Below are 70,002 nucleotides of genomic sequence, written 5' to 3'. Positions count from 1 at the left end.
AATTGGCTTCGTTCAGACTTAAATTACACCTTTCTTAGCCGAAACGTCTCTAAGATGTCCCTAAAACTTTTTTATATAGAGACTATCCACAACGGCTCAAACAAAGAGATAATTATCTGGGTTACTTACGTTGCCTAGTTTATTTGCAGCTTCCATACGGCCCGGGTTGTAAAATGCCTTCTCTCCCCACCCTAAGAGCATTCTCGCGAAAGAGCAGTGGTAATCGAGCACGGCCAATAGCAAGCCTGTTTTGAAACTCTTCAATTAAAAAATGGAACTGAAAACGCGTTATGAACGCATTACTAGTAATCCGGCTTTGCTTTACATATTTGGCGAGTTGAAAAGTAAAAGTAGTTTGCTCTATAGTATAACTGGCTCACATTTAGAATTTATCACTTGACTTAACCGTGCTTATCATAAACTGTGCAAATTAACACTCTTCGATGGTGGAAAAAATTAAACATTTGTGGAAATGTAGTTTTGTAAGTTTCTACAACATGTGTCATTATTGTAGGTCATGGCTGCAGTTTGTTTCGTTATTTCCTTGCTTCGTTGTGTTGATAACTAACTAGAGGTTTAAAAAATTATAGTACGTCAGCAAAAAAAATTGTCGGGACTTTGATAACCGACCAATTGATAAAAGGTGACCGCTTTATACGGTGCCGCTCAATTTAGGTTCGACTGCACTTGTCGGTGAACTAAATTGCTAAAGTCTTAGTCACTACCGCGAAGAAAACAAATAGGGATCGTCTTGCCATTTTTAAGCCAAGGAAGACGTGTTTTCGAAACAAAAGATTTGACCTCTGGAGTGATCCAACGTCACAAAACTGTACTGAAATCAAAAGCAAGATCGGATTTAAGATAAAGGTCGTTACGCTCAGGTATGAAAAATATGTAATATCAGATTTGTACGCCTGTGTAGATAATACCAAGGAATTTCGTTAAAGATTTCAGTCGAAAGTGGAAAAAAACCTCAGCTCACATCAGACCACATCATGCAAGCGCTCGTCGTCATGATGGATAAAACGTCTAAGACGTTGGTGGAGTAACACGTACAGGCAAGGGAGAAAACACTCCTCGATTCCATAGTTTTTGAAACCTGACAAATGCCAAAAAATCCTTAATCCTTCGTTTAGCTGACTTACCTTTAGTGCCTTTGATTCTGGACCTTAAAACACCCTCGAAAGGTTACTCAATAAGCGTCACTCAGCGTGTTGGGCGTGGTTTGTATTGTTATTATATCGATCATGACTGTCAAGAACTAAACGTGTGATGTTTTGAAGGGGCAAGAAGAACAGAGATTGCTGTCAGTAACGATGGGCCGATACGGCATTTTCCAATCGATACGATACCGAGTACGACATTTCCTTTTGTATTCGATATCGATACCGATACTGTGACGTCATTGAAATTAACGGTAAGTCACGTGATCTGATTGACTACCTTAATGAAGGCGCTCTCCCATGGTTTTCTGTTCAGTCTCTATAGCAGCATCAACAAGACAATCAAGCAAGTCAAAAATTTCAATTTATTGAGACTCATATCTAATTTCCCCGAGGAAATGAAGAAGACCGCAATGATGCAGTCTTTCTACTTACTACATTAAGCAATCTGCAACTTTCACTTGCATTCATGATCATAAGGTGTACAATGAAAGGTTATCAGTTACTACACGGGTCACTAATAATAACCAAACACGGCTGCCCGACTTATTATGGATCCTGCGCTTCGATACTCGATACATCAGCGACTCCCTGGCATACAGGACCATACAGAGATGCCATACTTTGGAACTATTTAACCTTTCTCAGTTCTTTTCTCGCTCGAGGTTTTTTCTTTAGTAAGCAGGCATAGTAGTTCTCAACTCATTTTTGTTGCTCCAGATATGTCCTAGTCCTTGTGATGTCTGGGTTGTTGCGAGTTGTGATTTTGTTGCCGTTGTACTGAGTGACTTTACATTAACAGTTAATAAAATCGGGTCCTATTTCACATTGACATAGGAGCGCGCTGTTATGTCTAAGGGGATTTAGAACCCCGAGAAGGAGGAACTTAGACATTAAAGACAGGGATCTGGAAGTAGAGAAGGGTCGAGCAAGACTTCCTTAAACTCATCAGTTATAGGTTATTTTTATTATTTTTATAGTAAATTTTTCTTATTATTCTTTTTCGTTGAACTTTTGAAGACTTTGCATTTCCCTTGTCAAGAGACTTAAAGTAAGATATAGACTACCTAAACAGCACATTATAATTTTATTATTCATAGCCATATAATTATGTAGTTTCGGTTAGTGATATTTTTTCCTAAAAGGAGAATTGTAACTTACAAGATTTTTTTATTTTTTATACACTTTCATGTTAGTTCCATTAAATGAACTAGGGAATGGAAGAAACCGCCACTTTGACCGGTTCACTGTGGCAGTCCTACATTGCACACAATTGCACACATACACGATCTCGAGCCCCAAGTCTTTTCGACTACTTGTCAGCGGTTAGTCGCGGGAGATTTCATCGCGGATAGGTCACGTGCAGTATCGAAAGAATCGATACTCTTCGCTAGTATCGATATTTTTCGATCCGACCTCGATATCGCTGGTATCGAATATTTGGTATCGGTATTGGCCCATCCTTAGCTCTCAATTCTGCTCAGACATCAAGTTAGGATGATGGCGTTGCCTGCAGTTAGAAGTACTTCTCACGCAGAGAGTGTTTGAGGAAGAGATAAACGCGTGCAGGTAGATCCAGTGACTTCATCTCCATACAAGTGGATTGTGATAGCCTGAGGATCAGGCTCTCTGGGGGTTTTAGGAAGGGAAGGGGAGGGGAGGGGAGAAGGGAAAGGACAGCCTGACACAAAGCCATATCGGAAGCCGTTCCGCCCCCCTCCCCCCCTAGGAATTCGTGATGCGTGACTACAAATCTAAACCAAATAAGAATTACTTCCGGTCTATTATGAATTTGACGTGCCTGTCAAACTTGCGCGAAAATGTTGTGCGTGTGAAAACGTTGCCGTCAACTTCTAGCGGCAAGCTGATCATTTGCGATCTTTGCGCAGAAAATCTCGGAGTAAATCCATCAACGATTCCTATAATTTCCTCAACTTCAAATGGAGAATTTTGTAAGATATTAGGCGTAAAAGAACTCGTATTATCAGATGTTTTGCAGACTGTCGGTATATGCGTCATCCAAAGAAGTCAACAAACTGGTTCTCTTTGGAAACGTTGTGCCCGAAAGATAGAGAACTGTTATAAAGCCTATACAGACGTTAAAGAAGCACTTTGCTCAAGTAGAAGTCAGGAGGACGAAATTACGAGGTCTACTCCGCAGAGATCGAAGAGGATAACTTCGATCAGAACGCCAACCGGGATTACTCTTACTTCAAAACGATCGAAACCCTTGCAAGATGGTCCCGTCTTTCCTTCCTAAAAAAAAAAAACTGTTTGGTGGTGAAAGTACACAGCAAAATATCTATGATGAGATCGATAACCATATCTCAAGCCTTGTGAATCTTCCGGCAGAACCTCCGCCAGAAATAACAAAACAACCGCCGCTGGTTAAGGTGCGAAGTCATTCATTGATATTATATTAATTCTTTTCGATGTTTTCCTTACGCAGAGTATTTTTTTTTATTCATGTAGGTATTCGTTGGCTATCCAGCTTCATCGAGAGTTTTGGAGAGAAGTTGTGAGGATAAGAGCGAGAGTAGTATGAGGAAGACTGTTTGCAAGGGAAACTATTGTGCCGCCGCTAATGCTGCCTTGAGTTTTCCACCGTTCCGGCGAGAGCTTGTCAAAGAGCTCATTCAATTAATTCGTAAAGAACTTAATACTTGTAGTCAAGGACCTTCTGCTGAAAATTACAATGGCGACCCATTAAGGCCACAAGTTTAACAAAAATTAATGAGGCCACAAGCTCTACTTACTCACCATGTTTCGACTGTGTGCCTCGTCGATCACTAACAAAGAAACGTTTCTTAAGACACCCGTTTTAAGCTCGTTTTTCTGCTTTTCCAGCATCCAATGTTCAGCGCTTCCAAAAATTATTTTTGCACCTTCAAGTGATTTTTTATCGCACGTTTCAAGAGCAACAGCTTTGATCCCAAGTGTGCAAAGTTTCTTTAATTTGTTGATTTCGAATCAACTCGAGCGGGTTAACTACAGTTATCTTGAAGGTTTTCTCTTCCCCGTGTTTTGCTTTCCATAAATTGAAATAAATCTTTGGAAGAATTTGGTAACTAAAACTTTTTCCAAATCCTGTTGGAAGAACACCAAGAACGTCTCGCCGATCGACAACTAAAGTTTTGATACACTCTATCTGCTCTTTCTTCGAAATGATACCCGGAAAAAACTGCAATGCAGTTTGAAAGGCTACTTGAAAGTCTTCTTCTTTAACTGCAGAGGTCATTACAATTCACATCAAGGCAAAATCAGGTCTCATAAACGAAAAAGTTGGCTGAGTGTGAAATCTCAAGATGGCGGTCTGATCATGCAAGAAAAACATATTTACCTCCGGTAAATCATCTATTGTTATATTGGCCAATCAGAAGTCCGTTCAAAATCTGAACGGATGGAACGGCTTCCGATATGGCTTTGTGTCAGGCTCTCCTTTTCCTTCTCCCCTCCCCTCCCCTCCCCTAGAGAGCCTGATCCTCAGGCTAGGATTGTGAGCGATCGTAACAAACTGTGGGTATCTGAGAGACAAGCCGCGAGGAACTATATGGATCAGATTCGAGTTCAGAATCCATTGAGAGGTCGCAAGATTATCAGCAAATTAAGGAATCTAGAAATAGCATAATATTTCCCTCTAATTTACAAGAGATAACACGCTTCGAGGGACGCCAACATGGCGGATCAACAAATTTGCATAATCTGTGACGTCACGTGAAAAGCAAGAATACCAGCAGCAAAATATTTACTTCAATGATACGATGGGTGGGCAAAGTGAAGGCCCAGTTTACACATGGCACAATGGATATTGGACCGTACTCGGCGTTCACAGTTGTGGCGGCTGCCCCAACTCTGCTCCGCGATTTACGACTGAGATGATATAACGCTTTCTGAAATCCATGAAATGCCTGAAGTTGAGCGCGATTCGGTCTTTTGCATTCCCTGACGTGCACCGTCGGTGTGATGGCTCAGGAGTCACAAAATGGTTGGCCACGGAGGTGGAACTGTTAACTGCCAGTACAAACCACCAAGGACACGAGAAATTCTACATTGTTCCTGTCGAGGTGCCTCCGTCGTTGGCTTCTGAAACTCACCTCAAGGTTGCGATACTGAGTTTCCTATTCAGCAGTGTTTTCATTCGCTTGGACAGCCAGGGAACGAGCCATTTTGACGCGGATGGGGGCGATCAAGTAAATTTTCAGTTTACTGCACACAGTTACGAAATATTTTTCCTTAAAAGAGAGAGTAATGGTTGCTACTCATTTCGCCATTGTTACATTCGCTTGGACGGAAGTGGGGTTCATTCAAGTTCTGCAAGTGGTGGTGGAATAGTCAACTGTCAGTGGTGTGATGCGTCTACGCCATTAGGAACATATGAATTGTTTTATGTCGAGGAACACTAAACTCACGCGATTAACATAGATGCTAGAGAAATAAAAATTTTAAAAAGCTACAGCCTTATGCAAAACCTTTCGGAAACTTTTCGACATAAAAGTATGAAGTGGAGAATGTTGAAAATACCATTTCTGAACCTGTATATTTCAACGTTTTGTGACAGAAGGAAAGCTCCAGACCTCCTCGCACATCCAGCGTTTATTTTTAAGCCTCCTACCCCCCCCCTCAATTGAAAATAGGCTCTGCCGTCCCTACAAAGAGGTTTAATTCAAAGCCAAGTCAAAGCCACCAATTAACTTCCTGACATCTAAGCATCAACTGATTACAGGAACCAATGCTCGACGAAAGGTCTTCACCTCCGAGTCCGACGTCAAAGAATACACTTACCGCATTCTTCGTGTCATCTCAGAGGAATCTATTAACACCATCATGCTCTATTGCAGTGGCGATGGGGGAAGGTTTTAGGTCAGACAGACGCAGCCAAACATGAAACGGAAATTTTTACGCAAAACCTCAATTTTGCACGTGGGAAACTACTCAGTACAGAAGACTTTTTCCTTGTTCAGAACGATCGTTTATTTCGCATCATTAAAAATAGAACCTTTTTAAGACTTTTTAAATTTTCGAAAAATTCCATTGTCGCTAATATTTTGTGGTCGAAAATAGGATTTTGCACGCGATTTGTACCTTTCTTTTGTCGGATTACATAATCGAATCACATTACTTCTCAGATCGGAACCTCGCTCTTCGCGCGCTTTTCTTGTATCAGCTGTATGGACTGAGTCGAAAAAATCTCGGAAAAGTGTTGAATTCTCTATCTCACTCAAGAATAAGTTATGCGAATATTTACGTCTCTCACATTATTCTCTTTCGGCTTTCCAGAGAAAAGAGCAAGCCGAAACCGTGAAACATCAATGTTTATTTTGTTAGTGAAGCTGCGAAGAGACACAGGAAGATTCCAAAAGCTGTTGTTTTCTTGTTGAACCTTGTTTTTGCTGAAAGCCATTATACATGTCCATGGTTTCCTCAGGAAAAATCTAGAGGATAAAATAAACCCATTACAAACTCAAAAAATTTAAACTATACCCTATGTCACACCAGAAAACACACTGAGTTCCATACCCTATCATAAGAAAACATTTTTCAAAAGCCTTCTTTTTAGAGGAATTTTTAATATTCTCCCCTTTGATGTTGAGCAATTCCAGTGCATTTTTCTTTACAAGTGTAACCTTTCTCTGCATGATAGGACATAGGTCCTTCATAGAACAGACAGATTATAACTGAACACGGAACGAAGTAACAATCAGCGCAGTAGTAGCGGCGGAGTGAAAACTCGAGAGAGGCTTGGGTCGGGTTGGGTAAAGAAGGACCCAACTCGACCCATAGTTAATCGATTAACTATGCTCGACCCAAGCCTTCCTCTCTTTCCTTTTCTTTTACTGTTGCGCTTCGTTTTATTAACCGAATGCCCGAAGAATGCTACAACACTCACTATTCGCCTGTTTGCACTGCTTGAGGGCCTCACTGAAGTCTTTACACAAAGTAACCTCTGATTGGTTTTGCGCACACTCCACAAACCGTTGTAGTTCGTACCGGCATGGCTCATGATTCTGCTGCTGAAGATCATAGTCCTGTTGCTTTGATTCTGTGCTCCCTCTTCCTCCAAGTAGAGCTTCACTTGCGGCATTACCCTGGACAAAAATGAGCGAGAATGAGAATTCAAAGACCTCTCTACTGTAGCTCTTCCTCCTTCTCTTCCTCTGTTTCTCCCCACAGCTTGTTGCACATTCAGATGCCAAAGGCTAGGCTTTTCTCATATTTATATCAATCTACAAGTAGTTGGTTTTGGAGATCCACGTTTTCGATGATTCTTTTTCTTGTTCCGCATTGAAAATTCAAGACAAGCAGGAGTAAAAAATGAAGAGAAATGAGAGTTTCCTCTATAATCATATGATAATTATTTATTGCGATTCGGTGAAAAGAAATGTTATCAACCAGTTTGCTGATATATAACGTTACGAGATTTTGTTGCTTTGTTAACTAACAACTTACTTTTTGCCCCTACATCAGATGGTGCTAAGGCTGGCATATGGTATTTCGAGGACTGGACTGGACTGGACTGGATTAGTAAAACGCGGACTAGTAAAACGCGGACTAGTAAAACGCGGACTTAACAACAACAACAACGACAACAAAAAAACAATTTCATACGAAGGCGATCACAAGACTTAATGGCGAGCCAATTTAGTGAGTGACAATCCCTGTTTGACCTTTAAGCTACACATGGGTTTGACATGCACCAGATACAAACGAATTTATAAGTTTAGGCTAAGAAAGAATTTTATTCAGCACCAGTTCAAAATCCTAAAATACACTTTCGTCGTAAATTTCACGGCAGAAACGCAGGAAAACGCGGCTAAAGGAAGGCCAAATACAATGAACAACTTTGGGGTAAGATTGTTGTAATTTAAGCAACAGAACACATTTTTCCAGGCTCTATAATGTGACAAAGCCATGTGGGATGTTGGGACAACATGAGGAAAGCTTATACATCACAAGCCAATGGTGACTGATTTACAAGCTTTCCGAGTGTTCTCCAAACATGCTAAGGGGCTTTATCATGTTATAGAGCCTTGAAAATGCATTCAACTGCTTTTATAACATAACTAGTTATATGCAGGCTCTATAAACTAATAAAGCATCCACTCGGAAACAGAATGAACCAATCAGACAATGCATACTATGTTCAGTACCGTTGCCCAGTTAGCCCAATGGATAGTGCGCTTGACTGTAGTGCGGGAGGTTGAGGGTTCGAGCCCTGGCAGGACCAACACTCAAGGTCTTAAAATAATTGAGAAGAATTTGCTGCCATTCTATAACATCATGAAATGGTTAGATACTCTAGTCTTCTCGGATAGGGACGAATAAATGGAGGTCCTGTCTCCTGCAGGGTTGGGGTAGGAGACGTTAATTTCCCACACACGAGATTACTGTGTGATGGATGTCCTCCCCTGGGGTAGGATGGTGGGTTTGTTGTGAAGGCCGTAAGTTAGATAACTCATTGGGTTAATTAGGTCACCTTTGTTAAATAAAGAATATTGTATTGTATTATGTTATAACTGAATCTGAGTTTAAAGATAAATTACTAGCGAGTTAAATTTATTTAATAAATTCAGTAATTGTCAAGTTAAGGGAAAAGAAAATCAAGATGCCATAGATTTGAAGACACATTGATTAAAATTTCTGTGTTTGGGTGTTAAGAATCCTAACCCTTTAATTTTCATTAGTGACCAGCATTGAACTTCTCCTTACAGTAAAACTACTGAATGAAACATTAAGGTCAGGAGAATAAAGGAAATGATCACCAACTAAAAAATCTTTTGACTGATATTCAAATTTGCCTGTCAGTACTTTAGGAAATGTTAAAAGAACAGTATTGTGAATATGCATACTGATGCTGGACTATAAATATAGGTGTAACAAGATGATTGGAGATTCTTGGATACAGCAGTTATCAAAAATGTTCAAGAGACCTATTCTTTTTAAAGTACCTCAAGGTCTTTCCCCTTTCTCACCTTTAATTCTATTTTGAGGATCACTTTTTTGATGTTCTGAGATCTTTCAGAATCTTATTTATTTATTTCTTTTTTACAGGTTTTACTAAATGAGCTTGGTCTTGATGAGAAGCTTATCTCACCCCTGAGAACAAATTACTTGATGCCAATCACAAGATTGTTGTATCCTGAATGTGGGGGCAACACCTTAGATTCACACAAGGCATTCACGGTACATTACAAGATGGGAGAGGATCTTGACCTCAGTTATCACTATGACAATGCAGAGGTCACTTTAAATGTATCACTTGGTAAGGAGTTTATTGGAGGAGAGTTGTTTTTTGGTGATATGAGACAGGTAAGCTTTGAATTTGAATTGCATCACCTTTGTGTCACTGAAACGCGACATTTACATACAAAGAAACTAGCATACAGTGCAGGCGTCCTATTAAGGCGAGTTAACATTACAAGGGTGTGATTTTTTATTCGATTGGCCATGTTTGAATAAGACCCTCTTGGTTCAAATGTCTTACTCTTCCCAGTCTTCCTCTGCTGTAAAAATCAAACAGGGGAGCTATGATTTTCACCAAGAAAACACTGAGTACTTGCTCTCCAAAATTTCGCCTGCTCTGCAGGCTGGAAGGAAACCTCAAGATTATGAGCGAAGTCCAAGATCGAAAGTTCCGTGCGGAGCGCAAACATAATTTCTTCGGGCTGATTTTTATGGACTCGCGCTACGGACTTCGTCAATAAAATGATGAATTACCTGTGTTAAAATTTGGGGAAGAAAACAACAAATGGAACACCCTTTATAAACAAATGCTAGTTTTGATTTAGACTTGGGCCTTTTTAGGTCCCCCTGAAAGATACAGAATGTACTCAGTGTGAGCACGTGACAAGTTACGGGCTTCTTCACAGAGGTCAACATATGCATGGAGCTTTGCCCATCCAATCAGGAGAAAGAATCAACTTGATTATTTGGATGCGGAGTTCTGTAGTGCGTGATAAATTGTGTCCGATGTGTGACATGGAGCCTAGACTAGTGCCATGTTCTGGCGAGGGGGATGGATTCACCACCAGAAACTCTGTGCCAGTCTGTTCAGCTCTTTAAGCAAGGACCTAAAGGCTATAGAGAAAGCAAGAAGGGACCCAGGGAACTTAAAAAGAAAAAACTTGGGGACTGCACCATATCGAAACATTCGGTCTGCTTTGTGATCGTCCAGATGCCTGTAGTCCTGAAAAGGACTTTTGTTGGTGACAATACCTTTGATTTAGCCTGACCTTTAATCATCTTATGAGCCGACTGATTTTGATTTACTTTTTATGTATAATAGAAGTCAGGCTTCAGCCGCTTTGTTCTTATTTTATGTTTCTTTTCGTTACGCGACAAAGCGAAGAGCGAGCAAGAATATGGTAATCGAGCGCGAGGGCAACTGAGAAGCAGGAGGAAAATTTCTTTCCTCACCCCAGCCCCCTGCAATTGTGTTCCTTAGATTGGCTGGCGCTCTGGGAGATGGGCAGATGGAGAGTTTGTACACAGAGAAAAGAAAAGCAACAATCGTTGAATGGCGAAAGGGGGTAGGTTTCAAAGGAAACTATGGTGCTGTGTCGGTGGGAGAAACAAAGTAATTTCGGTTTCATCAACTGTTGAATAGCGGCATGGCAACTCATAAGCCTTCGTTGTCCAGCTTTTGAATAAAAATTCAAAGAACTCTTTCACACGATTCCATAACCATAGAAAGTTTATTTGAAATGGGCCACTCATATCGTTGAGCTTCGCTATCTTCAAGTATATCGTGTGGTGTTTGCTCAGGCTGAAAATTAGACGTAGACAAATAATTCTATCATCCTCTTAAAGGTGCTGTGTGAGAAGGTCTTCAGTTTTGGTCCGAATGTGAAAACTGAAACTGTTTCTTATCCCCTGAATATGCGTCCATTGCAGTTTCCCAAGATACCAGGTTTGAGAACCGTCACATGATAAAACGAGCAACAATGATAAAGACTTTTATTTCAAAACGACAAGAATTACATTTAAGAGACCCATCCTAAGATCTCCTTGAAAACACCTTCGCTTCAAAAAATGACTATTCCCAACACCAGCACAGTAAAGCCCCAAGCGGGATAAACATTGAAATCGAGCGCGCGTTTCAGTTCATATACCTCATGTAAGTTACCTAACTGAATTGGACGCTGAAACAAAAAGCTTCCTTAAAGTTCAGTACGCGCATGAGCAGGCTTAAGATCTCCAGTTACGTCTACAAAGCCGCCAACAGGGCCTCCAATCTTGATTTTCAACTTCTCGCTAGGGGTTAATTTGTCAAGATACACCACACGGATAGTGAGATCTTCATAAGTGCGAAAGTACATTGCCATGTTGGTGAGGTCCTTGACCACAACCCACGAAGTGTAGCCTGGCGTACTTTCATGATCATGGGATGAAGAGACTCCGCGAGGAATATCAACAGTGTTCATGATGTGGAAAGCCAAGTTCACCGCCTCATCGCTTTTCTCGACTGGATTAGCAAAGTGCACCATAGCCGCAGAACGTACCAGTCTCGAAGGGGGAGTGAAATCTCCTGGGACACCAAGAAGTCCACTTCCTTGGCCAGTGGGCGGGAACGTTGTTTTACCTAAAACCAAAGGATCATGGGCGAACTTGGAAAGTTGGACGTAATTGCGGAGGTTCATCACTTGGAAGTCATAGGGTGGGGAGTTGGTGACGACACCAATTGTGTTATCGTACAGTTTTGGTCCCTGTTCGGTGTACTCAATAACGACGCCGTCACCAGTTTTGTCGTTGATAGACCAGTGTAATTCAGAGATGAACCCGTTCATAGATTGTCCCCACACAAGTGGGAACGAGTCCTTTTTCCAAGCCTCTCGCACCTCTTGAGCAGTTGCGAAGTTGCCTAGAATCCATGATAGGAACGCCGAGTTGGAAATGGCCGCACCACATTTGTCTTTGGGGACGGTCTGATATTTGGTAAAACTAGGAAACAAGAGTGCACCCGCGGAAAGTCCAGCGTCATTTAGGCCGTCAGTTGCGTAAGGCATCTCCCAAGCGTCAAGGTAAATGATCTTGTATTTATTGGTCCAGGATATTGCTGGTGAAGTAGGGGAACACGTCTCTGGCAGCTCTACAGTATGGGGGTGATCCTTTGGCTCCACCACGACATTCGGCAAGAGATCGAAAATATACTCCATGCTCCGCCCGATTACAACAGTTTTGTCCTCGGCGGTCAATCTAATCTCAGTACAGGCGTCGGTGACAAGAAAATGCGCCAGCAGTATTGGAACCACGAGTGCAAGCTTCATCGTTCTAGAAGATTCAGAAAGGCGACAATCTGAACGAAGGTTTCTTTCGATGTGTAATAAAAACTTTTTTTGCCACTCCTTTTATAATGACTTTCAAGGAACTGTCAGACAGGTGTCTATAATTCATGAATGATACTTGTCAAAAGCATCACATTCGTGACATTTCCTAATTAAAATATCGTGATGTCCTTTCAGTCATGCAATCGATATGCTTCGTCTATCGTTCTTCGAAGACGATAGGTTTATTAATGGTAAAAAATGATTGATCAGTCTACAGACAACTTATTAATAGCACAGTCAGTAAGTGAAGACTGTGGGGTAATCAAACCCACCTTTTCTTGCCGTTTGTCATCGCGGTTAAGTTTTCGAACCTGGCCTTGCTCATCGGTTGATAGTATTTCTTTCATTTCTGCGTAACCAGTTAACAAAAGCTGCTTTTGGTTTGTTCAGTCACACTGTGAGAACACTAAACCAAAAGATAGTGTTCGGTCGGGAACCTCCCATCTTAGCAGGAAGCACGTTTCTTTCTATCTTTGATCTTTGGCGCCTCTCCAGACAAGTCACCTGCCACTAATTTTTTATTCTCTTTTAATATCACTATTTTTGTTTTACCTGTAGTTTTACCTTACAAGTCACCACCTATGATAAAGATAGCACTTTAATTAATCATGCATGGTTGCTGTAGGTCAGGAAGAAGTCAGGAAATTTTACATTGAGTCAGGGAAAAGTTTGCCTTTGGGCGGAAAAGTCAGAGGAAAATGAATTCACAAATAAATATAAACTTATAAGCTTTCTCATGATGAAAGATGCGAACGTTTCAGTTTTTGTGGTGTCGATGTCACCAATGCGAGCTAAAGGTAGTTTGTGAATGAAATGGTACGCTTCTTTTTTTATCTACTATTGTTATCTACTGTTCTTTAACATATCAAATTCGCTGGTACATTTCACAGACTTGGAACGTGTTGGAATAGTAGAATATTTTTTAGAGAAATTGAAAGACAAGCTGATACTAGCTTTCCAAGGAATTCTAACCCTTTTTCCACTTTAAGTTAAGGAAGTATCAATCTATGTAAATTGCATGTAACTTTCTAAAAGCGCAGATAAATGGGTGGAGAGGATGGATGTGAGGGAAAATCGAAGGTCATCATTTAGACTATTCTGTGAAATTGTCAAGTCACTGGTCAGGGAAATTTTACACTTATCAGAGATAAGTCGGAGATTTTCAAAAACTACTGGCTGTGGCGACTGTGTGCATGTGGATGACATCAATTACTGATTAGTAGTTTACATAGTAGCCGTTCTAAATCTGGCATAAAACTAGCGTGAAATAAACTGTTAATACTAGTTAAAAAAAGAGAGAAAGAGAAAGAAATGTGATATGTATAATCGTTATATCATTGCGCAGCAGTAGAGTTTCTCAATATTCTCTTTCTTTGGAAGTATAAAAAAAACCCATCTGTGAAAAGACATCTCCAAGGGATATCTGTTCCGTTCCACAGTTGGGTGGCAATGGCATGAAATGTTCTGAAGTTGAATTTTTCTTGCCCTTAGACGTGATAAACAGCATTTTTTCTAATTAGGCTCTCCTTTCACAAAGGTAGAAAATACTTCCGACCATGGCCATTATATATTTTATGGAGTATGGATACTTTCTGCGCGAATGATATCGTCAGTCGGCGTGTAAAATCATGTAAGATTACCTTCAACATGGGTTGAAAATTTCTGCCGACTATGGCCATTCCAGACTTCATCAAGTGGGGATGTTTTCTTACACGAATAATATCGTCAGGTGGAAGCCGACCTAACTAAGCAGATAACAATATTATATTGTCGTTGAAGTGAGCATCTAGTATCACTCTGACGCAACTTCTCCGAGCTCGTAGCTACCTATTTAAGTGGTCTTTTAATTAGTTGCCCCACACTGCATAACAGCCCGTCGAGAATTGGTTTGTAAGGGAATGTTACAATGTTTTCCTCCACATGCACAGATAGAAAAGTTGTTGCCCTTTTGAGCAGGCTATAGCTAATTCCAGAGTTTAGTTTGCTGATGACGTAAACAATTTGCAAGCTCCCTTTGAGATGTTAATTACTTCTAACTCTTTTTCTCCAGTCTCTCCTCTAGGGCTGAGTCGTATAAGAAATATTTTTTCACTTTTTCGCGAGGAAAAATTTGTCAAAACTTTCACAGTTTACAAATATTAACAGTAATTGCGTCAAACCAATAATTTACTGAGGGGCTGCAACGTCATTTACAAACCCATTTCCCTCATTAGAGAAAACAGAACAGAACATCTTGAGCGAGTTACTAGGCAAGAATCGTATGTTTTCCTAGCATGACCTCGGCTCCTCTAAAGATTGGGGAATACACTTCTTGTTGACAGATTTATGTCTTAAACAAACATAGTTAGCCTTAGTGTGACCCATCCCCATAGCGTTATTTTAAAGTGGATGAATGGAAGTCTTGTCTACACAGCGAAGCCATTGAGCATATAGCTGACCGACCCACTAAGCGTCATTTGGAAATACATGTATGTATGTCTTGTCTGCATAACGAAGCTTTCGAGCAGTTTTAATCAATATTAGCTTCGTCTTTAGACGTTAGGCTTCATCCATTAAAGCTGAACCAGCAATTTGCATTTGTGAGGCCGCTATCTTGTAGTGATGGTGCATTCTTACACGTGGTATCGCTAAACCAGATGGCACTCGTATCAACACTTTTTGTGTATTGAGAAAAATATTTCAAATCGCAATATTTATTTTAAACTCACTGTCGAAAAGTTTGACAAATCCGAAGATATTTTGCAAATCCAAAAAGATCTTTAGAAATCCAAACAAATTTTTTCAAAATCCGAAAATATTTTGCGAATCCAAAAAAATATTTTGAAATCCAAAAAAATTTTTTCAAAATCCGAAAATATTTTGCAAATCCAAAAACATTTTTTGTCACGTGCTATTTGCGCCAGCAGTCACCCAGCGTTACACCGGCGTTTTCTTGCCATATCCCGCATCATCCCGCATCATCCCGCATACAAAATGGCGAAGGAACGAGGATAGAACATGTTCTGTCATAAATGTGGAAGAGAATGTGGGAACAATAAAACATTCTTCCGTTGTTGTGGAACACTAAAATGGCGTGAAGAGGAAAGTGTGTTGTCCAGCTCGGGAGACAAAAGACTGGCTATAGAACATTACTTTCATAAGGGATTTCGTTACGAAACCATTGTTCACTTTCTGCAGAGTTAACCATGGGATTTCAATGAACGTGAGGACTTCGAAGAGAAGGCTACGTCACTATGGGTTACAAAGAAGAAACCACCTTCATTCAGAACACACTGTTCGGGAAATAGTTAGACGAGAAATTGTTGTAAAATGGGGTTGACAGGCCTACACGACTCCCCAGCGCGTGTTTAGAGTCGCCTATTCAAAGTTTGGCCCCATTGAGTATGTCTTTGGGCGACCGTCCTCTTTTGTAAGATACGAGAAACGGATTGTAGTATATTTCGTTGAGTAGTGGTTGTGTTTCTATTAAATGCCAGTGTCTCATGAGAATTTGCTTTAGGTTTGGCACTGATGGTTGGTATTGTGTAACACAAAAGGCAAGATTCGTTGGTTCGTCTTTTGTTTCTGTTGAAGAGCTAATTTCCTGTTTTTTAATTCACTTCTGAGAGGGTTGTGCTAATGAGGTCCTCTCGGTAGCCTCTCTTTAGCAAATGCGCTTCATTTGTAATTTTCTCTTCAAATATTGTTTGAGAGGAGTTTGTTCTTAGAAGTCTAAGGGTCTCCCCTTTTATGAAGTCTCTTTTAATTCCTTGTGGGTGACAGGAACTATAGTATGTATACAGAAATGTCTCAGTTTGTTTAAAATGAGTACGCACATCAGGGATTGCGTCTTTTTTGAATCGTTCGCCTTTGTAGATGTACAGCTATTTTTTTCACTGTCTCGATCGTTAAGTCGTCGTGATTGCTTTCAGCTTGCGCCACGCGCGCTGATTCGATCGTACTACAGTTCTTAGTGTTCCCATTTAACACAATTTTTTTGGATTTCAAAATGTTTTTGGATTTGCAAAATATTTTCGGATTTTGAAAAAATGTTTTTACATTTCAAAATATTTTCGGATTTTGAAAAAATTTTTTCGGATTTCAAAATATTTTTTTGGATTCGCAAAATATTTTCGGATTTTTAAAAACTTTTTTTGGATTTCTAAATATTTTTTTGGATTTGCAAAATATCTTTGGATTTATCAAACTTCTCGACAGTGAGTTTAAAATAAATATTGCGCTTTGAAATATTTTTCGGGATTTGAAAAATATTTTTGGATTGTCCCTTTTCGGCTTCCGTAAAACACCGTTCCCGCCCACTGGCCAAGGAAATGGACTTCTTGGTGTCCCAGGAGATTTCACTCCCCCGTCGAGACTGGTACGTTCTGCAGCCCTGGTGCACTTTGCTGATCCAAGCAAGAAAAGTGATGAGGCGGTCAATTTGGCCTTCTATATCATGAACACTGTTGATATTCCCCGCGTGCTCGGAGTCGCTGCATCCCATGATCATGAAAGTATGGCCGACTACACTTCTTGGGTTGTAGTCAAGGACCTCACCAACAAGGAAATGTACTTTCGCAATTATGAAGATCTCACCATTCGCGTCGTGCATCTTGACAAAGTGACCACAGGCCAGAAGTTGAAGATCAAAGTTGGAACCCCTATTGGTGGGTTTGTGGATGCCACAGGAGATCTTGAGCCGGCCCAGGCGCGCACTGAACTCTAAGGAGATGAAAGTAAAAGACTATGAGCTGGTTATTTAAACAAAATGTAGCCGTTATTTAACTAAATCTCGTTCTAAGCCATACTTAATTTAGCCGAATCTTTTATCTAGACATTTATTTTTGTGAACGGTGTCAAGAGGATAAAAAGCCAATAGTGGAAGGACGTTTATTCAATTTAATCAGCCCTCTAATAGAGAATCACTGAGGCCCAGGCCCACTGCTTGTGTAAAACCGCGGTTTGGGTTAGACCCCGTTTAAATAACGGTAAACTGGCCCTATGTTTCTCACGGTTCTAGTTGAATTGGCTTTGTTCAGACTTCAATCACTCCTTTCTTAGCCGAAACATCTCTAAGACGTCCTCTAAAACTTCTTTTTATCGAGACTATCCACAACGGCTCAATCAAAGAGATAATTATCTGCGTTACAGACAGTACCTAGTTTACTCGCTGCCGTCAATGGTCAGCCTCCAATACCAGCCCGGGTTGCAAAATGAGCCATCTCTCCCCAGCCTAGGACCTTTCTCGGGAAAAAGCAGTGGTAATCGAGCATGGCCAATAGTAAGCCTGTTTTGAAACTCTCCAGTAAAAAATAAAACAGAAAACGCGTTATGAACGCATTACTAGTAATCCGGCTTTGCTTTACATATTTGGTGAGCTGAAAAGTAGAAGAGTTGTTTGCTTTATAGTATAATTGGCTCACATTTAGAATTGATCACTTGACTTGACTGTGCTCATCACTATTATACTGTACAAAACACTCTTCGATGGAGGAAAACATTTGACAGATTTGCGGAGATGTTGTTTTGTAAGTTTCTACAACGTATGTCATTATTGTCGGTCATGGGTACAGTTTGTTTCGTTATTTCCTTGCTTCGTTATGTCGTCGATAACTAACTAGAGGTTTAAAAAAATTGTTCGTCAGCGAAAAAAAGTTGTTGGGACTTTGATAACCGACCACTTGATAAAGGGTGACTGCTTGATACGTTGCCACTCAATTTAGGTTCGACTGTACTTGTCGGTGAACTAAATTGCTGAGGTCTTGGTCACCGCCGCGCAAAAAACAAACAGGGATCGTCGTGCTATATTTAAGCCAAAAAAGCCGTGTTTTTTTTTGCTCGAAACAAGAGATCTGGCTTGTAGAGTGATTCGACGTCACAAAACTGTACTGAAATCAAAAGCAAGATAACCTTACGTATGAAAAGTATGTAATAGTCTGATTTGTACGCTTGTGTAAATAATACCAAGGAACTTCGCACAGCAGACTACGTCATGAAACCGCTCGTCGTCATGAAAGATAAAACGTCCAAGACGTTGATAGAGTTACACATTGAGAATAAAGGAGATAACGCTGCTCGATCCCATAGTTTTTAAAACCTAACAAATGCCAAAAACTCCTTAATCCTCTGTTAGCTGACTTCCCTTTAGTGCCTTTGATTCTCGACCTTCAAACACCCTTCAAAGGTGGGGCGGTATAAAACGTGGACCCCCCTTCTGGACCCACTTTTAGAACCCCTTCTGGACACCTCTAACTAGCCTTGTGCTGAGGTCCCCACTGTTCCAAGAGAGGGTCCAAAAGGGGGTCCAGAAGGGGATCCAGAAGGGGATCCAGAAGGGGATCCAGAAGGGGGGGTCCACGTTTTGTACCGTACCGAAAACAATAAATATTGTTATATATAACAATATATAATCATTTATACAACGATTATGTATAAATGATATTAATAACTGATGATTGTGTCCATGCCTATTGCCAGTGTGCATGTCATAATGTTGAAAATGTTCAGGTATCTAAACATCTCGTCTGTTAGGGGGTTTTGAGGTACGTCCAGATCTTGTCGTATAGGTTTGGCCGTCCTATGGTGGGGTAGTTGAGCTGTCTTGCGGTGCTGCTTTCTCAGGAACAGATGATGGTGGGTCTTTGATACTGTTGTCCTTTACCTCGGGTCTGGGCTTCAGCTGTGATCGAGTGCGACGGTAGATGCCTTCGGTTCGATCGTTCTTAATAATGTAGGATCTTGGTTCCTTCGCAGGTCTGACGACTGTCCCTTGTTCCCATGTCTTAGTGTGGTGGTCATAGATGTTGATGGGCTGAGCTGGTCGGAATGGTTGTAATGTCGGTCCAGCAGCTTTGTCGTAGTAGAATGCTTGTAACTTTTGTCACTGATACAGCTCTTCCTTTGTCTTGCTGGTGCTGTCGCTGACACTTACACGCTTTAGCTTGTGGTTGTTTAGTAGTTCAGCTGGTGATTTTAGGTTGCTGCTGATAGGTGTTGTACGGTATGATAACAATCCAAGATAGGGATCTTCTCCTTCGTTGTCATATTTCTTGAGGATATTCTCTACTGTCTGAAGCATGCGTTTCGCAGAGCCGTTGGACTGAGAGTACATTGGTGAACTGGTGACATGTTCTAGACCACAGGTTTCTATGAAGTCGCAGAATTCCTGTGATGCGTACTGAGGGCCATTGTCTGTGGTAAGACGTTCTGGTATCCCTTGCTTGGCGAAAATGCTTTTCAGGTAGTTGATGATGGCACGTGACGTAGTGCTGGTAAGCTTCCTGGCAATTGGAAACTTGCTGTACTTGTCGGATATCAGGAGGTACTGGTTTCCTCTGAATTCGAAGAAGTCCGAGCTGAGCATCTGCCATGGGTAGCAGGGTGGTTCAGGCTGTATAATTGGTTGTTTCTGTTCCTTCCTTTTGTGTGCTTGGCAGGTTGCACAGTCTTGGACTAAGTTGGTGACATGTCTGGTGATGCCTGGCCAAAATACTGTTGATGTGGCTCGCAAAAGGCACTTTTCCTGTCCGAGATGTCCTTGGTGGATGGTGTTGAGAGTATCATGCCTGAGTGTGGTAGACATAACTATATCCGCTCTTGCTTCAGGATGAGGCCATCCTCAATAGTGAGTTCCTCGCGGAAGTTCCAGTAGTCATGGAGTGCTTGAGGGCATTTCGCTCTGGTTGCGGGCCATCCTTCATGTATTACGTTGCGGAGTTTGCTTAACGTTTGGTCGCTGGCCATTTCGTTGCGAATCTGTTGAAGCTTTATCGGTGACGCTGGGAGGTTTTTTGTGATCTGGTGGATGTCCAGCTGTGGGAGTTCTTCGTTGGGTGGGGCTGGCTGTGGTGATACCCTCGGGAGGGCATCGGCGATAGGTACTTCAGCTCCTTTTACATATTTTATGGTAACGTTATACTTCAGTGCTCTTAGTACAAACCTCTGTAATCTTGCAGGGCAGTTGCTGAGTTTCTTCTTGAAGATCGCTTCAAGTGACTTGTGGTCTGTGTGGATTGTGCAGGATTTGCCGTAGATGAAGTAATAGAACCTTTCAAGTCCCCAAACAACGCCGAGTGCTTCGCGTTCAATGTTGTTGTATTGCCGTTCAGTTTCGGTGAGGGCTTTAGAAGCGTAGCATACGGGCTTTCCATCTTGTAGTAGTACAGCGCCTAATCCTTTCAGCGAGGCGTCAGTTTCGATGACGGTTTCTGCATTCGGGTCGAAGTATCTAAGTACGCCGACTGATGAGACTTCTTTCTTAACTTCGTTGAAGGCTTGGTCGTGCTCAGGTCCCCAGGAGTAGACCGTGTCTTTCTTGGTCAGATCTCTCAGTGGTGCTGATAGGGTGGCTAGACGTCCAGAGTATCTTGTCAGATAATTGGTTAGACCGAGGAAGCTCTGTAAGCTTTTGACGTCCTCGGGGGGCTTCATGTTGAGGATCGCAGACACCTTCTTGTTGTCGGGCTTGATGCCTTGTGGCGACCAGTTGTGTAGTTTCTCCTTGTTGAACTTAACACCTTTTACTCGTGCACGCTCCATTAACTTCCTGACGTTCTCACCATGTTCTTCTACTGTCCTTCCGTAGACAAAGTTGTCATCAGCAATACCTGTGACTCCTGTAAGTCCTTCAAGGGACGAGTCGAGTTCCCTTTGAAAAATGTCTTGTGAGACATTTAGTCCAAATGGCATCCGAGTGAACCTGTATCGTCCGAATGGCGTGTTAAAGGTGGTGAGCAGGGAGCTTTCTTTGTCGAGCGGTACGTGCCAGTACCCTTTTGTCGCATCAATGACACTGAAATATTTTGCATTGTGTAGCTCAGTAATCACGTCATCGACTGTTCTCATGTGGTAGTGCTCTCGCTTTATACATTTGTTAAGGTCTCGTGGGTCAAGACACTCTCTCAGCTTGGTTATCTCTCCGTTGTCGTTGACGGTTTCGCTAAGTACTACGCTTTAAACCCAGTCAGCGGGTTCGTTAACTGGCACGATGACTCCGAGTTCCTCCATGTTGTCGAGTTCAGCTTTGAACATTTCACGCAAGTGTGCAGGAACTGCTCTAGGTGGGTGCACAACTGGCTCTGCTCCAGGGTCTAAAGTGATGTGGTATGGGGTCATTTTGAAGGTACCTATGCCTTCAAAACAGTCCTTATATTCTTCTATAAGTTTATCCTTCGTAAGAGGACGTTTGTCGTGAGGTTTAGTAGCTGAAGTTGTACGTTTACTATCTGCTTAAATGCTACAATTGATCGTAACAAGTCCTAGTTCCTCACATGTTTTTAATCCAAGCATGGCCGGTCCTTGCACATTGGTTACTGTGAAAGTTACTTCCTTTATCTTGCCTTTGTAGTGGATAAAGAGCTGGCAGGTACCCATGCATTCAATCCTTTGGCCACCATAGGCTGTAAGAATCTGGGGTGGTCGAAGTGCTTTATCACTGGGAGAGGCAATAATCTTGTCAAACTTTGTTTTAGATATCACTTTAGTCTCAGCGCCTGTATCTATTTTGCATACTATCGGGATAGATTTCTTGTGGTAGGGTTTGGCGGTGACGTCGACTGTGATTTCAACTTTGCTGCGGCTGTCGTTGTTGTTTACGTTGTCAATTTCGAGTGATCCTGGAAACATATCATCATTCTTCATGTCGGAGTTGTTTTCTAGTTTGCTAGCTGTATGGTTCTGTATTCCGTGTACTTGGTTTCTTTTCTGGCAAACCTCAGTACTGAAATGACCGCGTTTGTGGCAATAGTGGCACTCAGCACCACTGCCAGGACACTTTTTGTCGCTTGTGTGTGGCTCGCTGCCGCATCGATTGCAAAGTTTGTCGTGTCTTTGTTTACGGTTGGCTTTGTTGTCTCTTTAACTTCTCTGCCTGGTCTTAGCATTCCCTCTGGGTCGGTGTAGTGAGTTGACCTGCATGTCTGCTCTACAGTGGCCCACAACTGTCGCGGCAATAACAAATACCTCCCGGCAAAACCAAAATTTTCACGGCAATAGCGAATTCCTCAGAGCAAAACCAAAAAGCTCACGGCAAAACCAAAAAGCTCACGGCAAAACCAAAAAGCCCACGGCAAAATCAAAATGTTCACGGCAAAACCAAAAAGCTCACGGCAAAACGAAAAAGCTCACGGCGAAACCAAAAAGCTCATGGCAAAACCAAAAAGCTCACTGCAAAACCAAAAGGTCACGGCAAAACCAAAACCAGATCCGTGGGTCCTGGACACTAATTGTGCGCGCAAAGGCTGTTGGAGGTTGGAGGGTGTTACGAAACTAAGACTCTCGAAAACGAATACCTAAGACCTAAGACCTGTCTTAGTTTTCGAGATTAGGAAAACTAAGACCCCCTAAAATCGAATCCGTTGAAATATAAAGTCAAATTGTAACCAAAACAGGTCTAATCTGTCAAATTATCTCCTGTCCGATCCTTTCCACCGAGTTTTAGGTCAAATTTAACGGTAAATTTAGGGGTCTTAGTTTTTGTAATTTAATAATCTTAGTTGACAAATTGGAAAAACGAAGAAGTCAGTAAATGTGACCGATTCTGCCAGGGAAATTTTATTGTCTGGAGCTTGGACTTGTTAGGAGAGTTTCCTTGACTGCTGGATAACACCCCATGTTGTGAAACCATTTGCGAAGACATTTTTTTTCCTTCGCTTTTTTGTCACATTTCTTCGCTTCGTGATGTTACAGTACCACGAGAAATCTGACCGCATTTATTATCGAATATGAGCTTTCTGTGGGCTCTTAATTTAATGTCTACGTGCAATTCGCCAAAACCTAGCGCGTGTGCAGGTAACGCAATTACTGTCACAGGTAACGCAATCTCGATTGCAGAAGCACGTAGAAAACCATCCATCTCCAATGGAAAGCCAATTTTATGATTTAAAGGATAAGCAACAATATTAAAGATCAATTGGGGTAAGGCATATTTTCAGTGTACAATTATACGTAGGTAGTGTATGGCGTTTCTCTACGTTTTTTTTCCCTACAAATTGGAAAACAAACATTGGGGAGTCGCAGGGAATACCTGGTCGCGATTTTCGGTGTCGGTAATTAACTCCTTTGTTCGGAAACAGATAAAATCGATGTTAGTGCTTTCCCATATTGTTTTTGCTCGATTGATCGAATATGAGCTTTCTGTGGGTTCTTGAGTTAATATGTTCACGGTCGTAATTCGACTTTGTAGACATTTTACAGACTGGTTTGGTGAGGGTCTTAGTTTTCGTAATTACGAAAACTAAGAGGGGTCTTAATTAGTTTTCGAAATTACGAAAACTAAGACCCCTAAATTTACCGTTAAATTTGACCTAAAACTCGGTGGAAAGGATGGGACAGGAGATAATTTGACAGATTAGACCTGTTTTGGTTACAGTTTGACTTTATATTTCGACGGATTAGATTTTAGGAGGTCTTAGGTTATCTCGAAAACTAAGACGGGTCTTAGGTCTTAGGTCTTCGCTTTCGAGGGTCTTAGTTTTCGTAACACCCCTCCAGCGGCCTTTGCGCGCACAATTAGTGTCCAGGACCCACGGATCTGGCCTTGGTTTTGCCGTGAGCGCGTAAGCATTTTGGTTTTGCCGTAAGCATTTTGGTTTTGCCGTAAGCATTTTGGTTTTGCCGTAAGCATTTTGGTTTTGCCGTGAGCTTTTTGGTTTTGCCGTGAGCTTTTGGTTTTGCCGTGAGCTTTTTGGTTTTGCCGTGAGCTTTCTGATTTTCCCGTGAGCTTTTTGGTTTTGCCGTGTGCTTTTAGGTTTTGCCGTGAGCATTTTGATTTCACCAAAATCAGTAAAACTATTAGCGTCATTGCGAGACTGAGACATTTTGTTGCCCAGAGTGTTCTCCTCAACCTTTATAGATCTTTAATCTTCCCGTATTTGTCTTATGGCCTTATTGCATAGGGTCAAGCTACTAAATCAACTTTATATAAGATTTTGGTGTTACAGAAACGTGTCATACGTCTTATTCATTTCCTCCCATGCAGAGATCATTCTCTTCCTTTCTTTGTGACATCTAATATTCTACCGATAGAGCTACTCTATTTCGAAACTGTCTCTGTTTTTATGCATGATGTCTCGAATGACGTTGTACCGGAAAACCTCTGTGACTCCTTTACTCGCTCCAGAAAAATACCCTCATATAACACCAGATCAGCTTCTGCTGGAAATTTTCATGTTCAACCTTCTAGATCAAACCTTATGCGGAGTTCTGTTGCTAGATTTGTAGTAGTAGTAGTAAAACTTTATTGAAAGTGTCAAGAGCCGTCTAGCAAGGGAAAAATCCCTTACAAATTTGGGGACACTAAAAAAGAAAAAAGATAAGGAGCTATTTACAGTAGTATATATTAAAACTAAGAGAAAATCTATGGTTAACTAGTTAAGGGATTTGTACTAAAAATATACAAAATTCAAGAGGAGCAGAGGCTACGGCGTGTGCAGCCATCATCCAAGAGTTCACTTATACTGAGTTGGCGTATCTTGCCTTTGAGCGACTTGAGGGTCTCGACCTCCCTTATACTCTTGGGTAATTTTGTCCCTAGCCTGGGCCCTAGAAATCTAATAGAGTGTTTGCCATAAGTGACGGTTTCATACCTGGGTTTAGAGAAATCGGCTTGCCTCAAATTGTAATTACTATTGTGTACTTTTAAAGATGTTGCTTATATATGCAGGACACAGTTTATGCTTTGCTCTGTACATGAGGATGCACAGGTCCTGTAAGCGCCTATTTAGTAGAGTGGGCAAATCTGCCCTCTCTTATAAATGTTCGTAACTAGAATTATAGTTCTTGAAAAGCGCCCTAAGTCCTTTTTCTTGTAGTCTTTCAAGCTTTCGAGTGTCGCTCGCTTTGCAAAAGTGCCACACAAGGTGACAATACGTGAGGTATGGTAGAACCGCGCTTTTGAACAGTATTAGCTTAGATTTCGTAGGAATTAAATTACGTAATCTCCTTCGGACGCCAATTCTCTGACTAGCTCTTTTGCAGATAGAGATTATGTGCTCAGAGAAATTTAGCTTGGAATCTAACTCTACTCCTAGAAGTTAAACGTTATCTTTGGTTTGGACTTCAACATCATTCACACAGATGTTACTGTCATTTTGAGTGAAGCCCAAGTTCAAAACCTGATATTTTTCAAGGCTTGGCCGCTGAGGATAACTATATCGATTTGGCATCTCTTCTCCAAAAGGTTCGCGGCCTGTGATATCTTCTCAAGTCTCAATTGCTCCTTGTGCCCGAAATAGCTAATTTTGTATGTTTATATTGTCTTATTTTTATGAATTTATTTCATTATTTTATATATTTGTGCATTTATTTATCTGCTGTTCTTTTTCTTTTCTTTTTATTCTTATACTTAAGCTGTAATGATCTTTTCATTTATAATTTGCTTGACTCTTAAAAAATTGTTGTCACTGCCCGCCACGACTAGCCTGTGCTACCTGCGGGCTGTGTCAATTATGCAAGGTTTTTCTTTTTCTTTATTTTTCTTGAGTAATTATTAATCATTGTAACCCCCCACCCTAATGCGAAATAAATTATTGTTGTTGTTGTTGTTAATTTTGCCGTGAACTTTTGGTTTCGCCGTGAGCTTTTTGGTTTTGCCGTCAGCTTTTTAGTTTCGCCGTGAGCTTTTTGGTTTTACCGTGAGCTTTTTGGTTTTGCCGTGAGCATTTTGATTTTGTGGTGGGCTTTTTGGTTTTTGCCGTGAGTTTTTTGGTTTTGCCGTGAGCTGTTAGGTTTTGCCGTGAGTTTTTTGGTTTGCCGTGAGCTTTTTGGTTTTGCCGTGAGGAATTTGCTATTGCCGTGACTGTGGAATATGACGCAGTTCGCTATGTAGAAATAGAGCTCTTGTATTAAACTCTAGAATACAATCCTCAGTCCATCCTCGGAGACCCAGGGGCTGTGAGTCGATTTCAAGTTAAGGGCAGAAGAGCCCCTGGGGACATTGTCTTACAAGACTAGTTCCAAACGGTCGCACTCGTTCTGGCATCTGATTGGTGCCAGAAAATCTTTGTGTTTTTCTGCCCAATCAGAGTGAAGTTTCCTTTGGAGTCCTTTCGTGTGTTTTAACACGCACATATACAACAAGCTCTGTTGCTCGCTATGTTTGTTTGGGCCGTGCGACGAAGCTTTGCCCGAGGTAAAAAGTTTCAGTCTCAGTATACAATGTAAGAGAAATCGATCAGATTGTCCGCGAAATCTTACCGGAAATTATACTGAATACTTTCGCAGGTATCACAAGAGAACGTGTTAAAAGTTTGCGAGGTTCTTATAAAACATAATTGTTGCAAGCATTGATATGTCGCTTTAAACGTTAGATGAGATGTAAGCCTAAATCTCTCAAGATTTTTTGTATAATTTGCTGTAACTGAAACTTTTCCAATCCAGTGAAGCTATTTCGTCGCACGGGCCACGCAGGTATGTTAAGCAACTGGCGCTTACGCAACTTTTTATGCACGCCCGGCCAAAATCTCATGTAATCTTCGCTTGATAAAAAAAAAAAAAGCTAAACGTGGAAACTTTTGTTTATTAGATGTGGGTAGATAACCCTGTACTAAGCTGGCATTTACAATAAAGGAAGCCCGCCCTTTCCATCTAATATTTCTTGGTCTTAGGTTTTGTTTTCCCTAATGAAAGCAGCATCGATTCCCACTGATCAAAGGTATTTAACTTGGTCTTCAACAATCGACAAATGAGGTGAAATGACAATGACCAAGGGACTAGAAGAGAATCCGTGGCCTTTCGAGCTCAAGAATTTGAACACTGTACACAGCAGCTGAAAGATTAAACTTTTTCCAAACCCCTTCGGTAACTCTCGGAAACACATCTCCTTTCAACGATGTTCTCGATGATTAGTTTTTGTTAAGATTTTAATTAGCTAATCGGAAACACAGCTAAGCTTTCTTTAAGCGTTTGCTGGAGGTCGTCCACGTACTTAACGTTCTCTGCAACCTTGGCCATATTGCGAAAGACTTTACTACAAAGCAACGATTAGAATTTGGCGCGCACAGAAAGCTACGTAAGCGTAAGCGCCAGTTGCTTGACATACCTGCGTGGCCCGTGCGACGAAATAGCTTCACTGGATTGGAAAAGTTTCAGTCACAACAAATTGTACAAAAAATCTTGGAAGATTTAGGCTTACATCTCATCTAACGTTTAAAGCGACATATCAATGCCTGCAACCATTATGTTTTACACGAAGCTCGCAAACTTTTAAACACGTTTTCCTGTGATACCTGCGAAAGTATTCAGTATAATTTTCCGGTAATATTTCGCGGACAATCTGATCGATTTCTCTTACATTGTGTGTTGAGACTGAAACTTTTCACCTCGGGCAAAGCTTCGTCGCACGGCCCAAACAAACATAGCGAGCAACAGAGCTTGTTGTATATGTGCGTGTTAAAAGACACGAAAGGACTCCAAAGGACACTTCACTCTGATTGGGCAGAAAAACACAAAGATTTTCTGGCACCAATCAGATGCCAGAACGAGTGCGACCGTTTGGAACTAGTCTTGTAAGACAATGTCCCCAGGGGCTCTTCTGCCCTTAACTTGAAATCGACTCACAGCCCCTGGGTCTCCGAGGATGTCCTCAGTCCGACCTCGTGCTGCCACACTGCGCATATCCATGTTACGTCACAACACTACAGTGACAATTTTGGCTTTGCCGAGAGGTATTTGTTATTGCCATGACAGTTGTGGGCCACCGTACTGTTTCGTTTGACATCGTTTGTAGTTGTAGCTTCGTAGCTTCGTCAGTACGAGCGATTTCTCTGGCTTTCTTGAGCGCTAGATCATTTCCTTCGGCGATACATTTCCTTCGCACGTTCTCAGCGCCGAATACGAGAGCAGCGTCGTGGAGTTCGGACGTGTAGCCACTGTTTTGGATAAGCAGCTTGGCCTCTGTCAAGTAATCCTCGAGGGGTCGTCCGGTCTGTCTCAGGTTTCGAAGATAGAAGCGGTTAAGGATGTGATTTGACTGTGGCTTTACGTGTTCCTCGAATCGCTTCCAATATTCATCGAGCTTGTCTACGGCTTCTTGGCTTAAATTCCATATGTTGAATAGGTCGAGACCATAATGTCCGGTCCAAAGCAGTACGTATCTACATCTTTGTTTGCTTGAACGGGCTTTAAGTGGGCCATCAGATAACAACTCGCATTTCTGTCGAAAGCGCTGCAGTCGTTGTGGCAAGTCGGGTCCGTGAGTCCAGTCTATTTTCGGCGTTTCGAAACCAACTAGGTCACTCATTTCTTGTCCTAAGATGCTAGTCTTGAGTTTATCTTCGATTCTAGTGGGGTTCTCGACCTTTTAGTCTCAAATCCCGCTCCTGACAACCACGTAAAGTGTTGTGTTGTTTTAAGTCAATCATTTATTTAGGACCACAGTAATACATAAAGCAAAAGGCGGGAAAAATACTGCACGTGACGATTCACGTTATGTAGATAACACGTGACATGAAAATTGTCCCATGTAATCGCACAATCAGATACTGTGACAATCATGTCCTTGCCCACCACCGCTGACCAAAAAAATTGTGGTCATCCATACACGGAGCTCTGTGGTGGAACGTTGAAGGTAGGTGTGTGATTTCTTCGCATTTTTGTAAGCAATCTCGACATTCCTGAAGTCATCGATAAACAATCGCGACATTTTCTTGCCAAACAATCACACACCTTACCTTCAACATTCCACCATAGAGCTCCGTGTATGGTGACCACAATTGTTTTGGTCAGCGGTGGTAGCCAAAGACATGAGATGATGCAATAAAAATTGCATAATAATCTGATCGGTTGATCATAGGAAAAGACTGTAAGTTCTGTAGCCTTGTGCTGAGGTCCCCACTATAACTTAGAAACAAAATGGATTCCACAATAGCACACGGGAGAATTAACATTTCTAGTGGCACTCTTTAATGATTTAGGAAAATGTTTGTAGCATGAAATGCCACTTTAATGACGACCTCCTAAGTCGCACCAGGTATTTATTGTTTTCATCCTTTCTTAATCTAGTGAGAGGGGTCCAGAAGGAGGGTCCACGTTTTGTACCGTCCCCTTTTTTTTCTGGGGAGTTTTTAGATGCTCTACATTGTCTCATATAAGAGCTTCTACACGTATCTTTTTTATTGTTACTTTTGCTTAATATCTTTTTGGTTTCTACATTCATTATGATTAGAAGACTTCAAATTCAGCATCATTTTTGGAGATTTTTTTCTTTTGGTTATTTGAAATGTCATCTGTAGGATCAGACTTTTGTTGCCAGTTATTTTCAGAAACTTTTGGTAAATTTCTGTCACTGTTTGCTTGATTTAAATTTGTTTGACTTAGAGTTGATACAGTTGAAATATAATGCATATCACCTGTGTCCTATGTACACAGACCTAGGATTCTGTTTCATATTTGATGTTTGAACTAAAGCTCCCGCTGGAAAAATCTCAACAGATACTATTACATGATCAGCCCATGTTCCTTGCATAGACATATTCAGTTAAATATACTCTAAACATGATATCTCTACAGTGCTCTTGATAAATCGTTCTGGATTATCCCTTAAATACTGAACACCAGCAGCTCTTATTCTAAATGGTGACTAGAATTGCCATTTTGCTGATGTGATATAGACTTCTTCCTCTTCTACACTTATATCAAGTGGTCTTAAGTCTTGTCTAAGCAGTCTATAGTCAAACACAAAGTCAGACTGAAGATTAGCAATTGATCTTCATAACGTACTATTGAAAACGTACTATTGTGACCATTGAAACTTCTTGTTTATGAGTATATGTCTTTCTTGTTTATGAGTATACCATTGCTTATAATTTGATGCAATAAGATACAAAACAGATGAAACAAGTGTTTTTTGATTTTCTGTATTCAATATTTCCAAAATTTCCTTCGTATTTTGTGAACGGGAATTTTCTTTAAGTGTATTTTGATTTTCTATTTTGTTTAGAGTTTCCATTATACATCAAAGTCTTTGAAAGATCAAGAATACACATACCAATATAAGCTGGTCTGTTTAAAGTTAATGTTTCTTTGATTTTGTGTACAGCAACCAGATTCTCATTGAATATTTTACTTGACACAAATGTTGGTCTAGATGCTAATTTCAACAACTTATTCTTGTCAGTGATGAGTCTTACGTCAACACGCTTTCTAAGATTTTCCATCGTCTTTCCAAATACAGAATTATTCATTAATTTGAAAAAGTCTTTCTCGAAAGCATTCTTAGCTTGAGTTCTCTTTTGTGTATTAAAGTCGATGTAGTGTTTTAACCAGGGTGACTGATTAAATTCAAGCGCTCTATGGATAGTTTTTAATTTCATTCCAAGATCGAGATATAACTGAAGATTTCGGTAATGCAGAACGTATTTCTCTTTGTTTGACAATGTTGGAATCAATTTTGATACAAGACCTGTTGATATGTTAAATTTCTCGGCGATTTGTTTACTGTATGGTGACAACATGTCTGGCGTGACTTTAATCTTTTCTGGTGCTAATGGATAATCATTATGCAAATCATGTAACTCTTTTGGGTATTCAAGATCAACTTCTAGTATCAATCCCATTTTACTATTTTCTTTATATGAATCAAGGTTGAGTTTATCAATCTTCTTCCATTTGAATCCACCAGTCGGAAGGTATTGTGACATAGCCCAACCGTGCAGATTATTTGCGTCAAGGTACATAATATACTTTGATGGTTCATTTTCATTGTAATCATTCATGTATTGGTTGTTTGCTTTTCCATATCGATTCGCAATATAACTTGTACCACCTCTCATTTCTTTTTCAATAAACTGAAACATATCAATATCAGTCATTAATTCAAGTTTTATATTAGTCATTTTCAACATAGCGTCCCAAGATAGTCCAGGGCTTGTGAAATAGTGTCAAGGGTCGAGTTTATAATATTGTTGACAAGTTTGCCTGAAGTTTTCAAACACATCAGCCAACAACAATATGTCAGATTTGAGCATGTTTGTAATCATCATCTGAGATATGTTCATTATTCAGTATGCTGTAAAATTCGTCTTTTATTGGTAATTCTGTCTCATCGAATTTATCAAAGCTATCCATGTAATCATAAGGGTAAACACCTTTTCTAGTCATGAGCTCGAATTTGGTTTTCTTAAATTGTTCTGAGGTATATTTGAAAGCTTCTTTAGGTAGATTGTTGACTAGTTTATCAAGGCTAGAACTCATGAACTGAAAACTGTCGATGAAAGTGAGATTATTTCCAAGCATGAAAGCCATATACTTTTCCATGTTATTTGGAATTACGTTAATGTTCATTTCACATTCTTCTCCTTTCTTGTTTGTATATCTGTTGTTCTTAACAATCTCTCCAATTTCTTGCATAATGAAATGTGAATCGTAACCTCTCAGATTATGAAATATCACAGGTATTTTATCACTGATCCGAAAATTCAAATTACAGTCTTGATGAGCTGAGCCTCTGAATTTTCCAGTGATGTGACAATGATCTCTCACTCTAATATCTTCATTGGTATACTTCTGTTCACAAATATGGCATGCATCAGCGTTTTGAAATTGTTTTTCATCTTCTTTAGTCATTTTAAGCGGTTTGTCAAATTTGGATTTGATAATCTTTTTACAATTAATATCTCACCTCTTCAAGCATGTGTTCCATGAATTTATAAACAGCTTTCTCGCCACGATATATTTGAATAGGTTTCGTATGCTTGTCATCGTAAGTGCAAACAACTTTGTAGCCATATCCACAGTCAGTATGTTTTTGATAAGCTTCAGTGAAAGATTTTACATCAGTTTGTTGACAACCTTGGACTTTTTCCGTTATTGCTTCAAAGTCAGCGTAGATTACAAATGGAAGTGGTAGTTGCTTATGATGATGATTGAATTTTAATATGTTGTGGTCTTTAGTCGGGATCTTAACAGCTTGAACTCCATTGATTAGGAGACAATTAGCTTTGTGGTCAGTTAAGACTCTTTCAGAACTAAAACACTGCAAACAATACATACAGAAGTGCTTTCTCGCTTTATGTTTAGTTTGGCTATACATAAACCTATTAAAATCTTTAATTAGTATGTAATGTGAATTCTTATTTTCTTCTGTTATTAATAAAAGATTCATATGATTTTTATTCGTTTCCTTACTGATGTATATTGGGTATTTTTCTTTATTCTCATAGCCAAATACGTTGACGTTGATTTTATTTTGTTTTTCAATCTTGTTGATTTGATTAATAGTCACCGGAAATTCAATTCCTGTGTAATCTAATTTCTCAACAAAAGCTCTGTCAACTTTTTTGATCCTCTCAGGATACTTCTCTTGTGGATTTAAGTGTCTTATATGACACCAACGGAAACATTCATTATCTGTATTTTTCAGATTGATCAAACCTTTCATAGGATTTCTAAGTTCTGATGGAAGTTCAATGTAAGATGAACCTTTTGTTGGATTATATTTCACAATATTTATGTAGTGATTATCAACTGATTGAATACGCCAACCAGATCCTTCAGAAATCCATTGTGCGATTTGTAATGTTATATGTTCTTCTGTTAATTTTAAAGAGTCTACTATTTCTGTTCCATTTATTGTTGTTTGAGGTTTGCTATTAAAGTATGCCGTTTTTGTTTGAACTTCATCACCAATATGTTTCTCAAAGGTAATTTTCATCGTTTCTGTGAATTTGAAACCTTTCATTTTGCCCAATAACTTTTTAAGATATTTACCAACAGCTAATCTTGTGCTTTGCATTTGAAGTAATGGATCTTTATCGTTTTTTATGTTTATTTCATATGATTTAGTATATCCTTTCAAAGCCTTATTTGTCTTATTGATTTTTGTTCTTAGTAAAGGAACAGGGTTTTTTGTTCTTGGTAGAGGAATAGGCTTTTTTGTTCTTGGTAGAGGAATAGGTGGTTTGATAATGTTTTCTTCATAATCTTGAGCCATCTGTTTCACATTTTTGAACTGTGGAGCGAATTTAAATTTACGCTTCAATGTTTTGGGTTGATATTTTGGAACAGGTCTTAAATTCATGATTATATCAACCAGTTGATCTTTTGTCAGATTCTGTAATTCGTTTCTATTCATGCCTATATATGGGTTAGATAATTTTTGTTTCAATTGATTTTGTGTATTCAATATTTCCAAAGTTTCCTTCATATTTTGTAAACGGGAATTTTCTTTAAGTGTTTTTTGATTTTGTGTATTCAATATTTCCAAAATTTCCTTCATATTTTGTGAACGGGAATTTTCTTTAAGTGTATTTTGATTTTCTATTTTGTTTAGAGTTTCCATAATTTCCTTCATATTTTGTGAACGTGATTTTTCTTTAAGTGTATTTTTCTCAAACTTGTGAATAATGAGGGTTGATAGTAATACAAAACAGTTTGATAGAGCTCCATTTTTCACTATTTTTGGTTTTATAGAGGGTGAAAATCAAGTCGTCCTGAGCCTATCGAAAATGAATCGCTGCGAATCGGTTGAAGAATGATATAAATTGCTTTGGTAAAGCTTGATTTTTTACCATTTTTGGCGTCTTGGTTTAGAAGCCCCAAGTCCTATGCTACTGTTACTTTTGCTTAATATATCTTTTTGGTTTGTACATTCATTATGATTAGAAGACTTCAAATTCAGCATCATTTTTGGAGATTTTTTTCTTTTGGATATTTGAAATGTCATATGTAGGGTCAGACTTTTGTTGCCAGTTATTTTCAGAAACTTTTGGTAAATTTCTGTCACTGTTTGCTTGATTTAAATTTGCTTGACTTAGAGTTGATACAGTTGAAATATAATGCATATCACCTGTGTCCTATATACACAGACCTAGGACTCTGTATCATATTTGATGCTTGAACTAAAGTTCCAGCTGGAAAAATCTCAACAGATACTATTACATGATCAGCCCATGTTCCTTGCATAGACATATTCAGTTAAATATACTCTAAACATGATATCTCTACAGTGCTCTCGATAAATCGTTCTGGATTATCCCTTAAATACTGAACACCGGCAGCTATTATTATTATTATTATTATTATTATTATTATTATTATTATTATTATCCCCTAAATACTGAACACCAGCAGCTCTTATTATTATTATTATTATTATTATTATTATCCCTTAAATACTGAACACCAGCAGCTCTTATTCTAAATGATGACCAGAATTGCCATTTTGCTGATGTGATAAAGACTTCTTCCTCTTCTCCACTTATATCAAGTGGTCTTAAGTCTTGTCTAAGCAGTCTATAGTCAAACAAAGTCAGACTGAGGATTAGCAATTGATCTTCATAACGTATTATTGATAACGTACTATTATGACCATTGAAACCTCTTGTTTATGAGTATATGTCTTTCTTGTTTATGAGTATACCACTGCTTATAATTTGATGCAATAAGATACAAAACAGATGAAACAAGAATTGCTTTTTTTGAACATTTTTTTAAGCTTCCTTCCCGCTCAATTTAGGTTCGAATGCACGTTCCGGTGAACTAAATTTCTGAGGTCTTAGTCACCGCCGCGCAAAAGCAAGCAAGGATCGCCTTACCATATTTAAGCCAAGAAAGACGTGCTATCGAAACAGGATATTTGACCTCTGGAGTGATTCAACGTCACAAAACTGTACTGAAATCAAAAGAAAGATCGGATTTAAGGTAAAGGATGACAAACTCAGTTATGAAAAATATGTAATAATCTGATTTGTACGCCTGTACAAATAATACCAAGGAACTTCGCGAAAGATTTCAGTCACAAGTGGAACAAAAAATGCAGCGCACATCAGACCAAATCCGTGCAACCGTTCGTCGTCATGAAAGATAAAACGTCTAAAACGTTGATGGAGTAACACATACAGACAAAGATGACAACGCTCCTCGATTCCATAGTTTTTTAAACCTGACAAATTACCAAAAACTCTTTAATTCTTTGTTTAGCTGACTTCCCTTTAGTGCCTTTGATTCTCGACCTTAAAACATCCTTTAAAGGTTACTCACTAAGCGTCATGGGCGTGGTTGGTATTGTTATGATATCGATAATGATTGGTGAGAACTAAACGCGTGATGTTTTGAAGGGGCAAGAAGAACAAAGATTGCTATCAGTTCTGCTCAAACATCAAGTTAGGATGATGGCGTTGCCTGCAGTTAAAAGTACTTCTCACCCAGAGAGTGTTTGCGGAAGAGATGAACGCGTGCAGGTAAATCCAATGACTTCACCTCCATACAAGTGGATTTGCTTCCTTTCGATAGAAAGTGCTTCTGGTAAATTGTATCATGGAAGTGGATTCAAGATTCATCTGCCTGATGCCAATCGCACAGCCATTGTCACAAGTGGCCATTGTACGTACATACATGGCGATTATGCTAGGAAAATAACCGTGACGATTCCCGGACAGGACGCAGAAGTAGAAGTTTTTCCTAAAGATATGTATGCATCACCCGAGTACCGAGAAACTGCAAGTGCAGACCATGACTATGGGCTCATTCTCCTTCCTGGTGCATCTGATGATGATGGCTTCGGTTGGTCGGCGATCATTAAAGATGAGGAACTGAGAGATCGTCTCGTAACAAACTGTGGGTATCCAGGAGACAAGCCACGAGGAACTATGTGGATCACCGGTGGAAACATCTTCAAGTATACCAGCAGCAGAATATTTTACATGAATGATACGATGGGTGGGCAAAGTGGTAGCCCAGTTTACACATGGCACAATGGATATTGGACCGTACTTGGCGTTCATAGTTATGGCGGCTGCCCCAACTCTGCTCCGCGATTTACGACTGAGATGATATACCGCTTTCTGAAATTCATGAAATGCCTGAAGTTGAGCACGATTCGGTCTGTTGGATTCCCCAAAGTGTACCTTCGGTGTGATGGCTCAGGAGTCACAGAATTGTTGAAACACGGCGGTGGAACTGTTAACTGCCAGTACAAACCACCAAGGACGTATGAGAAATTCTACATTCTTCCTGTCGAGGTGCCTCCGTCGTTGGCTTCTGAAACTCACCTCAAGGTTGCGATACTGAGTTTCCATTTCAACAGTGTTTTCATTCGCTTGGACAGCCAGGGAATGAGCCATTTTGACGCGGATGGGGGCGGTCAAGTAAATTGTCAGTTCACTGCACACAGTTACGAAATATTTTTCCTCAAACAAGAAAAAAATGGTTGCTACTCATTCCGAAGTGTTCAATTCCCCCATTGTTACATTCGCTTGGACGGGAGGGGGGTTCATTCAAGTTATGCAAGTGGTGGTGGAACAGTCAACTGTCAGTGGTATGACGCATCTAAGCCATTAGGAAAATATGAATTGTTTTATGTCGAGGAACACTAAACTCACGCGATTAACATGGGTAGATATGTTTTTTCAAATGCCCTGTGAGACTTAGTTATTTACATGACCGTAAACCATATTGTGTTACACGGTCTGTTTACCTTGTCCTTGTTGCTATTCTTGAAGGCTCGTAGAAATTAGCCTGTGGAACTGTAATGTACCCTGTTTAAGCCCGGCTTAAATCAATTAGATTATTTTTCGTAGTGAGTTAAACTTTTTTTTCCTCCAAGTTGTTTTTAGTCAGGATCTCAGCAGTGAATGCTTAAAGTTATGAAGATTGCTATCGAATCGGATGTCTAGCGTTTGCCTTTTCTGGCAGTTGACCATATTAGATCTTCTATCATTCTAAAAGCGCTGTCTTAATAGTTACGAGTGGGTCTTGGAGAGTCCATTTATATGACCCTAAACAAAATTTAATTAACAAAACGTTCTCAATTTTATCTTTATATTAAAAATGACTCACAACTTTAAGGAGTTGTAAAAGTAATCAGTCTCTATATTTGTAGACTGTAACTAGTTTTAGCCTTCCTTAAATGTGTGGAATAAATTGGGATTTGCGGTGTTGCGATGTTACCGAATGTCGGTGAGCATGATTTTCACATTGCGGTATTTCAGTTTATTTATACAAAAAAACATCCAGTCACGGTGTACGGTTAAGTCTCCGGTGTATGGCTAAACGAAATTATTTGCATTCTTATGGTTTCTCGTTCAACAGACCCCTGCACATGTTGCACAATAATCGATTACCCTTGTCATTCTTATCAAAACTTAATTCAGCCTTGAATTAACAACTACCACAATATACCAATGGGTTTTGAACTTAATGAAGACTCGAAATCATTATATTAATGAGTAAACACACCAGGTGTAAGGACGACCCCACCAGCCTTGGAGGTTCAGCAGTTATCGACTTTATTGACAAAAAATTCTGTTATGTGGTATGGCTTTGTTATGTTGTGAGTTGTGTTTCTAAATCATGAATGGGTGTGAAACATACTGCAATGTCGTTGTTTTGAAAAATGTTTGAGCGGTGATGCATGCTGGAAAAAATTTATAGAAAAATAATATTATTAAAATTTTAAAAAGCTACAACCTTATGCAAAACCTGTCGGAAACTTTTCGACCTAAAAGCATTTTGTAAGGAAGGAAAGCCCCAGACCTCTTCGCATGTCCGTGGTTTCCTCAGGAAAAATCTAGAGGATAAAATTAACCCATGATAAACTAAAAAAATTTAAGCTATACCCACCCTGTCTTAAGAAAGCATTTTTCAAAAGCCTTCTCTTTAGAGGAATTTTTAATATTCTCCCCTTTGATATTGAGCAATTCCAGTGCATTTTTCTTTGCAAGTGTAACCTTTTCTCTGCATGAGAAGAGTTAGGTCCTTCTCACTGTTATCAAACATATGTCTATCCTTCTGGAAGTCTTTGTATACATCGTCCGCTTCAATTTCATAAGTCAGTGAATCAGTGTCTGTAAATAATAACTTTGCTTTATTTCCATATTTTTGTTTGATGTAAACATAATGGAAATTATACATCAAAGTCTTTGAAAGATCAAGAATACACATACCAATATAAGCTGGTCTGTTTAAAGTTAATGTTTCTTTGATTTTGTGTACAGCAACCAGATTCTCATTGAATATTTTACTTGACACAAATGTTGGTCTAGATGCTAATTTCAACAACTTATTCTTGTCAGTGATGAGTCTTACGTCAACACGCTTTCTAAGATTTTCCATCGTCTTTCCAAATACAGAATTATTCATTAATTTGAAAAAGTCTTTCTCGAAAGCATTCTTAGCTTGAGTTCTCTTTTGTGTATTAAAGTCGATGTATTGTTTTAACCAGGGTGACTGATTAAATTCAAGCGCTCTATGGATAGTTTTTAATTTCATTCCAAGATCGAGATATAACTGAAGATTTCGGTAATGCAGAACGTATTTCTCTTTGTTTGACAATGTTGGAATCAATTTTGATACAAGACCTGTTGATATGTTAAATTTCTCGGCGATTTGTTTACTGTATGGTGACAACATGTCTGGCGTGACTTTAATCTTTTCTGGTGCTAATGGATAATCATTATGCAAATCATGTAACTCTTTTGGGTATTCAAGATCAACTTCTAGTATCAATCCCATTTTACTATTTTCTTTATATGAATCAAGGTTGAGTTTATCAATCTTCTTCCATTTGAATCCACCAGTCGGAAGGTATTGTGACATAGCCCAACCGTGCAGATTATTTGCGTCAAGGTACATAATATACTTTGATGGTTCATTTTCATTGTAATCATTCATGTATTGGTTGTTTGCTTTTCCATATCGATTCGCAATATAACTTGTACCACCTCTCATTCCTTTTTCAATAAACTGAAACATATCAATATCAGTCATTAATTCAAGTTTTATATTAGTCATTTTCAACATAGCGTCCCAAGATAGTCCAGGGCTTGTGAAATAGTGTCAAGGGTCGAGTTTATAATATTGTTGACAAGTTTGCCTGAAGTTTTCAAACACATCAGCCAACAACAATATGTCAGATTTGAGCATGTTTGTAATCATCATCTGAGATATGTTCATTATTCAGTATGCTGTAAAATTCGTCTTTTATTGGTAATTCTGTCTCATCGAATTTATCAAAGCTATCCATGTAATCATAAGGGTAAACACCTTTTCTAGTCATGAGCTCGAATTTGGTTTTCTTAAATTGTTCTGAGGTATATTTGAAAGCTTCTTTAGGTAGATTGTTGACTAGTTTATCAAGGCTAGAACTCATGAACTGAAAACTGTCGATGAAAGTGAGATTATTTCCAAGCATGAAAGCCATATACTTTTCCATGTTATTTGGAATTACGTTAATGTTCATTTCACATTCTTCTCCTTTCTTGTTTGTATATCTGTTGTTCTTAACAATCTCTCCAATTTCTTGCATAATGAAATGTGAATCGTAACCTCTCAGATTATGAAATATCACAGGTATTTTATCACTGATCCGAAAATTCAAATTACAGTCTTGATGAGCTGAGCCTCTGAATTTTCCAGTGATGTGACAATGATCTCTCACTCTAATATCTTCATTGGTATACTTCTGTTCACAAATATGGCATGCATCAGCGTTTTGAAATTGTTTTTCATCTTCTTTAGTCATTTTAAGCGGTTTGTCAAATTTGGATTTGATAATCTTTTTACAATTAATATCTCACCTCTTCAAGCATGTGTTCCATGAATTTATAAACAGCTTTCTCGCCACGATATATTTGAATAGGTTTCGTATGCTTGTCATCGTAAGTGCAAACAACTTTGTAGCCATATCCACAGTCAGTATGTTTTTGATAAGCTTCAGTGAAAGATTTTACATCAGTTTGTTGACAACCTTGGACTTTTTCCGTTATTGCTTCAAAGTCAGCGTAGATTACAAATGGAAGTGGTAGTTGCTTATGATGATGATTGAATTTTAATATGTTGTGGTCTTTAGTCGGGATCTTAACAGCTTGAACTCCATTGATTAGGAGACAATTAGCTTTGTGGTCAGTTAAGACTCTTTCAGAACTAAAACACTGCAAACAATACATACAGAAGTGCTTCCTCGCTTTATGTTTAGTTTGGCTATACATAAACCTATTAAAATCTTTAATTAGTATGTAATGTGAATTCTTATTTTCTTCTGTTATTAATAAAAGATTCATATGATTTTTATTCGTTTCCTTACTGATGTATATTGGGTATTTTTCTTTATTCTCATAGCCAAATACGTTGACGTTGATTTTATTTTGTTTTTCAATCTTGTTGATTTGATTAATAGTCACCGGAAATTCAATTCCTGTGTAATCTAATTTCTCAACAAAAGCTCTGTCAACTTTTTTGATCCTCTCAGGATACTTCTCTTGTGGATTTAAGTGTCTTATATGACACCAACGGAAACATTCATTATCTGTATTTTTCAGATTGATCAAACCTTTCATAGGATTTCTAAGTTCTGATGGAAGTTCAATGTAAGATGAACCTTTTGTTGGATTATATTTCACAATATTTATGTAGTGATTATCAACTGATTGAATACGCCAACCAGATCCTTCAGAAATCCATTGTGCGATTTGTAATGTTATATGTTCTTCTGTTAATTTTAAAGAGTCTACTATTTCTGTTCCATTTATTGTTGTTTGAGGTTTGCTATTAAAGTATGCCGTTTTTGTTTGAACTTCATCACCAATATGTTTCTCAAAGGTAATTTTCATCGTTTCTGTGAATTTGAAACCTTTCATTTTGCCCAATAACTTTTTAAGATATTTACCAACAGCTAATCTTGTGCTTTGCATTTGAAGTAATGGATCTTTATCGTTTTTTATGTTTATTTCATATGATTTAGTATATCCTTTCAAAGCCTTATTTGTCTTATTGATTTTTGTTCTTGGTAAAGGAACAGGGTTTTTTGTTCTTGGTAGAGGAATAGGCTTTTTTGTTCTTGGTAGAGGAATAGGTGGTTTGATAATGTTTTCTTCATAATCTTGAGCCATCTGTTTCACATTTTTGAACTGTGGAGCGAATTTAAATTTACGCTTCAATGTTTTGGGTTGATATTTTGGAACAGGTCTTAAATTCATGATTATATCAACCAGTTGATCTTTTGTCAGATTCTGTAATTCGTTTCTATTCATGCCTATATATGGGTTAGATAATTTTTGTTTCAATTGATTTTGTGTATTCAATATTTCCAAAGTTTCCTTCATATTTTGTAAACGGGAATTTTCTTTAAGTGTTTTTTGATTTTGTGTATTCAATATTTCCAAAATTTCCTTCATATTTTGTGAACGGGAATTTTCTTTAAGTGTATTTTGATTTTCTATTTTGTTTAGAGTTTCCATAATTTCCTTCATATTTTGTGAACGTGATTTTTCTTTAAGTGTATTTTTCTCAAACTTGTGAATAATGAGGGTTGATAGTAATACAAAACAGTTTGATAGAGCTCCATTTTTCACTATTTTTGGTTTTATAGAGGGTGAAAATCAAGTCGTCCTGAGCCTATCGAAAATGAATCGCTGCGAATCGGTTGAAGAATGATATAAATTGCTTTGGTAAAGCTTGATTTTTTACCATTTTTGGCGTCTTGGTTTAGAAGCCCCAAGTCCTATGCTACTGTTACTTTTGCTTAATATATCTTTTTGGTTTGTACATTCATTATGATTAGAAGACTTCAAATTCAGCATCATTTTTGGAGATTTTTTTCTTTTGGATATTTGAAATGTCATATGTAGGGTCAGACTTTTGTTGCCAGTTATTTTCAGAAACTTTTGGTAAATTTCTGTCACTGTTTGCTTGATTTAAATTTGTTTGACTTAGAGTTGATACAGTTGAAATATAATGCATATCACCTGTGTCCTATATACACAGACCTAGGACTCTGTATCATATTTGATGCTTGAACTAAAGTTCCAGCTGGAAAAATCTCAACAGATACTATTACATGATCAGCCCATGTTCCTTGCATAGACATATTCAGTTAAATATACTCTAAACATGATATCTCTACAGTGCTCTCGATAAATCGTTCTGGATTATCCCTTAAATACTGAACACCGGCAGCTCTTATTATTATTATTATTATTATTATTATTATTATTATCCCCTAAATACTGAACACCAGCAGCTCTTATTATTATTATTATTATTATTATTATTATTATCCCTTAAATACTGAACACCAGCAGCTCTTATTCTAAATGATGACCAGAATTGCCATTTTGCTGATGTGATAAAGACTTCTTCCTCTTCTCCACTTATATCAAGTGGTCTTAAGTCTTGTCTAAGCAGTCTATAGTCAAACAAAGTCAGACTGAGGATTAGCAATTGATCTTCATAACGTATTATTGATAACGTACTATTATGACCATTGAAACTTCTTGTTTATGAGTATATGTCTTTCTTGTTTATGAGTATACCACTGCTTATAATTTGATGCAATAAGATACAAAACAGATGAAACAAGAATTGCTTTTTTTGAACATTTTTTTAAGCTTCCTTCCCGCTCAATTTAGGTTCGAATGCACGTTCCGGTGAACTAAATTTCTGAGGTCTTAGTCACCGCCGCGCAAAAGCAAGCAAGGATCGCCTTACCATATTTAAGCCAAGAAAGACGTGCTATCGAAACAGGATATTTGACCTCTGGAGTGATTCAACGTCACAAAACTGTACTGAAATCAAAAGAAAGATCGGATTTAAGGTAAAGGATGACAAACTCAGTTATGAAAAATATGTAATAATCTGATTTGTACGCCTGTACAAATAATACCAAGGAACTTCGCGAAAGATTTCAGTCACAAGTGGAACAAAAAATGCAGCGCACATCAGACCAAATCCGTGCAACCGTTCGTCGTCATGAAAGATAAAACGTCTAAAACGTTGATGGAGTAACACATACAGACAAAGATGACAACGCTCCTCGATTCCATAGTTTTTTAAACCTGACAAATTACCAAAAACTCTTTAATTCTTTGTTTAGCTGACTTCCCTTTAGTGCCTTTGATTCTCGACCTTAAAACATCCTTTAAAGGTTACTCACTAAGCGTCATGGGCGTGGTTGGTATTGTTATGATATCGATAATGATTGGTGAGAACTAAACGCGTGATGTTTTGAAGGGGCAAGAAGAACAAAGATTGCTATCAGTTCTGCTCAAACATCAAGTTAGGATGATGGCGTTGCCTGCAGTTAAAAGTACTTCTCACCCAGAGAGTGTTTGCGGAAGAGATGAACGCGTGCAGGTAAATCCAATGACTTCACCTCCATACAAGTGGATTTGCTTCCTTTCGATAGAAAGTGCTTCTGGTAAATTGTATCATGGAAGTGGATTCAAGATTCATCTGCCTGATGCCAATCGCACAGCCATTGTCACAAGTGGCCATTGTACGTACATACATGGCGATTATGCTAGGAAAATAACCGTGACGATTCCCGGACAGGACGCAGAAGTAGAAGTTGGTCCTAAACATATGTATGCATCACCCGAGTACCGAGAAACTGCAAGTGCAGACCATGACTATGGGCTCATTCTCCTTCCTGGTGCATCTGATGATGATGGCTTCGGTTGGTCGGCGATCATTAAAGATGAGGAACTGAGAGATCGTCTCGTAACAAACTGTGGGTATCCAGGAGACAAGCCACGAGGAACTATGTGGATCACCGGTGGAAACATCTTCAAGTATACCAGCAGCAGAATATTTTACATGAATGATACGATGGGTGGGCAAAGTGGTAGCCCAGTTTACACATGGCACAATGGATATTGGACCGTACTTGGCGTTCATAGTTATGGCGGCTGCCCCAACTCTGCTCCGCGATTTACGACTGAGATGATATACCGCTTTCTGAAATTCATGAAATGCCTGAAGTTGAGCACGATTCGGTCTGTTGGATTCCCCAAAGTGTACCTTCGGTGTGATGGCTCAGGAGTCACAGAATTGTTGAAACACGGCGGTGGAACTGTTAACTGCCAGTACAAACCACCAAGGACGTATGAGAAATTCTACATTCTTCCTGTCGAGGTGCCTCCGTCGTTGGCTTCTGAAACTCACCTCAAGGTTGCGATACTGAGTTTCCATTTCAACAATGTTTTCATTCGCTTGGACAGCCAGGGAATGAGCCATTTTGACGCGGATGGGGGCGGTCAAGTAAATTGTCAGTTCACTGCACACAGTTACGAAATATTTTTCCTCAAACAAGAAAAAAATGGTTGCTACTCATTCCGAAGTGTTCAATTCCCCCATTGTTACATTCGCTTGGACGGGAGGGGGGTTCATTCAAGTTATGCAAGTGGTGGTGGAACAGTCAACTGTCAGTGGTATGACGCATCTAAGCCATTAGGAAAATATGAATTGTTTTATGTCGAGGAACACTAAACTCACGCGATTAACATGGGTAGATATGTTTTTTCAAATGCCCTGTGAGACTTAGTTATTTACATGACCGTAAACCATATTGTGTTACACGGTCTGTTTACCTTGTCCTTGTTGCTATTCTTGAAGGCTCGTAGAAATTAGCCTGTGGAACTGTAATGTACCCTGTTTAAGCCCGGCTTAAATCAATTAGATTATTTTTCGTAGTGAGTTAAACTTTTTTTTCCTCCAAGTTGTTTTTAGTCAGGATCTCAGCAGTGAATGCTTAAAGTTATGAAGATTGCTATCGAATCGGATGTCTAGCGTTTGCCTTTTCTGGCAGTTGACCATATTAGATCTTCTATCATTCTAAAAGCGCTGTCTTAATAGTTACGAGTGGGTCTTGGAGAGTCCATTTATATGACCCTAAACAAAATTTAATTAACAAAACGTTCTCAATTTTATCTTTATATTAAAAATGACTCACAACTTTAAGGAGTTGTAAAAGTAATCAGTCTCTATATTTGTAGACTGTAACTAGTTTTAGCCTTCCTTAAATGTGTGGAATAAATTGGGATTTGCGGTGTTGCGATGTTACCGAATGTCGGTGAGCATGATTTTCACATTGCGGTATTTCAGTTTATTTATACAAAAAACATCCAGTCACGGTGTACGGTTAAGTCTCCGGTGTATGGCTAAACGAAATTATTTGCATTCTTATGGTTTCTCGTTCAACAGACCCCTGCACATGTTGCACAATAATCGATTACCCTTGTCATTCTTATCAAAACTTAATTCAGCCTTGAATTAACAACTACCACAATATACCAATGGGTTTTGAACTTAATGAAGACTCGAAATCATTATATTAATGAGTAAACACACCAGGTGTAAGGACGACCCCACCAGCCTTGGAGGTTCAGCAGTTATCGACTTTATTGACAAAAAATTCTGTTATGTGGTATGGCTTTGTTATGTTGTGAGTTGTGTTTCTAAATCATGAATGGGTGTGAAACATACTGCAATGTCGTTGTTTTGAAAAATGTTTGAGCGGTGATGCATGCTGGAAAAAATTTATAGAAAAATAATATTATTAAAATTTTAAAAAGCTACAACCTTATGCAAAACCTGTCGGAAACTTTTCGACCTAAAAGCATTTTGTAAGGAAGGAAAGCCCCAGACCTCTTCGCACATCCAGCGCTTATTTTTAAGCCTCCCTCCTCCTCCCCCCCCCCCCCCCCTCAGTTTAAAATAGGTTCTGCCGTCCCTGTCAAGAGGTTTAATTCAAAGCCAAGTCAAAGCCACCAATTTACTCCCTGACATCCAAGCATCAACGTGCAGGCCTTGGGTTACACAGATGCAGCCAAACATGAAACGGAAATTTGTACGTAAAACTTTACTATTGCACGTGGCAGACTACTCGGTACATAGTAGATTTTTCCTTGTTTAGAACGATCGTTTATTTCGCATCATTGAAAATAGTACCTTTTTAAGAGTTTTCTAAATTTTTGAAAAATTCCACTGTCGCTAATATTTTTTGTTGAAAATAGGATTTTGCACGCGACTTTGTCGGATTTCGTAATCGAATCACATGACTTCTGACATCGGAACCTCGCTCTTCGCGCGCTTTTCTTGTATCAGTTGTAGGGAACTACTAAGAGTCTACAAAATCTCGGCCTGAAAGTTTTGAACTCTCTGTCTCACTCAAGAATAAGTTATGGCAATATTTGCGTCTCTCGCATCATTCTCTTACGGCTTTCCAGAGAAAAGAGCAAGAGAAACCGTTCGCGTCGTACACTAGTGTTTACTTTGTTGGTGGAGCGGAGAAGAAACAGGAAAATTCCAGAAGCTTTTGATTCCTAGTTGAACCTCGTTTTTACTGGAAGCCATTATACATGTCCGTGGTTTCCTCAGGAAAAATCTAGAGGATAAAATTAACCCATGATAAACTAAAAAAATTTAAGCTATACCCACCCTGTCTTAAGAAAGCATTTTTCAAAAGCCTTCTCTTTAGAGGAATTTTTAATATTCTCTCCTTTGATATTGAGCAATTCCAGTGCATTTTTCTTTGCAAGTGTAACCTTTTCTCTGCATGAGAAGAGTTAGGTCCTTCATAATACAGACAGGCTATAAATGAACACGGAACAAAATAACAATCAGCGCGATGGTAGCGGCGGAATGAAAACTCGAGAGAGGCTTGGGTCGGGTCGGGTAAAAAAGGACCCAACTCGAACAAAGCCTTCCTCTCTTTTCCACACGCCGTTTACTATGGCGCTTCGTTTTATCAACCGAATGCCCGGAGAAAAATAATAATAATAATATACCGTTTTTTTGCCACATTGCAGAATTAACTGCATTAAAGGGCTAAATTTACAATCAATAATTAGTTAAAACTACAATACTATAAGAACAATAAAAATATGTTAATTAACTATTTACATGTTTGCATATTCACTATTGAAAGAGATAAAGGAACCTGACCGCTAGGTCCGGCAATGATTCCTATCAGCGTAAACAATACTTCTGTTGTTGTCGCCGGATCGAAGGTTGTAACTATGACCACTCGTTGCTGTTCTCGGTTTAAGAAAGTTAATGGGGTGGGATTTTTTAGACATCTTCCGAACATATTTACAGCAGAGTTGAGTTCGTCTTTCTTTCAGGCTGTCAAGGTTAGTAATATTAAGGGCATCTAAATAACTATGGCGTGGATAGATAATATGTAGAGCCTTCTTTTGAATTGATTCCAGCTTATTAGAAAGAAATTCAGCAATATCATGCCAGGCTTGCACGCCGTATTCTAATATAAGTCTTATTGTTGTCAGGTAAACCTTAAGAATGCTACAACACTCACTATTCGCCTGTTTGCACTGCTTGAGGGCGGCCTCACTGAAGTCTTTACGCAAAGTAACCTCTGATTGGTTTTGCGCACACTCCACAAAACGTTGTAGTTCGTGCCGGCATGGCTCATGATTCTGCTGCTGAAGATCATAGTCCTGTTGCTTTGATTCTGTGCTCCCTCTTCCTCCAAGTAGAGCTTCACTTGCGGCATTACCCTGGACAAAACTGAGCGAGAATGAGAATTCAAAGACCTCTCCACTGTAGCTCTTCCTCCTTCTCTTCCTCTGTTTCTCCCCACAGCTGGTTGCACATTCAGATGCCAAAGGCTAGGCTTTTCTCATATTTATATCAATCTAAAATGTGTGGCAGACAGGGCGAAAATTTGATAATAACTCTTAAAAGTGAAAGGATAAGAAAGGAACAGGTTACAGAGGCAGTTTTAACGATACAAAACCACGCCTCGTCAAATAATTTACAGTGGCAGTTTTAACGACGCCTCGTCATATTAGCTATGAGCTATTTTCACAACTAGTTTATGCTGCTTTGTAAATCACCAACAGATTTAAAAATAATTCAAAGTAAGAGTTTTGTAGAATACCAAGGAAACTCGAAAGCGGTACGAGTAAACAAAAATGAAAGAAGGATGGTCAAAGATGGTGACGACTTTCTTCAAGACGCTCGTTTTCGATGATTTTGTTTTCTTGTTCCAGATCGAAAATTCAAAACAAGCAGGAGTAAAATAAAGAGAAATGAGAGTTTCCTCTATAATCATATGATAATTATTTATTGCGATTCAGTGAAAAGAAATGTCATCAACCATTTTGCCAATAAATAACGTTATATATATAGAAAACAGTCGCCACACACTGCATAACAGCCTGTCGAGAGATGGTTTTGTAAGGGTATGATACAATGATTTCCTCCACAGAGATAGGAAAGTTGTTGACCTTTTGAGCGGGCTAATTCCAGAGTTTAGTTTGCTGAGGACATAATCATTTTGTAAGCTCCGTTTGACGTATCAATTACTTCTAATCACAAAGAGCTTTTTTTGCTAGTCTCTGCTCTAGCTTAGGGCTGAGTCGCATAAGAAATATTTTTTTACTTTTTCGCAAGGAGACATTTGTCAAAACTTTCGCAATTTTCCAAATGGCTGCGATCGCACCCAAGCAATAATTTACTGATGAGCTGCTACGCCATTCATAAACCCATCTCCCTCATTAGAGAAAACAGAACGTCTTGTGCGAGTTAATAGGCATAACGAATCGCATTTTCGCGGCTTTTGCGCTGTTATTGATGTTAAAAAAGAAATAACTAAACCGCATTCTAGTGCAATCACGTGAACAGGTGTTCTTACTCAGTCGGCACTCCAATGAACTTGTTTCAGAAATCGACTTCTTATTTGAACAGTGATCCGTGCCATTTCAAAACGAATACGGCTTCTATCAGTTCACCGAATAATCAATCTATTATTGCATTCTTGAAACGACAAGCGGGTTCACTGATCATATGATTAATTCATTACTTTTTGCATTCTTGAAACCTGACTAGTGGGTTCACATTCAAATCTTCAATTTATTAATGTAATCTTGCAATATACGCTTGTCTTGGTTTGACTGTAACTAAGTTAAAAAAAAGTTGCCCAGCATACTTGAAAAACGCAATCGATAGTTATTTTTTAATGAATTGCCTGCATACGTTTAACAAATGGTAAATACTATAGCGTACACTATTGCGGAGATGGAGGTACGCGGGAGGTTGCTAAGCACGAAAGAAGCGTAAGAGTCGCTCGAGGTGGTGCTGGGGTGAAGTTACTCGAGGTTGTTGTTGCGTTGCAATTAGGGAGTTTCCAAAGGCGTCTCAAGCTCACGTCTCGAGAAATACGCACGATTAATTCTCAGACATGTATGTATTTACATGAAAGCGTCACGCGTTGTGTTACACGGTGTTAGGTTATGCGCGACAATTTGTGGAGGTAATCACGTGATTTCGAGTGCAATTTGGAATAAATAAGCAGGAGTAAGTTTTTTCAAAGACTAACAAAATTGCATGAGCCCGTAGGGCGAGTGCAATTTGTGGTTTTTGAAAAAATTTACAGGTGCTTATTTATTCCAAATTGCATGAAAAAATCATGTTTTTGTATTAATAATATACATGAAAAAATACGAGGTAGCTTCTGATAACTACGCAGAAGAAAAGCGCGTGCATCACGTGCAAAAATAATTTATTCAAACCCTGCAAGTGACATTGACCTTGACATTGACATTTACCAATCATTTTGACCAATCAGAATGTTCGGTTTGTTTCTTTCTTTGCACTGAATTAACCCTCTTCTGCACTGAATTAACTGAAAACTGCATTCCTCTTAACCAATCAGAACTGAGAAATTTTTTCATGTATATTATTAGAACCGTAATGAGGAAAGTATGAGAAACGAAATATGGTCGATTTACAACGCTAAATATTCCGAAATGTGAACATTTTACCATTCTTGTGTATCCATCGCGGTTTCTGTTGATCTCTGCCATTTTAGGCTTCCTTTGCCATCTCTGTTAATCCTATCATACTCCGTCTTATGAGACAAAATATATTTCCCCCTAAGGATGGTCTAGGATTTTCGCTAATAGTTCGATAACACATGAATGCAGGGCTGAGTTCAAAGAAAAAATGTGAGTAAATTGCTTCCGAGGTTTCATTGCTATAAGAGGAAGTAAAAGTTGATGTTTTAACGTTTTAGTTCTGTGCAGGACGGTTAGGGAATGGACAAAATTTTAAAACCCACGTGTTTCGCTTTTGACCTTTTCGCCGTGAATGCGACCCCGGCTGAGCGGGTAACCCAAACCCCCCCCCCCCCCACTCCACCTTGAGACCTTTACACGGCAAATTGTCACTTCAACTGACAGGATTACCCTAGGCATGGGTCGCACTTGGTAAAATTTTGCTGGAGTTTGTTTACTTTGCAGCCAAAATCTGTCATCGGGGGACAGTGCCTTGTGCGACCCCAACTTTTCCAGTTGGCAAAAACTTCGAAAATCGGAAAAAAACATCAAAGACGTTTATCTTTATCCTCACAGCCAAATTTACAATCCCAGAGAGCCTGGGCAACGATTAAAACCCTTGTGAGGCCGGTGAGCACTTTCCAGAGTTATTCGCTGCTGAATTCACTGCTGATTTAAATAAATGAAAAGTAGAAGTATCACTTTGGTAGTTATCAGCAATGCTGCAACAAGTCACATTCTAGTCGTGTTTTTCCTTGGAGGCTTTTTTTTTTTTTTTTAAGCCGAGCTCCTGTCTTCTGACAACGCGTGAATAAACGCGTATCTGGCCTACTTCAGTTTTCATCACTGACACTTTTCTGCATAAATGCGACCTTTGACTCAGTTTGACACGAGTTTTGCTTTCCGGTTGCGGTTTTAAATTTTCTGTGGTCTTTTGGACGACAAAGATGAAAACTTTGCGACCTATGCCCTACCTGGCAGCCCGCCTTGGCTAGTCACCCCACCTATCATGTAAACGTTATCAAGATAAAATAAGAAATTATCTGGACAGGCGGGTTACCTCACCTACATGGGGTCCCCTACCTCTACTTTAAAACTTGCCATTGATTTATCCAGTCACTATGTGTGAACAGAAAACGAAAGATTGTTTCGGCACGGTCGGGGAACCCTAGAAGTAAATTGTAGACCAGTTTATTTTTCTTTCGTTCCGGAAGTTTGCCGCCTTTCCGCCATAACATCACCTCTACTTCTTATAGTTATAGGAAATGAACCGAATAGCCCTATGCATACTTGGGTCAGAAATTCTAATTTCAACGCCAGCACCGAGGTGTAAAAGATATTCACGGGAAAACATCACTACAATGCCAGCCTGGATACTCGAAAAAAAGTGTGGTAGACGTGACTTGGAGGTTGAATTCTAAAAAATTTCATTATTATGTAAAAGACCAATGTCGCGAATGGCTCGCTAGCCTTGAGAAAATTCACGACAATAGCCCTTATCGCATTTGTGTCTGCAATGCAAAGGGTCCGCGGAGTTACAGTTTCAGGACGAGGCTATCGGGTCAACGTTTCTCGAGAAACACCAGAAACACTCCATGTCTGACCATATAACTCTGGAATCTGCGTTTTTTTCTGCCGAGGAAAAGGTTAAAATTCTTAGTGGTAATTGTCCTGGCATCACGAAAGGAAGATTGAAAGAATGGCTGTCATTTCGGAAAGCAACGGCAAAATTTTGTCGCGTTTGTTCATGCATATGGCTACGTTTGTTGTTCCTTTGTCGGCCTTTTGAGGTTTAACTCAGAGTCACGTTTCAAGGCCCTCAGCGCCTTGCGTTCGGCCACAGGGAGTCCACACAAGCGGCGTGTCTGGTCGTTTGTTCGAAATATAAAGAAATGTATGGGAGAATATTGAAGAGTCGTAATATCGTAAACTTATAACGAGGAATGTCTATGTTAAGGCTCAAAATAAATATAAACCTACCTCACTTGCTGTGTATTGTCGTTTCTGTGGTTCTAAATGGCGAATTTGAGCGATTTGGTAGATTTTGCGTTGACTGTTACTCTCCTTAGAGTAGAGTAACAGTCTGTATCGCAGAGGTCAGTGGTTCAGGCCTGATTTTCGCTATTCCATAAAGAGCGCTCTCTACTGCGAGGATCGTGCATCATACGACTCTTCAATGTTCTCCCATACATTTCTTTATATTTCGAACAAACAACCAGACACTTCGCTTGTGTGGGCCCCCTGTGGTTCGGCGGGAAGCAAATTCTCTTTTGGCTTTGTAATTTCTATTTCTGAAAGGTCACTCTTAACCTCTTCTAAACAGCTTTCAAGGGCTACTGATTTTTGTATTGGTGGTATCGATGTACATTTGACGTGGCAGGGATGGGTTTTTTTGTCCTCCCCTCGGAATATGTAAATCAGACGCATTCTCCTTGCGAACTGATCAAAGTCACACAATAGCTGTTGTCTGATCTGTTTTTGTTTTGTAGCGGGTGTTGGAATGAATTTAAGCCCTTTTGCCAGTAAATTAATCTGGTCGTTTGTAATCTCTTTATTTGAGAGGTTTTTTATGTGCGTTTTGCTCGCCTCTAGTTTGATAGTTGAACGTGTTTGGCAAGACCGCGGTTTCGATCCTAATCTTGTGGATCTCGTCAGTTGCCGATTCACTGAATAGACTGTAGCACCCGTACGCAATACAATGTCTAACCATGACGAGAACACACTGTATCCTTAAGAAAATGAATAAAAATGCCTCCAAACGTAGGCGTTTGCTTCGATTTTACTTGAAAGTTTTACCTGTGTGACCCGATAGCCTCGTTTCGAAACTTCAAAGTCCGCTGAGCTCTCGTACAGTGGGCGTAGATGCGATAAGGGCTATTCACAGCTGAGAAATCGCTATTGTCTTTTCACTCTGATAAACACAATTATTGTCATGTGATCTAACACATGTTAAAAAGGATGCAGAAAATGTTGTCTTTTGAGACTAGAAGGGATCTTTACAAAGCCTTCATTTTACCACACTTTAATTACTGCTCCGAAACGTGGCACTTCTGTAATAAGAAGTCAGCTGACAAGTTAGAGTTGGTGAACAAACGTGCGCTCCGTTTTGTTTTTAGAGATAAGTCCTCGCCTTATGAGGAACTTTGTAAGCATATCGGTCTCTCAAGTCTTCGTGAACAGCGATTAGCGAAAATATTGTCCGCTGTCTTTAAGATATTAACCAGTGATGCAGGACCAAAAAGCTTACGTGATCTTATTATATAACAGTTAGGTGCTCCACTTATAACCTTAGGGGGCACCACACTACTGGACCTCCGAACAGTAATTAAAATCAACAACTTTCGGGTTGAGATCATGGAGATATGCTGCATCGAAACTATGGAACGCTTTACCGGACGAGTCTCGAAAGATACAAACATATACTACTTTTAAAAATTACTCAAAAACATTAGATCTCACGGGACTCTAGCGCGGTGAGGATCCATCCTTAATTATATTTCCTGTTTTTAATGATTACATTTTATATATTCAACTCGGTGACTACATTGTTAAATTCTTATATTTCAATATTAGCTAGTTCTTAATTCTTAATTTATTTAAATTTATATACCTTCACAAGGCTTTATAATTTCCTGTTCTCTTTTTATTTCGTGGCGTACCTGTAAACTAGCTTTTAGCTAAGCGTTCTGACCACGTTAAATAAATTGATTGATTGATTGATTGATTGATGATTATCAATACAGACAACAATAGGAGACTAATTTCAGACAACAATAATGCTATCAAAGTTTCATTTCCAGGAGCACACCGTATGTTACAAGACAAACTTGTTTGTCCGTATGCCAGCCTGGATACCCGAGAAAAAGTGTGATAGACGTGACTTGGAGGTTGCATTCTAAAAAAATTTTTTCTTATGTAGAAGACCAATGTCGCGAATGGCTCGCCTGCCTTGAGAAAATTCACGACAATTTACAACTGAGAAATCACGATTGCATGCTCACTCTGGTAAACACAATTACATTGCTCATTTCGAAATCTGTCATGCGGTGATCTAGCACATGATTGTCAATTCAGACAACAATATAGAAGACTTTGATATTTCAGACAACAATAATGCTATTTTCATTTCCAAGAGCGCCCCGTATATAAGAAGACAAACTTGTTTGTAGTTATGGTTTTCTTGCCATAACGTTTCCCTGGACGTAACTCTGGAAGAAGCTCCACCCTTTCTCTAAAGTCACCTAGCATGCTCCCTTTTGGCGTGTTCTTCGGTAAGTAAACCGGCATTGCATATACACACACAAGTAATTTCCTTGCCATTGATGATAATTAAGATTACAGTTTCCATGAGGGAGTTTACCTGCAGCTCTCTAGATGCCACGAAACTCAGTTGTTGTTTTTTATCTCTCCTTGAATTGTCCTGGAGAGTTTTGGTCATATCTTAGGACGGTGGCTGGGGAATCGTTAAGGTTGACGAGGCATTGTACACTTTTCATTCCAAACACGCTCGTATTTATATTAGTATACACGTTTCTGCTCGTTCTATCGTTTTCGAAGCATTTGTATCGTAATCCTTCGAGCGTCTTTAAGAAAGTTGTCATCATTTTTGACCATCCTTGTTTTATTTTTGTTTACCCGTACCGCTTTCGAATTTCCACGGTATTCTACAAAACTCTTACTTTGAATTATTTTGAAATCTGTTGGCGATTTACAAAGCAGTATAAACTAGTTGTGAAAGTAGCTGATAGCTAGTATGACTGGGGCGTTGTTTTGTATCGTTAAAACTGCCACTGTAACAGGATCCTTTTCAGTTTATCCTTTCACTTTCAAGAGTTACTTTCAAATTTCCGCACTGTCTACCACAAATTTTTTATATAATTTCAGCTCTACGGTTTTGAAGGTCGATCGAACAATATCTGCCAGTTGATTGTTGGGTTTTTTCTCATCGCCTGTCTCCTGGAAAGTGTCTCGATATTGTAGGAACAGATATACTTGTTTCTAGGAGTGACAGGGTTTAAGGTTACTTTCCACCTTCAAAGGCCGAAAAAATAATTTTTTATTTTTATTGGACTAATAAATTGAAGTTAGCTAACGTTTACGAAAAGAAAAATTTTAAAATCTCAAAAAGCGTCCGACTTAGGGCCTGTGCGCACTACGCGAAATATTTTTTTGTTTTGCCAAAAAATCTGTCAACGCGAAACTATTTTCAATGCGACGATTTTTTTGACCCACCAAAATTTTCGCACGTGCCACCAAACTTCAGAGATGCCGTCAATTAGATTTGGAGGCGTACAATTTTTTGTCGGGCGAGAAAATCGAGTTTGACTAATGGTCGTGCGTCGTGGGTCGTGGGTCGTGGGTACAAGTCGTGGGTCGTGGGTGTGGGTGTGGGTGTGGGTAAAAGTCGTGGGTTTGGTTAATACTTAATAATAAAAGTAACCATTTAAAATGTTAAATATAATAATACATAAATTTTATACAACCCTGTCATTCATTAATTTAACTGTTCTTTCTTCTAGTTATTTTAGTTTGTTTATTCAATTTGCCCCACTTTACGTCTATTTTTATCTGTTATCTCACTGTCAATGAAATTAGTTTCAGTTTCGCGACGCATTCCGAGATCTCGTTTGATAACAAAGGGAAGAGAGATAAATCTTGTAATTACACACTGTGTACACGTTTTTCGAGCTGTGCGGTCTGCGGTCTGCGTTCTGCGTTTTCGAGGTCTGTGTTAACGAGACACTCGAGTTGCTTTGTACGATTGTACCAGAAATGATTTCACATAGTAGTACTATAACGTTAAAATTGCGACAGCGCTCGTGAATTCTATATTTGCGGCTAAAGTCAGGGGCCAAGGAACAGAAATTCCGAGATCTCGTCTGACAACATCAATGACAAAAGAATGATAGATAAATCTGGTAATTACACACTGTATACACAAAGAAAAACTGATTGTACACAAGTCGACTGACTCAAAAGGCACACAGATAACCTCTGCCAGACTGGTAACTCGACAGTGGAGGATCGTCAACGCGATATTAGCTGTAGTCACACTACAGGGTTTTGTCCTAGGGAAACTTGACTTGTTGACAGTTTCCCTAGGGAAACTCAAATTTGCAAGTGTGACCGATTTTTCCCTAAGAAAATTACCTCGGGAAAGTTTTATCGTCTGAGGCTTGAAAACCGCAAGAGGACAAAAGAATGTCCTGTGGATTTCCCTTGACAACTACCCTAGAAAGCAGAAAAAGGGAAAAATCAAATCCCAGAGTAGCCGACCAATGGACGCTCGTCGGCGATCGCGCTCGTGACAGATCCGGAATTATCGTGTTGTGAAACTAATTTAATGTAATTACAAGATTTATCTCTCTTCCTGTCTCGAAACTGAAACTAATAATTTCATTGACAGTGAGATAACAGATAAAAATAGACGTAAAGTAGGGTAAATTGAATAAACAAAATAAAATAACTAGAAGAAAGTAACTAGAAGAAATGACAGGGTTGTATAAAATTTATGTATTATTATATTTAATATTTTAAATGGTTATTTTTATTACTAAGTATTAACCACACCCACGACTTTTACCCACACCCACACCCACACCCACGACCCACGACTTGTACCCACGACCCACGACCCACGACCATTAGTCAAACTCGAGAAAATCTATCGATCCTTGACAGATACTCTACAAATGGTCATCATATTTCGTAATTGAAAGAAGCTTTAGAAAGTTGTCGAATGACTTTCTCTCCTTTTTCAAATATCTACTGAAAAAGACTTCGGGGAAGTTAGGATTTCAAACCAGGATTCTACAGGTCGACGGCAGCGTTGACTATAGCCGAAATAAGGTTTTGCATGGCAAGCAAACAGCAAAGAAGGGCGATTAAAGCATTTCGTGGGGGCATTTTGCTTTGCGATCAGTCCTTGACCAGAAGCGACATGAGAGAAAACGCACTGTCATTTTATCTCCGGTATCTATTTCGATTGACTGACATATGTGGTTACACAAATAATTCACACGTTTCCGGTGCGAACGTTATTACGAAAACAAAAAATTCGTCGTTACAAAATTTTCAATTTTTTTTTGCAAATACCAAACCAAGTTTTTCGGCTTAGTTCGAACAGGGCCTTATTTAGGATAACGTATTTTTTTAAAACAAAAGTTAATAAATCAGGTGGGTGTCACAATCTAGCTAAGCAGGGTAAATGGGCGACCCCCTGGGGGAATATTCGCGGCAATTTCGTGTTATTTGTCTATTTTGTTCACATCGCGCACTTGACAAAATACACACATGAAAGTTCTCTGCTGGTAGAAAGTCATTTCTCGTGGATAAAAAACAGAAATAAGAATTAGAGAGGAGTTCCAAGGCAAAGAAAAAAAAGGCCCAAAGAAGAAGGAAAAGGCGCCATTTTGTCAGGAAAAGAGGCCAGTATTGGCACTCCTCTCCACGCTCCAAACATTGTTAATAACTATGCTCCAATTTACGAACAAAGAAGTCGCCATCACATCTACCTTTGTTGTACTGACCAAATTCTTCTTTAATGTTTTTCTCAAGTGCTTCTCTGACCTCGTTACTCCAGTGAATGCCCAAAATCAAAGGAAATATAGAAAAGGCAAACGCAACTACCAAGTGATTGACCAAAACGATTTCGGTACACAGAACATTCCCAAGCGACTGAGGTCGTGTGAACAAAAAAGGCTGGAAAACAAAATGTAAGGAATCGAGCTAACATTTGTCGTACATAAGGTTAAAAACAAAGTTCTTCTCAATAAGCAAGTACCGGCCGAATTTTTTCCCGAAGGACACCCGCGAAGGTGGGCAGTAACCCTAACTCATCAATAACATAGAAGTTCTGACAATATTTTTGAAATTTTCTTTAGAGCATCGTTATCCAGACTCTTCTAAAATGATAAGTTGCAAGTCGGCTCTAGTGCTTCAAATACTTCTCAATCTTTTTCTTGTCACCGACGCCTGTACCGAGATCCGAGTGACAGCCGAGGACAAAACAGTCGTGGTGGGACGTAGCATGGAGTTTATGGTGGATCTTTTGTCGCATATCTTGGTGGAGCCCAAGGATTACCGTCACACTGCATCTCTGCCAAAGACTTGTTCCCGTGGTTCCCCAGCAATGACCTGGACCAATAAATACAAGATCGCATACCTTGATGCTTGGGACTCGACCGTGGGCTGTGACGGCCAAAATGACGTTGGACTTTCCGTGGGTGCTCTCCTGTTTCCAGGTTTTTCCAAATACCAGGCCGTCCCAAAAAGCAAATGTGGCTCGGCCATTTCCAACTTGGAGTTTACGTTTTGGATTCTGGGCAACTTTGCAACTGCTCAAGAGGTGCGAGAGGCTTGGAAAAAGGACTCGTTCCCACTTGTGTGGGAACAACCTCTGAAAGAAAACACCTTTGAATTGCACTACTCAATTACCGACAAAAGTGGTGACGGCATCATTATTGAGTACACCAAAGAGGGACCAAAACTGTACGATAATACAATTGGTGTCATGACCAACTCCCCACCCTATGACTTCCACATGCTGAACCTCCGCAATTACGTTCATCTTTCGAAGTTCGCCCATGATCCTTTGGTTTTGGGTGAAACAACGTTCCCACCTACTGGCCAAGGAAATGGACTTCTTGGTATACCAGGAGATTTCACTCCCCCGTCGAGACTGGTGCGTTCTGCAGCCATGGTGCACTTTGCAGATCCAGCCAAGAGAAGTGATGAGGCGGTGAACTTGGCTTTGCACATCATGAACACTGTTGATATTCCCCACGGAGTCGCTGCATCCCATGATCATGAAAGTATGGCCGATTACACCTCTTGGGTTGTAGTCAAGGACCTCACCAACAGGGCGATCTACTTTCACAGTTATGAAGATCTCACCATCCGCGTGGTGCATCTTGACAAAGTGACCACGAACCAGAAGATGAAGATCAAAGTTGGAACCCCTATTGGTGGGTTTGTGGATGTCACAGGAGATCTTGAGCCTGCCCAGGCGCGCACTGAACTCTAAGTTACAGAACTGTTTCACTGCTTGTTGCCCTTTTTTTTCTGTCAAAATAAGGAGAAATTACCCCACCTTATGCTTGTAGTAGCCTTTCGTGTACGTTCTTTGACTTAACTTAAGGCAACCCTCAGGTACTCTTGAAAATGTAATTGTTGTCGTATAATTAAAGGTCTTAACAGTTCTTGAGAAATGAAGCAGTCTTGTTTCCATTTTGATTGTGTACGATGTTTTCAATCAATAACTTCTTCTCAGGAAAATGCAATTGGAGAACGTGAAAGGGCGGAGTTTCTTACAGTTGGGGAGAGCTCTAATATTATGTACTCCTTGGGGCCTAAATATTCCTGAAATCCCTCATAAAAGTATAGGGGACATTTTTGTCAACAAAAATAAAATGATAAAATCTAGAACCACCCAACCGTGGACTCCTCACCATATCACCTTACATAACTTGAAGAGACAATTTCTTATTTGGCCTGTCGGTTGACATTACAAAGGAGTTGATATCATGATTTTCACATAGTTTGTGTTTTTGACTACCAGTGGATTTTATACTAAATTTGTTATCAATCGTTTACACCTATACATCGGAAGCAAGGATGAAAATAGAGAGGGTATTTGAACCTCGGAGATGAAAATGAAAGACTATGAACTGGTTATTTAAACATAATGTAGCCGTTATTTAACTAAATAATTTGGATATATCAACAAAGTTGAAATGGTAAATTGGCTATGGTAATGATTACAAAAGCTGACGTTTCGAGCGTTAGCCCTTCGTCGCAGCGAATAGAGGAATTGTGGGTTGCGTGTGCTTTTAAAGGCAGAAAATGGAGCTACGTTATTGGTGGGAGCATGGCAACGAGAAAAACATGAATAAATTAGTGGAATGAAAGGCGTTCGTTGATCCCTGTGGGATTTAGATTGCCGGTTTGAAAGATGAGCTTTTGTTCAAGATTTTTACGGCTTTCCGTGCCGCCTAAGTGCAAGGAAAGACCGCAGATTGCCATATGTTGCTTAGAATGATTAGGTAAATTAAAATGTCTAGCGACTGGTTTCGATGTGTCCTTGTCATTCCTTTCCACGTCTCGAAGGTGTTCTCGGAATCGGTCACCTAGTCTTCTGCCTGTTTCGCCGATGTATATCTTTTTGCAATAAGTGCAAGTTATGCAATAGATTACATTGGCGGAGGTGCACGTGAAGTGATCGGTGATCTTAATGGATCGTTTAGGTCCCGATATTTTATCAGTGTTGTGAATGAAAGGACACGCTTTGCATCGTGCACGAGCGCATTTAAAAGTGCCTGGTTGGTCATTAGTCTGAAAAGAACTTCTGATCAAAAAATTGCCTATTTTTTTGTCGCGTTTGAATGAAATGAGCGGAGGCTGCGAAAAGATAGTGCTTGTCTCTGGATCGTTTTGAAGTAATTTAAAGTTTTTAAGAATGATGGATTTAACTGAGTGGTTGTGAAGGTGAAACGTGAGAGTGAATGGAATGCGGTCGGAATCTTCCTGCAATAAATGAGGTGGAAATCAGAGTCATCACTACATAAACGACGAAGTCTTAGAAACTGAGAAAAACTTTTTCAAATCAAATCAGTGTCAATGTGCCAGTTCTTCGATAAACGTGGTTGCCCTGTTTTCGTCGTTCAAGCGGGTTACCACCGCGCTCAACTTATTGATCGACATTCAGCACTACAAACGTCGCATAAGGAAGATTCCGACCGCATTCCATTCACTCTCACGTTTCACCTTCACAACCACTCAGTTAAATCCATCATTCTTAAAAACTTTAAATTAATTCAAAACGATCCAGAGACAAGCACTATCTTTTCGCAGCCTCCGCTCATTTCATTCAAACGCGACTAAAACATGGGCAATTTTTTGATCAGAAGTTCTTTTCAGACTAATGACCAACCAGGCACTTTTAAATGCGCTCGTGCACGATGCAAAACGTGTCCTTTCATCCACAACACTGATAAAATATCGGGACCTAAACGATCTATTAAGATCACCGATCACTTCACGTGCACCTCCGCCAATGTAATCTATTGCATAACTTGCACTTATTGCAAAAAGATATACATCGGCGAAACAGGCAGAAGACTAGGTGACCGATTCCGAGAACACCTTCGAGACGTGGAAAGGAATGACAAGGACACATCGAAACCAGTCGCTAGACATTTCAATTTACCTAATCATTCTAAGCAACATATCGTAATCTGCGGTCTTTCCTTGCCCTTAGGTGGCACGGAAAGCCGTAAAAATCTTGAACAAAAGCTCATCTTTCAAACCGGCAATCTAAATCCCACAGGGATCAACGAACGCCTTTCATTCCACTAATTTATTCATGTTTTTCTCGTTGCCATGCTCCCACCAATAACGTAGCTTCATTTTCTGCCTTTAAAAGCACACACAACCCACAATTCCTCTATTCGCTGCGACGAAGGGCTAACGCTCGAAACGTCAGCTTTTGTAATCATTACCTTGGCCAATTTACCATTTCAACTTTGTTGATATATCCAAATTATTTCGTTACTCCCACCGACGCAGCCCCAAACAGCTTCTTTCGAAACTATCAGCCTTTAGTTATTTAACTAAACCACTTTGTAAGCCATATTCAATTTAGCCGAATCGCTTATCTAAACATTTATTTTTGTAAACAGTGTCAAGAGGGTCGCCAATAGTGGAAGGACATTTATTCGATTAAATCAGCCCTCCGAATAGCGAATCGCTGAGGCCCATGGCCACTGCTTGTGTAAAACCGCGGTTTGGGTTAGACTCCGTTAAATAACGGTAAACAGGCCCTATGTTTCTCAGTTCTGGTTGAATTGGCTTCGTTCAGACTTAAATTACACCTTTCTTAGCCGAAACGTCTCTAAGATGTCCCTAAAACTTTTTTATACAGAGACTATCCACAACGGCTCAAACAAAGAGATAATTATCTGGGTTACTTACGTTGCCTAGTTTATTTGCAGCTTCCATACGGCCCGGGTTGTAAAATGCCTTCTCTCCCCACCCTAAGAGCATTCTCGCGAAAGTGCAGTGGTAATCGAGCACGGCCAATAGCAAGCCTGTTTTGAAACTCTTTGATTAAAAAATGGAACTGAAAACGCGTTATGAACGCATTACTAGTAATCCGGCTTTGCTTTACATATTTGGCGAGTTGAAAAGTAAAAGTAGTTTGCTGTATAGTATAACTGGCTCACATTTAGAATTTATCACTGGACTTAACCGTGCTTATCATAAACTGTGCAAAACACTCTTCGATCGTGGAAAAAATTAGACATTTGTGGAAATGTAGTTTTGTAAGTTTCTACAACATGTGTCACTATTGTAGGTCATGGCTGCAGTTTGTTTCGTTATTTCCTTGCTTCGTTGTGTTGATAACTAACTAGAGGTTTAAAAAATTATAGTACGTCAGCAAAAAAAATTGTCGGGACTTTGATAACCGACCAATTGATAAAAGGTGACCGCTTTATACGGTGCCGCTCAATTTAGGTTCGACTGCACTTGTCGGTGAACTAAATTGCCAAAGTCTTAGTCACTACCGCTAAGAAAACAAATAGGGATCGTCTTGCCATTTTTAAGCTAAGGAAGACGTGTTTTCGAAACAAAAGATTTGACCTCTGGAGTGATCCAACGTCACAAAACTGTACTGAAATCAAAAGCAAGATCGGATTTAAGATAAAGGTCGTTACGCTCAGGTATGAAAAATATGTAAAATCAGATTTGAACGCCTGTGTAGATAATACCAAGGAATTTCGTTAAAGATTTCAGTCGAAAGTGGAAAAAAACCTCAGCTCACATCAGACCACATCATGCAAGCGCTCGTTGTCATGATGGATAAAACGTCTAAGACGTTGGTGGAGTAACACATACAGGCAAGGGAGAAAACACTCCTCGATTCCATAGTTTTTGAAACCTGACAAATGCCAAAAAATCCTCAATCCTTCGTTTAGCTGACTTACCTTTAGTGCCTTTGATTCTGGACCTTAAAACACCCTCGAAAGGTTACTCAATAAGCGTCACTCAGCGTGTTGGGCGTGGTTTGCATTGTTATTATATCGATCATGATTGGCAAGAACTAAACGTGTGATGTTTTGAAGGGGCAAGAAGAACAGAGATTGCTGTCAGTAAGGATGGGCCGATACGGCATTTTCGAATCGATACGATACCGAGTACGACATTTGCTTTTGTATTCGATATCGATACCGATACTGTGACGTCATTGAAATTAACGGTAAGTCACGTGATCTGATTGACTACCTTAATGAAGGCACTCTCTCATGGTTTTCTGTTCAGTCTCTATAGCAGCATCAACAAGACAATCAAGCAAGTCAAAAATTTCAATTTATTGAGACTCATATTTAATTTGAGTCTCAATAATGAAGTCATGCGTCATCCAAACAAGTCATCAAACTGGTTCTCTTTGCAAACGTTGTGCCCGAAAGATAGTGTTTCGTCAATACAATGAATTATTAACTTGAATTCCTGATTGACTTTGATTGACACTAAGTTTCGCAATTAAGCCACGTGAATAAGTCTGCTTTCAGTTCAGATGTTTAGATTCGAAGTGACCTTCATGTTCGGCTGACCTGTCGCGCTGACCCGTATTCTGTTATACCCTGATCTGTTATATCTGTTGCTGACCTGTATACCGTGAAACAATCCTACTAGACATCGCCACAAAAGTAAGTTATCAGTGCTGCAATTCTAGCTAATAGTTTGACTCGTGTGTTTATGTATCGAGAGATCCTGTTCAGTTTCTCAAATGTATTTAATTTCTTTTCTCTAGATCGAATAATAATATACTGGAATAAATTATACGATTTGCGTAAGCTAGTTGGATTGCCTGTTTGGTTTATCGGACCAGATAGTGAACTGTTATAAAGCCTATACAGACGTTAAAGAAGCACTTTGCTCAAGTAGAAGTCAGGAGGACGAAATTACGAGGTCTCCTCCGCAGAGATCGAAGAGGATAACTTCGATCAGAACGCCAACCGGGATTACTCTTACTGCAAAACGATCGAAACCCTTGCAAGATGGTCCCGTCTTTCCTTCCTAAAAAAAAACAACTGTTTGGTGGTGAAAGTACACAGCAAAATATCTATGATGAGATCGATAATCATATCTCAAGCCTTGTGAATCTTCCAGCAGAACCTCCGCCAGAAATAACAAAACAACCGCCGCTGGTTAAGGTGCGAAGTCATTCATTGATTTTATATTAATTCTTTTCGATGTTTTCCTTACGCAGAGTATTTTTTTTAATTCATGTAGGTCTTCGTTGGCTATCCAGCTTCATCGAGAGTTTTGGAGAGAAGTTGTGAGGAAAAGAGCGAGAGTAGTATGAGGAAGACTGTTTGCAAGGGAAACTATTGTGCCGCCGCTAATGCTGCCTTGAGTTTTCCACCGTTCCGGCGAGAGCTTGTCAAAGAGCTCATTCAATTAATTCGTAAAGAACTTAATACTTATAGTCAAGGACCTTCTGCTGCAAATGACAATGGCGACCCATTAAGGCCACAAGTTTAAAATAAATTAATGAGGCCACAAGTTTAAAATAAATTAATGAGGCCACAAGCTCTACCTACTCACCATGTTTGGACTGTGTGCCTCGTCGATCACTAACAAAGAAACGTTTCTTAAGACACCCGTTTTAAGCTCGTTTTTCTGCTTTTCCAGCATCCAATGTTTAGCGCTTCCAAAAATTATTTTTGCACCTTCAAGTGATTTTTTATCGCACGTTTCAAGAGCAACAGCTTTGATCCCAAGTGTGCAAAGTTTCTTTATTTGTTGATTTCGAATCAACTCGAGCGGGTTAACTACAATTATCTTGAAGGTTTTCTCTTCCCCGTGTTTTGCTTTCCATAAATTGAAATAAATCTTTGGAAAAATTTGGTAACTAAAACTTTTTCCAAATCCTGTTGGAAGAACACCAAGAACGTCTCGCCGATCGACAACTAAAGTTTTGATACACTCGATCTGCTCTTTCTTCGAAATGATACCCGGAAAAAACTGCAATGCAGTTTGAAAGGCTACTTGAAAGTCTTCTTCTTTAACTGCAGAGGTCATTACAATTCACATCAAGGCAAAATCAGGTCTCATAAACGAAAAAGTTGGCTGAGTGTGAAATCTCAAGATGGCGGTCTGATCATGCAGAAAAACATTTTTACCTCCGGTAAATCATCTATTGTTATATTGGCCAATCAGAAGTCCGTTCAAAATCTGAACGGATGGAACGGCTTCCGATATGGCTTTGTGTCAGGCTCTCCTTTTCCTTCTCCCCTCCCCTCCCCTCCCCTAGAGAGCCTGATCTTTAGGCTAGGATTGTGAGCGATCGTAACAAACTGTGGGTATCTGAGAGACAAGTCGCGAGGAACTATATGGATCAGATTCGAGTTCAGAATCCATTGAGAGGTCGCAAGATTATCAGCAAATTAAGGAATCTAGAAATAGCATAATATTTCCCTCTAATTTACAAGTGATAACACGCTTCTAGGGACGCCAACATGGCGGATCAACAAATTTGCATAATCTGTGACGTCACGTGAAAAGCAAGAATACCAGCAGCAAAATATTTACTTCAATGATACGATGGGTGGGCAAAGTGAAAGCCCAGTTTACACATGGCACAATGGATATTGGACCGTACTCGGCGTTCACAGTTGTGGCGGCTGCCCCAACTCTGCTCCGCGATTTACGACTGAGATGATATAACGCTTTCTGAAATTCATGAAATGCCTGAAGTTGAGCACGATTCGGTCTTTTGCATTCCCTGACGTGCACCTTCGGTGTGATGGCTCAGGAGTCACAAATTGGTTGGCCACGGAGGTGGAACTGTTAACTGCCAGTACAAACCACCAAGGACATGAGAAATTCTACATTGTTCCTGTCGAGGTGCTTCCGTCGTTGGCTTCTGAAACTCACCTAAAGGTTGCGATACTGAGTTTCCTATTCAGCAGTGTTTTCATTCGCCTGGACAGCCAGGGAACGAGCCATTTTGACGCGGGTGGGGGCGATCAAGTAAATTTTTCAGTTCATTGCACACAGTAACGAAATATTTTTCCTTAAACGAGAGAGTAATGGTTGCTACTCATCTCCCCATTGTTACATTCGCTTGGACGGAAGTGGGGTTCTTTCAAGTTCTGCAAGTGGCGGTGGAATAGTCAGTTCTGTCAGTGGTGTGATGCGTCTACGTCATCAGGAAAATATGAATTGTTTTATGTCGAGGAACACTAAACTCACGCGATTAACATAGATGCTAGAGAAATAAAAATTTTAAAAAGCTACAGCCTTATGCAAAACCTTTCGGAAACTTTTCGACATAAAAGTATGAAGTGGAGAATGTTGAAAATACCATCTCTGAACCTGTATATTTCAACGTTTTGTGACGGAAGGAAAGCTGCAGACCTGCTCACGCACTCGCACACCCAGCGTTTATTTTTAAGCCTCCTCCTCCCCCCTCCTCAATTGAAAATAGGCTCTGCCGTCCCTGCAAAGAGGTTTAATTCAAAGCCAAGTCAAAGCCACCAATTAACTTCCCGACATCTAAGCATCAACTGATTACAGGAACCAATGCTCGACGAAAGGTCTTCACCTCCGAGTCCAACGTCAAAGAATACACTTACCGCATTCTTCGTATCATCTCAGAGGAATCTATTAACACCATCATGGTCTATTGCAGTGGCGATGGGGGAAGGTTTTAGGTCAGACAGACGCAGCCAAACATGAAACGGAAACTTTTACGCAAAACCTCAATTTTGCACGTGGCAAACTACTCGGTACAGAAGAGTTTTTTCCTTGTTCAGAACGATCGTTTATTTCGCATCATTAAAAATCGAACCTTTTTAAGACTTTTTTAAATTTTCGAAAAATTCCACTGTCGCTAATATTTTGTGGTTGAAAATAGGATTTTGCCGCGATTTGTACCTTTCTTTTGTCGAATTACGTAATCGAATGACATTACGTAATCCGACAAATTGTCTATTTGTGGTCATATACAAAATTATTCAAAAATGCGCCTCTTTTACAATTATATATTGGCATTGGTTCAAATCTAAAACCTTGGAACATAACACTAAGCATTCTTTCTGTTTCTACACAGAACCTTCTGGAAGAACTTAGACTTGAAAAGGAAAGACTTTTGCAAGAAGTAGAAGAATTTGAGGCAAAGACGAACGACCTTGAACAGCAGCTAAAAGAAAGCGAAGAAAAACTTCAACTCGTGGTAGAATTTCCATCCATTGATGCCAAACAGCAGAAATCTTCCTTGTCAGACAAAGAGGTGATGTTTAATGGGGAAGTTCCCTCAGAAGCCGAAGTAGCTAAAGATATGGAGAGACAAGTTATAGCCAACAATATCAGAATTATGACCCTCGAAGAACAAAATGAAAAGTTGAGGAAGTCTATATCTTTCTTGATGAATGCTCGAGAAAACATCTCAAAGAAGAAAGTAAGTGGATGACAGTATTATCAGAGTCCATCTCCCTCGACGAACTCACAAAGATTTTCCTTGAATTTTTTGAAATGAGATAACTTGGTGTTGTGTCAACTGGGTTGATAGGCCGCCACCGTAAAGAGTATCTAAGCTGACGTTTCAAGCGCTGGTCCTTCGACAGAGCGAACGGCTTTGTTAAGATAAGTGTACGAAGAATGTTGCACCCGATTACTTTATCATATTCCGAAAAATACCCTGACCTTCCCTTAGTAGCTGCACGTGTATTGTTAGTTGGTTTTTCTTGGTTGCTGTTGCCGCGCTGTGATGATAAAACCCGATAGAGGGCCTTTTTGTTTGAAAAGTGGAAAAACAAGCAATTCTTCCTTTTCGGTTTTTGTTAAATATTCTTTATGATTCGTTAAAACTCTCGTCCTTTTACTCGACCAGATCATCGTGGTCTTAACCAATCAATCCACTCATTACGTGTTCACGCGCGTCTTGTTTTCCCGCGCTTTGCATTGGTCTTGTGAATTTTCCCTACCTTCTTATTGGTTCCTTGTACTGTCGTCGTTGTTCTGATTGGCTGCTGTAAATGCCTTAGTACTGTGTCCCTCATTTGTGACACGTGTTCCTTCTGGTTAGGCCCATTGTTCTCTCGTTCTCTCTCAGTGTTCCCACTTTCATTTAAAACCGTCAAAACTTCTTGATATTTTTCAGGTACAAGAACCTGTTGCCTTGTGGAAACAACATAGTCACGAACCTGGACTAATGGAAGAACGGAGGGATTTACCTAGAAGGTTCTGTTGATTTTTTTTTTTGTAGCTGTCTTTTAGTTGTTCGCCTGTTTATTTTGAAAGTACTATTACAGATCTCAAAAGCAAGTTCAAGACAATATTGGAATTAGATTAAAATTATTTTAGTGAATAGTTTCTTCTTACCACCTTATTTTACTGTTCGTTGTTTTGAAAGGGTATAGGTTATCTTTTCAGTTAATTCATGCAACTAATACAGCTTTTTCCGTTGAATGTGTTTCTCGTTTACAGGTCTCCTGTGAAGAATTTTTATGAAGAAAACTCAAATGTCTCTAACAAGCGCCATGCATCTGCTATAAGAGAAGGACAGCGGTCGTACTCAGACCACTACATGTCAAACCAAATACAGCCTCGCCCACCTGAGAAACCTAGAGCCCAGTCCGCTAAGACAAGGACAAAGGCAACAACTTCAAGATTTGCTGAGGCTAAACAGAGTACTTCATTGAGTGCGAAACTTGCCGCTAGTGGGAAACATGCAGCAAGCATTTTAGGAAGACTAGCGGAAGGACACACTCAGAAACACGAATGGGAACATTCTCCTGCCCCTACCCTGGACATAACAGCCCATGAGGGGAGGGGTGGGCTTGACATTGGACGCGCGAGCCCTGCCTTAACACGATACACGCCGATGAATGTGTTTGTTTGTGCGAGTTGTGACAAGATGTACAACACACAGAAAGATTTGGACATCCATAAATCTTTTTGCTATGGTGCAGTGAATGAAAACTACACATGATCACATAAGCTTTACAACATTGCAACATCCTAAGTAATTTTTTGAAGCTATTAAAATTATAAACAAAGTGAAATGCAGTATCATGTTTTTATTGCACATGCATCGCTTGTTCTTGGAGAAATATTATGCAATAATAAAATGAACCGACTTTAAAACGTAAACCATTATCTGCTCAGTGTGGATTTATTTTAGTTCGCTGGATCAAGATGAACGTTAACTCAAATATATTATTATGTTTTTCCAAAGTTACCATGCATCGGCAGAAAGACAACTCTATCCTATCCCTGTTTGAAGTTACGGTTAGCCTTAAGAGACACTTTTCGATATGTCGCCCCTGTACGTGTCGATGATGTATCAGAAAAGGATATTTAAAATATTTTGTCTAGGGTTGGACGCGTGAACACTGGACTCGAAGCATAACTCTTTCTCCCAGATTTTCCTCAGCCTTGGAGAACTCTAGAACGAAGAAGGACGAAGGCAAAAAACAAATGGCGTTGTAGCGACAAGAAAAACCAAATCAGCGTTAACATCTTAAGTTAATTTCCCTTTATTCCGCGAAGTTAGCAGCAGACTAACCTGCTTGGTGGAAGGGGGTGCCTGAAGCTAGGAAGCTGAAACAGGGAAAGGAAGGTATTTTCTTTTCACTTTTGTAAACAATTTCCGTCTAGCACTTTTTAAGCACAAAGTCCTCTGAGACAAGGGTACTGAGTTATATTGGTCAATATAGAATCTTGAAGTTGGTGGTAACCAGTGTTTTCTTTGACAATTTTTCCCCTATCCAGTCACAGCGACAAGCACTCCCCCTCGTTCTGCTTGTGTTAGCTATGAGAAAGCCACGCCGAATTTCCATCTCGCGACTGATAAGATTTTGTGTTCATTGTCATTGAATCCCAGAATATATTCCCATATGTCTCAGGGCAGCAACTGCTAAGTGTTAGGTTTGCTGTGAATATAAACATAATTTTTAACGTCGATAAAAAGTTGATCCCAATCCGGCGGTGTTTGCTCAGTACAGTATGAAACTCAGGGATCGA

General features: G+C 39.5%; 8 protein-coding genes and 1 long non-coding RNA gene across 11 annotated transcripts; 5 read left to right on the top strand and 4 right to left on the bottom strand.

Moving 5' to 3' along the window:
* The first annotated feature begins 3,000 nt into the window (after window positions 1-3,000).
* On the top strand, window positions 3,001-5,616 carry LOC148718252 (uncharacterized). Its single transcript, XM_088743191.1, has 2 exons — window positions 3,001-3,556; window positions 3,636-5,616. The coding sequence occupies exons 1-2, from the start codon at window positions 3,401-3,403 to the stop codon at window positions 3,885-3,887; spliced, it is 408 nt and encodes a 135-aa protein (XP_088599317.1). The 5' UTR covers window positions 3,001-3,400; the 3' UTR covers window positions 3,888-5,616.
* Window positions 5,617-6,115: 499 nt separating this feature from the next.
* On the bottom strand, window positions 6,116-7,960 carry LOC148718251 (uncharacterized). The gene is made up of 2 exons (XM_088743192.1): window positions 7,051-7,960; window positions 6,116-6,595 (listed from the first exon to the last, which is right to left on the bottom strand). The coding sequence occupies exons 1-2, from the start codon at window positions 7,243-7,245 to the stop codon at window positions 6,485-6,487; spliced, it is 306 nt and encodes a 101-aa protein (XP_088599318.1). The 5' UTR covers window positions 7,246-7,960; the 3' UTR covers window positions 6,116-6,484.
* Window positions 7,961-7,980: 20 nt separating this feature from the next.
* LOC111320207 (2-oxoglutarate and iron-dependent oxygenase domain-containing protein 2) lies at window positions 7,981-10,836 on the top strand. The gene is made up of 3 exons (XM_088743190.1): window positions 7,981-8,009; window positions 9,213-9,470; window positions 9,966-10,836. The coding sequence occupies exons 1-3, from the start codon at window positions 7,995-7,997 to the stop codon at window positions 10,221-10,223; spliced, it is 531 nt and encodes a 176-aa protein (XP_088599316.1). The 5' UTR covers window positions 7,981-7,994; the 3' UTR covers window positions 10,224-10,836.
* An 18,454-nt stretch (window positions 10,837-29,290) lies between these two features.
* LOC148718250 (uncharacterized) lies at window positions 29,291-33,081 on the top strand. Its single transcript, XR_015994768.1, has 2 exons — window positions 29,291-31,131; window positions 32,823-33,081. It is a non-coding gene; the product is annotated as an uncharacterized LOC148718250 (long non-coding RNA).
* On the bottom strand, window positions 31,272-35,420 carry LOC148718249 (uncharacterized). The gene is made up of 3 exons (XM_088743498.1): window positions 35,300-35,420; window positions 34,996-35,072; window positions 31,272-34,693 (listed from the first exon to the last, which is right to left on the bottom strand). The coding sequence occupies exon 3, from the start codon at window positions 33,750-33,752 to the stop codon at window positions 32,070-32,072; it is 1,683 nt and encodes a 560-aa protein (XP_088599624.1). The 5' UTR covers window positions 33,753-34,693; window positions 34,996-35,072; window positions 35,300-35,420; the 3' UTR covers window positions 31,272-32,069.
* A 2,648-nt stretch (window positions 35,421-38,068) lies between these two features.
* Window positions 38,069-42,711, bottom strand: LOC148718248 (uncharacterized). The gene is made up of 2 exons (XM_088742467.1): window positions 39,976-42,711; window positions 38,069-39,142 (listed from the first exon to the last, which is right to left on the bottom strand). Exons 1-2 carry the CDS (start codon window positions 41,644-41,646, stop codon window positions 38,069-38,071), a joined length of 2,745 nt encoding a protein of 914 aa, XP_088598593.1. The 5' UTR covers window positions 41,647-42,711.
* Window positions 42,712-45,881: 3,170 nt separating this feature from the next.
* LOC148718247 (uncharacterized) lies at window positions 45,882-59,184 on the top strand. 3 transcript variants are annotated; one of them, XM_088743497.1, is made up of 2 exons: window positions 45,882-46,022; window positions 57,870-59,184. In XM_088743497.1, the coding sequence occupies exon 2, from the start codon at window positions 57,881-57,883 to the stop codon at window positions 58,994-58,996; it is 1,116 nt and encodes a 371-aa protein (XP_088599623.1). In that variant the 5' UTR covers window positions 45,882-46,022; window positions 57,870-57,880; the 3' UTR covers window positions 58,997-59,184. The 3 variants fall into 3 exon arrangements, with proteins under 3 accessions (XP_088599623.1, XP_088599621.1, XP_088599622.1); XM_088743495.1 differs by lacking the exon at window positions 45,882-46,022 and adding an exon at window positions 53,876-54,242 and having other exon boundaries at window positions 57,855-59,184; XM_088743496.1 differs by lacking the exon at window positions 45,882-46,022 and adding an exon at window positions 53,882-54,242.
* A 5,382-nt stretch (window positions 59,185-64,566) lies between these two features.
* LOC148718246 (ATP-dependent helicase wrn-1-like) lies at window positions 64,567-65,055 on the bottom strand. The gene has a single exon (XM_088742466.1). It carries the CDS (start codon window positions 65,053-65,055, stop codon window positions 64,567-64,569), a length of 489 nt encoding a protein of 162 aa, XP_088598592.1.
* Window positions 65,056-66,672: 1,617 nt separating this feature from the next.
* On the top strand, window positions 66,673-68,289 carry LOC148718245 (uncharacterized). Its single transcript, XM_088742465.1, has 3 exons — window positions 66,673-66,689; window positions 67,066-67,435; window positions 68,138-68,289. The coding sequence occupies exons 1-3, from the start codon at window positions 66,673-66,675 to the stop codon at window positions 68,225-68,227; spliced, it is 477 nt and encodes a 158-aa protein (XP_088598591.1). The 3' UTR covers window positions 68,228-68,289.
* Window positions 68,290-70,002: the final 1,713 nt, after the last annotated feature.

Source organism: Stylophora pistillata, chromosome 13 (genome assembly GCF_964205215.1).
Source record: "Stylophora pistillata chromosome 13, jaStyPist1.2, whole genome shotgun sequence".
In the NCBI taxonomy this organism is placed as follows: domain Eukaryota; kingdom Metazoa; phylum Cnidaria; class Anthozoa; order Scleractinia; family Pocilloporidae; genus Stylophora; species Stylophora pistillata.
This window is presented reverse-complemented; position numbering and strand designations above follow the sequence as displayed.

Coding starts and splice junctions, on each gene's coding strand:
- LOC148718248 (XM_088742467.1), bottom strand. CDS start 41,646: ATGAAGGAAATTATGGAAACTCTAAACAAAATAGAAAATCAAAATACA. Junction 39,143..39,975: donor TGGAACACATGCTTGAAGAG/GTGAGATATTAA, acceptor GATATGTTTCAG/TTTATTGAAAAAGGAATGAG.
- LOC148718246 (XM_088742466.1), bottom strand. CDS start 65,055: ATGACCTCTGCAGTTAAAGAAGAAGACTTTCAAGTAGCCTTTCAAACT.
- LOC148718247 (XM_088743495.1), top strand. CDS start 54,218: ATGCTCCCTTTTGGCGTGTTCTTCG. Junction 54,243..57,854: donor CCCTTTTGGCGTGTTCTTCG/GTAAGTAAACCG, acceptor AATTTTCTTTAG/AGCATCGTTATCCAGACTCT.
- LOC148718251 (XM_088743192.1), bottom strand. CDS start 7,245: ATGCCGCAAGTGAAGCTCTACTTGGAGGAAGAGGGAGCACAGAATCAA. Junction 6,596..7,050: donor GCAGTGCAAACAGGCGAATA/GTGAGTGTTGTA, acceptor TTTATCCTCTAG/ATTTTTCCTGAGGAAACCAT.
- LOC148718249 (XM_088743498.1), bottom strand. CDS start 33,752: ATGAAGGAAATTATGGAAACTCTAAACAAAATAGAAAATCAAAATACA.
- LOC148718245 (XM_088742465.1), top strand. Junction 67,436..68,137: donor AAAACATCTCAAAGAAGAAA/GTAAGTGGATGA, acceptor GATATTTTTCAG/GTACAAGAACCTGTTGCCTT.
- LOC148718252 (XM_088743191.1), top strand. CDS start 3,401: ATGGTCCCGTCTTTCCTTCCTAAAAAAAAAAAACTGTTTGGTGGTGAA. Junction 3,557..3,635: donor AACAACCGCCGCTGGTTAAG/GTGCGAAGTCAT, acceptor TTATTCATGTAG/GTATTCGTTGGCTATCCAGC.
- LOC111320207 (XM_088743190.1), top strand. Junction 9,471..9,965: donor TTTTTGGTGATATGAGACAG/GTAAGCTTTGAA, acceptor GGGCCTTTTTAG/GTCCCCCTGAAAGATACAGA.